The 72,089-nt window shown below is 38.8% G+C and overlaps 1 long non-coding RNA gene across 2 annotated transcripts; it reads left to right on the top strand.

Annotated features, from left to right (window-relative positions):
* Positions 1-17,281: 17,281 nt before the first annotated feature.
* On the top strand, positions 17,282-30,557 carry LOC132526390 (uncharacterized). Of its 2 annotated transcripts, none has more exons than XR_009542547.1 (4): positions 17,282-17,746; positions 17,982-18,855; positions 27,397-27,545; positions 27,668-30,557. It is a non-coding gene; the product is annotated as an uncharacterized LOC132526390 (long non-coding RNA). The 2 variants fall into 2 exon arrangements; XR_009542548.1 differs by having other exon boundaries at positions 17,284-17,746; positions 18,175-18,855.
* Positions 30,558-72,089: the final 41,532 nt, after the last annotated feature.

Below are 72,089 nucleotides of genomic sequence, written 5' to 3'. Positions count from 1 at the left end.
TCCTTCTATGTCTCAGTGTCTTCTCCTTTTCTATCTCTTATAAGGATACTGTTGTTGGATTTAGGGACCACCCTAATCCAGGATGATCTCATCTCAATATTTTTACCTTACTTACAACTGCAAAGACGCTTTTTCCCCCGAAAAGACTACATTCTGAAGTTCCAGGTGGGCATATCTTTTAGGAGCCACAATCCAACTCACTACACACATATTTTTGAAAATTTATTCCTGAGTAGTTTATGTTTTATACTGCTCTTATAAATGGATTTTTAAAATTTCTTTTCCAATGATTTGTTGCTAGTGTATAAAAATATAATCAACTTGTATGTGTTAATCTTGTATCTAGTGATTTTACTAAATGCAGCTATTAGTTCTGGTCATTGCTATGTAGATGCCTTTAGGATTTTTTACATCAACAAGCATGCCCCTTAAAATAGAGGCAATTTTACTTCTTTTTCTATCTATGCCTTTTATTTTTCTTGCTTTATTATAAATTGCTAGGATGTCCAGTGAAATGCTGACGAGAAGTGGTAAGCACAGGCATCTTTACCTTGTTCCCAATCTTAGGGGAAAATAATTTTATAATTAACTATCAAGGATGATGCTGACAATAGGTTTTTTATAGAATGCCTCTCATCGGATTGAGAAAATTTATTTCTATTCCTAATATGCTGAAAGATTTTTCTTTTTTTTTTTAGTCATGAGTGGGTGTTGACTTTTGTCAAATGATTTTTCTGCACCTGTTGAAATAATAATATGCTTTTCTCCATTTCTCCATTTATCCTATTACTATGGTGAATTACATTGATTGAATTTTAAATGTATCAATAAAACCAATATTACATTCCTGGAATAAATTCTAATGGTACTGATGTATTCTTATGTTGTTAGATTTGTTTTATTAAAATTTTATTAAGGATTTTTACATCTATGTTCAATCTATGTTCATGAAGGATTTTGGTCTGTAATTGCCTTGTAATCTATTTATCCAATTTTGGTAAAAATTCAGTTTGGAAGTGTTCTCTTTTTCTCTATTTTCTGGAAGAATTTTCTAAGATTAATTTTATTTCTTACTTGAATATTTGATAGAAATCACCAGTGATACCATTTGGGTCTGGCATTTTCTCTATGGAGAGGTTTACATAGTGAATTTAATTGCTGTAATAGATATAAGGCTATTGAGATTTTCTGTTTCACCTGTGTCAGTTTTGGTAAGTTGTATTTTTCAGTGAATTTTTCAATTTTATTTACGTTCTAACCTACTTACTTTTATTTATCTAACCTAGATATTTTCTCTTCTGTGAAACCTTCCCTGATACCTCCAATAGAAGTGATTTCTCATCCTTTGTGCCACGACTTTATCTAGTATCATTTGTCCTCTCCACCTTCCTTTGAGGTTGTCTGTTCATATATCTCTTCCTATACTAAATTAAGAGCCCTGAAGTTCGATGATTGCATCCTATATATCTTTGAGTCTTTGCCACCTTTTATGGTGCTTTGTACATAATAGATGACCCTCCATCCCAATTTCAGTTATCAAATTATTCCACCTGTTGTTGTCTAATTTATAGTTACACAAGCATGTGTCTAATTTCCCTAGTAGACAATGAGCATCTTTTGCAAAAATGGCAAGTATTATTCAATGTTCATATTCCTTCTATGTCTTATATTTAGAATAATTTTTAAACTATTAAATTGAATAGACGCTGCACAGTATAGAAAAATCAGTATTCTGTGAACTCAGAGAAGAGAGGTTAAATGGAAACTTGGAAAGCTCGCATTAATAAAGGAAGAGAAATAAAGGAACTAACGTTTTTGAGCGCTTACTATGTGCCAGACATTGTGATCAACAGTTTATATTCCTTATCCCATTTAACCTTAAAATAATTAGGGATAGAAGATGTTATCATCCTCATTTTACACATCAGGAATCTGAAGTTCAGAAAAGTTAAGTACTTTGCCCAGGCCCACAAAGTTATTAAGTGGCAGATCTGGGTTTCAGACCCAAGTCTGAATGATCCCATCATCCATGTTCTTGGTTTCAATCGTACTTTTGCCCATTTGGTTTTCAGCAAGACACTTGATGGATTTTCCCAAGTTCCCTTTAAACTTTGTTAGAGTAGAATATTCTGTGGTCCCCCTAAATGAGCATTGGAATCATTGTAAGTTTAGAAAAACTACAAAATATTCCCTGGGTACATGTTCCACCTATAGCATGAAATAGACAGAAGAAGCATAGAAGATCCAAAAGAGACTTATCTCAAAGTATGCTGCATAACTCCCTGTAGTCTTCCCACTACTCTTCATCAGCCTTTTTTCTACAACCCTGTCGTTCTTTTGATGATATCAGTTACCACCATTCTGGCTAATTGGAGGCATCCTTGGTTCCTGAGTCCTACCCATTAGCATAAGGGAAATTAAGAGGCCCAGACCATGATAACTCAAACAATTTCCACGACTTGATGTGAAAGAAGAGGATCTTTCCTGACAGCTGATCTTACCTTTATGGATGTTTCATATTGGTTCTGTGTAGAAAGATCTGTGGGCTATTTTGTGCAATGCAGTCCTTCTCCTTATGCCTTGGTAGAAGATAGGTCAAACACCAGATCCGATCGTATGGCGTCTCTGCTGCTGCCAACTGAGATGTTTCTATCTTCAGTCTATTTTCTCTCTCAACACAACAGTACTCTGTAAGTCACCTAGGTCTGGATTGCCTATGATAACGCAGCTCTTCCCAAGTAGAAAAATGAATAATGCACCATTTTACCAATACATCTTAGCCAAAGAACTGGGACGGGAAGGAGTTTTTCTGTGATTTCAGCCTGTCAATTGAAACAGGATGTTTCTGAGGTCTTCCCAATGTGAAAAGAATAAAAAATAACAATAATAGCATTTGTTTATTTATTTGCATACGATACTGTGGTCAGGAACTTGCTGCTTCTCTAGGGAAACTGTTTGCAGCGCATCATTGAGGTGACAACTTAGCAATTCACACTGATCATTCCCTGTGGTCTGCCATGGTGAGGGTGATGCTTTCGTGTATTATAAGCACCAGACAAGGGAGCTGGATCAATTCTCTCTCTTGAAATTCTAGTCTTGGTTGGAATAACTCCCTTAGGCACCCACAGCTCTAGGTTTTTTCTGACTAAAAAGTGTAGCAAATCTCTCGGAGCTGTTCACATTAGGAGAAAAAAGAATCTAAAAAGCATCCCTGCCTTTTAAATGTCAGAGATCAACATGGGTATCTTTCTTGCTTTAAGGAGTAGATAATGGCTTCTTTGTGGTCTGAGCTTCAAATTTGTTGAGGAGAGTATGTTGTTGAGACTTAGAATTAATAATGTTTTTCATGAAAACCTGAATCAGATGATATTCCACATGGAGGTAAGAAAGAAGAAAATGACATAAAAACGTGACCCCTTGGAAGCTGTTTTCAGTTGAGATTTTTGAGTAGGCAGTTGAAATCAAGGGAAATATAGGCAGAGTAGGAGCTGGGAAGAAAAGGGCAGAATGTAACCACTTTTTCCGTCCCACCTAACACTATGCTTAGGCAAAGCACAGTCCATAGGGGAGAGTGTTTTCTAAAATCTTGCTGAATAAATGAAAGAAATGGATGGATAGATGGATGGATGGATGGATGTGAAGTTCTGAACTCTCTTACATGGTAGCTTCAAATTGTGGTGGTTTTGTTGTGTTCTATCTGGGTGCTGCCGAAGCCCAAGAAAGACCTTCCTATTTATTAGATCCTAGAAACTGAACATGCACTCTTCACTGCCTGGACAGGACCAACTTCTGCAGTTCTCTTTATCCAGAGACAGAAGGGACCCTCTTGCCTGCAGCTGGAGTACTGTTGCCAGTTTCAACAAAGAACCTATAATATATCGCCTAAGGAAACAACGTTTCCTCTTACAATGTTCAATCTTGGCTCCTTTGCCATGAGGGGGGCTGTTCTTAGAAATGTCCTCCAGAGACTTTCCTATTAAACCAGGTTGCAAGTTGCATTGCTATGTAATTCCCCTGCTGAGGCCCTATGAAAGGAATGAGTCGGGACAGATACAGCAAGATGTTAGGACACATTTCCCCATCCTTCATCCTGCACGACACAGAGGTGAACTTGATTTCAACAAGATAACCCAATTCTCAGCATGCTTTTCTACCCACTTTTACCCATAACACTTCCAAATTACTGTCTTTAATTCAAACTGTGCAGAGCAACGAGAAAATGAAAAGAAGATAAACTGGTTAGTCAAAAGTAAAATGGCATTTAATTAAAACTTAAGCTTGCAAATTCATGGAAAATAAAAGCATTTTGCTCAAAAAAAAAAAAAAAAGGTCGTGTGATTAAAACTCAGGGCAGCATCACTGTCCTTTTGTGGTTTTGAGTGTATTTCATTTGTACATTGGAAGTAGATATTTGTCATATTGTTAATAATCGCTCTACTAAATTGTTCACTCAGCATTGCCGTCATTTTAACTTTTTTTAGTCCCAGGCTTTCATCTTCTTTCTGTACTTATGTTTCTGAGTGACGGTTTGTCCTCATAAACTTTCAATTAAAAAAAAAATTATTGAAGTATAGTTGATTTACAATGCTGTGTTAATTTCTGCTATACAGCAAAGTGATTCAGTTATACATATATTTTAATTCTTTTTTATGTTCTTTTCCATTATGGTTTATCTCAGTATATTGAATATAGTTCCCTGTGCTATACAGTAAGGACCTTGTTGTTTATCCATCCTGTGTGTAACAGTTTGCATCTGCTAACCCCAAACTCCCTGTCCATCTCTTCCCCAACCCCCTCCCCCTTGGCAACCAACAAGTCTGTTCCCTGTGCCTGTGAGTCTGCCTCTGTTTCCTAGATAGGTTCATTTGTGTCACAATCCACTTATTTCACTAGGTATCTTTATTCACTTAAAGTGAAGAATCAGATTGTGATTGTGTTGTAAATAAGTCAGCTCTTTCCTTCACTTTCATGGAAAAGCTGTGGATGCTGAAAAAGAATGGAAAGAAAGAAAAATTTGGCTAGTCTCTTATGAACTCAGCCATTAGAGTAAGTAGAGCTAACTCTGAGGGGAAAAAAAGAAGAAAATGGAAAAGATGTTTTTAGAGCTTTTAATTGAAGCCCCCCAGTGTCCCCCTTCTCTGTTTCTTTCTACTACCTTTACCCGACCCCTGTCCCACAGTCAGAATCCAGGGCACAGGCCAGCTCAGAAGCTGAAAGGAGAATAAGAGGCAGGCTCTGGATTATCCTTCCCCAGTAATCTTGAAAGATCGAGGCCAAAAGACTCTGCCTGGAGGAACTCCTCTTTACATTTCTAAAACTGCATCAGGGAAACTTCTAAATTGCATCAACGATCCTAAAATCTTTATAAGTAAAGAATTTTCTACACTTACAAAACTTAATCTTGTTGGGATCTTTTGCGGTAGAACATGATGAGGAGAAGTAAACATCCCCTGTATTCTGATGTATTGGGCATGCTCTTTGAAACGTTGGAGGGACTGTTTGCCAGAAAGTCTTGGCAGTTTTCGAAGATGGCTGGCCAAGTCATAAGAGAATGAGGAGAAGAAGAGGTTTATGTAGAACTGAGTCAAGCATTGTGTGTAAAACACAGGTTTCAGTGTAAAGAAATCTGTTGCCTAAAAACCTTGGGAAATATATCATCCTGACTTGTCTTTACTACATAGATATCGCACACAAGTAGCCTGTTCTTTAAAAAAAAATTTTTTTAGAAGATAAGAATATAAGAAGATAAAGATGGTCCTAAAGAAACAAATCTCTTTATTTTAATTTTCTTTTCCTTTTCCTTTTACATTTAAGAGTTAAGACAACATTTCAGCAGAGAAATGTGGAGAAGGGTAAAGGGAAATCAATAAAGTTATTCTGTGACTTTTCCAGGAGGGAGGTGTGTTAATTGAGAATGGCTTGCTTGGCTATATATCAAGTCCAAGGAGAGCAGGAGTTGATTTTGAAACAGATTTCCAAGCTAGACTGAAAAAAAAAAAAAAAAAAATATATATACACACACACATAAATATGTATATATGTATATGTAAGTATGTATATATGTATATATACACATGTACATATACACACATATATACATACATAATTCTGTAAGAATGGTGTATTGTGTGTTAATACTATCATATATATTTTAATATATATTTAAAATGTGTAAGTATATATGCACACATTTAAAATATATGTGTGTTTGTGTGTATATGTATATATACACACACATTAAAAAAGTAGATAAGGGTAGTTTCTTTAGATAACTAGTAATACCAGACAAAAAATTCTTCTCACAATATTTTATATACATTGATTTGGGTCATTTTACACTTTATAAGTTTCTCTTATAAGTCTTTTGACTCCTAAGGAAGGCAATTGGTTACAAGATCCTAAAATGAGAGAAAAAGGAATGTAAACCAGATTTCCTAACCCCAGGCCAGTGGAAGTGTCTGTGACCACAAGAAATCTTCTGAAGAGTATCTGTATCACTTGTGTGGTCACTTTCTGTAGTGACCACATTACAGAAATTTTTAGCAGGTGTGATTTTAGCATGAAAGTCAAGGTGGCCAGGAGACAGTTCTGCTGGGCTGGGGTGCCATGTTCTCATGTTTTATCGGAAGCAGTGGTGGTTTCTTCATGGACAACATAATTGGATGGAGACAGGATACCTGGGAGTCAGGTGTGACTTCCCCTTCACAGTGTGATCTTGAGTGAGTTATCCATCCTTTCTGAACTTCAGTTTCTTTGACTATGAAATGGAATGGATACTGATTCTTGCCCCTTTCCAACAACATGCTTTCTTATTGCCCAAGAATCTTGTCAAAATTTCTTTGTTCCACTCAATGATCAGGAGATTTTGGAGACAAGTCAATGGGCATCCCCTTCTCTCGACCCAGTCTAGTATGGTGAATCCCCCCATACTGAGACTCTTAACATTTTTCTTCTCTTGTTTTGTATATTCAGACTTTAAATTGTTTTTAACATCAGCTAAGATATTCCCTTTCTTTTCTGAATCCAAATCCCATGTATATCGTAACCATTAAGACAATATTCTTGTAAGGTAATAGAATCTAGACAGAGAGAGGGACTAGGCAATTCTAGAATTTCCCTGGAGGGAACTTTAGAATTTATCTAATCCAGTCCTCTCATTTTATAGTTGTGGGAGCTAATGATCTGAGAGGTGAAATGTCTTGTCCGAGGTGACTGTGACAAAGGTAAGCAGAGAACTCATGTGTCTTTAACTTTCAATTCTATATTCTTTCCATTGGTTCAACTGTCTCAGGACCACTATAACCAGAAATAGAAGCTGAAGTTCAAGAAAGCAGACCAGACAAGGGTGTGTAAGTCTTTGATTTTCCCCAGGGCCAGATTCCAACTCTGTGTGCACATCTTGGCCAGCAGGGCTTTAATATCCTCATGGAGGATGGAGGATTCATGGTTGCCAGAGCCTCTTCTTTGCCCCTTCTTGTCCCATAAGACCCAGCCCAGAAACTGGATCCAATTGAACTCCCGCCTTTCCGTGTTTATTATGGACGTGGTTGCGTGTGCACTTTATCCTATAGTTCTTAAATTTTATCTTCTAGTTGACTTTCCTCATTTTATATTCAGCACTTACTGAGAGTTTGCTTGTGACAGTCATGGTACAGTGGGATAGATACACACAGTATGCACCACAATCACAGTGCAACAGGTCCTGAGTAAGACCTTCTCACAGTGCTGGGGGCCACTGGGGAAAGAGAGACTGAAGTCATCCAAAGGAGGCAAGGAAGACAGCAGACGGGGTGTTAATTCTCCTTTCTCATCAGCACAGAAAAGTTCATTCTCTGCAGTGGTATTTTCCAGACTAATCTCTCCCTTGTTTTCGATAGAAGAGGAGGAATATGTGGGATTTTTCCCCCACCTTCAGGTCCACTCAGGTCTTACCTTGCTTGTTCTCTGTGAATTGTCTGAACAGAGCTGTTTCCTATTTCCTGATCCTTCAATCATTTCTTACTGCACAGTCAAAAATAGTCATCAGGGCTCCGAGATTTTATATATATATATATATATATATATATATATATATATATATACACACAGAGAGAGAGAGAGAGAGATGGTATATGGTTGGAGGGAAGATACTGTTCACCAAGTATGTCCTACCCTACTTTAGTTTTCTGATCTGTTTTCTCTGTTTACTTTGCTTTTAAAAAGACATTGACAACTAGATACCTAGATGTTTCCGAGAAACACCCAAAGCATTATTAACATTTTAAATAGAAGCTAAACACCAGCCAGATTTTTTGTTTAATTTTTGAAATTCTTTTTCTCCTTCCTTACCTTAGAACGTTTTTCTCTTTTCCATACATTTTAAGGTATGGATTCTGAGTCACTAAGCTCATGGCAGGAGAGGAAAATCATCAACTAGAGGTTGCTTGTCTCTGTATCACTAGTTGATAGGTCTGTGTTACATGACGTTATGGCCCTAGACTATATTAAATTCCCAGAAACGTACAGAATGAGCGGTAATTTGTAAAGCACCAATTACATGGCAGGCAGAGTTCTACGCATAGTAGAAACAAAATCAGCACATGTGCAGGTAAATCCCTTGCAGAGGCGGGCATGTAGACCCCAAGGCCCATAAACTGAACAGTCCAGCAGTCTTGGGGTAGATAGTCAAAATATCACAGTGAATCTTTAAAGACTTAGGAAGGCCGAAAGAATCTACTCAACCTCCCCTAGTTTGGGAATGCAGGTTGGCCTCAAATTGTAGTTGGTTTGCTCTGGGCCAGCCTGCATTGGAGGCACCATCCAACATTCTTGGAGGGCGAAGCATCAGACCGCAGAAGGCGAGCCGGCTCCCTCTGACTTAGTTTTCTGTGGTCCTCATGTCATTGCTCATTGTAGCATGGAGAGACTCCTTGAGAAGTGTTGGACGTGCCAAGTTTAAAATCTCTGAGGTAGCAGTTTCCACCCCTAAATTATTCCTCGGCTTCTTCCCAGAGCACTCCCTATTCATCGCTCTCTGTTTTCATCTCAGCAGGAATTCTGATACTGCCGCTACCCCTCAGTCCCCAAAACGTGTTTCAAAGTGTTTCTGTATTCTTTTAGTTTTACTAATTCTGCACGCTCAGTGCTTTTGAAACTCATCTATTTTACAAATGCTCAAGTAGACATAATCGTATCTTTTGGAAGCCCTTCCCGACTGCGCTGTCGTTAATTAATAATGGGGGAAACCAAGGTGCACAGGGCGTGATAATTCTTAACGATACCTTGGATTTACACAAACTCACTCTGACTGAACTTGCGGTGGTTCATTCTCAACAGCTGGGTTGAGAGACCTAGATTCTATTCTTGGTGCTCTGAGCACCTTCTTGGGGAAATGTACTGAGCCATGAATGGCCTTGGTTCCCAACTATGAAAGGGGAATCATGACATGAGGATATTTGCTTCCCCCTCTCCTCGTCCTAAACCTTTAGAACTTAAACAGCTTTAAAAGATTGGAAAAGTCTGAACGTGAAGAAGGAGTGTGTCTTAACTTTATGACTATTAATGGAAAGGTGAGGGGCAGTATTAGGAGCTTGACTGGAAACCTTGAAATCTGAATCGTAGTTCAGTCTCTTCCTGATGATGGGTCATTGCCCTGGATGGATACCTCTCTCCTTTATAGGGAGAAAGTACTGTATAGTACAAAACAGTACACTGGAAAGTGCTGAGAGATCCAGAACACAATAAAAGGGGCCCAATCTTCTAAAGAGCATGACTTTGGTCAGCAAAGATGCCTCTAAGAACCATGGCATCCTTAGGACCGAATGTGAGATAAGAACTCTTGACTTCCAAAGCTTTACCGTTCCCCCACCTCTCTCCTTTCCCTCACAACCTCCAGGCTTTGTAGCAGTTTCAAAAACTATACAAACTCAAGACCAAGTCCCTAGCCTGTATCCTTGGTTGCATATCATCTCTAGACTCTCAGCCTAGCCATCTCAATCTTCCAAAGTCTCAGCGTGTGGAAATATGCCTCTTTTCTTGCCAGCCTAAACCTAATGACTGAATAGCAGGAAGCCTAGACCAAAATAGAACTTGGCTCTTAGATGACACACAGAAGCCAAGAATAATGATCTTTATAATGTTGGGTTCGATTCTCTTACTGTACAGGTAATAGGGATCTCACCTTTTAGAAGGGTCTTGATCCTCTCCCTCTCTCTCTTTCTCAGTTTACCCACTATTAACAGGAATGAAAGATTTTCTCTTCTATTCTTCTAGACCCTAAAGACTAGTGAAACGTACTTCCTACAAATTGGGAGAGTCGGGCCACAAGGCAATGGACAGTAGCTTACCTTTCAGAGAACTTCACAAACCACGTGGGTCCATCAGATAAACTCCCTTCTGTGGAGTTAAGCTAGAAACCTGGAAAAGTCCTCTGAAACTCACCTGATGAGGCATAAGGAGACAAGAGAATTATTTTATATATTTATATCAAACAATGTTGGTAAATATATATACTGAAGGATTATCTCACCATTGATTTCCCCTAATATCCTAAACGGCTAAAGGAAAGCAAAACAAAATTTTTTTTTCACTGAGCCCAAATCCAACTCTTTAGCTTGATGTTACTCAGTCTGAGACCCTTGGAGCTGGTGTGGGTTTAAGGTATAAAATCTGCCAGATGACTCCTTTTGGGACCACGTGAACTACAGATTGCCTGTACCAGGCACTGCTCCCTACCAGTTCAAAGTGTCATTGCTTTAGGAAAAGGGCATTGCTAACCAAACAGTGCATAACTAAGCTTCCTCTTCCTCACCTTCCTAGGAGGAACAGTAAGGAGTGTTTTTGTCAATTGACGAGGGACTCTTGCCAACAGAAGTTAGACAGTTCACATCTAAAGCACATTTAGAGTTTATGGGCTGGAGTAGACAAACTCCATCCAGCTCTCCCGTGAGAGGTGCCTCAGGCCCCCAAGGATGCATCTTTAGAAACTGTGTTCTGGGTTAATATAATGGAAATGACCCCAGCCTAGTGAAGATTGTAACTGAATCAGTGGTACCTAAACCCTGAACATGCATGGACGCCTGTCGAAGGACAGATTGAACGCCATCCTATTCCCCTTGCCCTCTATTCAGAGACAGGGATTCCACACAGATGAAGACCAGCAGAGAAGCTAACCTGCCTGGGATAGCACTTATACATACTTAAATATTCTTTCCTTAGGCAAAAGAAGGAATTGTCGAATCTTTCTGTCAGAAGACACATTATGAAAAACCCTGGAGCCTTTAGGTCCAATGGTCATGAACCACTTCGAGCTTCTCAACCTCTTTTTCTGAAATGAGGGCATCTGAACTGGGTTGCCAGTCTCAGATCTAGACTTACCCACACCCTCTGAAGTGCAAGAGATGTCTCTCTGCACGTAGCTCAGAAGAGTCCTTTACGACCATGTCATCCTGGATGCTTTATCAGTTGAAGCTACCTCCTAATCCCCAGAGCAGTGAGATTTCAGACAAAGTACATCTGGCTTCCAACAGCACACCTTTGGAACTTTTAGAATAGATGAAACAGACCAATTTGCTCTTTTCCGGAAACACAAACATGAATATAGGTGGGACCTCTGCCAGAGTATCATCATGGACAATAAGGCTGCAATTCACCATTTATTAAACGCTACTTTTCTGTAGCATTTTACTAAGCATTATTCCCAGGGTTATTCAGACATGAATCCCCCCTCTCCAAAAGTTACAATCAAAATCACATTTACGTGAGTGTGGAAGTTTATTCAAAAACTGGCGAGCTCCTGCTGTGTGCCAGGTGCTGTATACTGGGAATACAAACGTGACCATGTCACAGCCCCTGTCTTCATTCACCTTCGAGTTTGGAGGTGGAGATAGCGTAGTATTTAGGCAGTGCCAATACCACAGCATCTTCTTCTCTCCTCTAGCTAAGGAAAGCACACTGCCCAGCACAGGGCCTGACATATAGTCAAGTCAATAAATATTTATTGAATAAAATGAACTAAATGAAAAAGAATGAATAAATGCTAAGATAAAGTGTAGGGTGCTATGCAAACTACATAGAAGGAGAAACTAGGCTAGTTTGAGAGGGTTACCTGTAGAAAGTGTCACCTACTCTGAGACAGGCAATAAAAGAGTGTACTGATGCAAAGGAAAAGATCATGCTTATGGAGTGAGACCTGGGTTCAAATCCTAAGGGCAATTCCAAACCTTACCCTTTGCATCTGTAAAACACTGGTGATGGCTTTCAAGGCTGTTTTGAGGATTAAATGAGATACTAGTTATCCGTGAGTGTCTGGCACATTGAAGAACCCCAATAACAGCTTAGAGGGGTCACAGAGCACAGAATTGCAACAGTAAAGCAAAAGTACCTAAGTAGTAAGGTTAAGAGCACAAGTATTTTGAGGGTCAGAGAGCAATACTAAGCTTAAAATCATGGTGGAAGCAAGGGAGAGGTGCTACCTCTTTTAACCTCCCAGCCCACGCAAGGGTGGAGGGGGCAGGTGACTTGTAGAGGTTTGTCTTCCTCCTCAGAGCCATCCCAGAAGGCTTTCATGTTCAGCTTTTAGCTACAGGGCCAGGTATCACCTTCCTGTCGCTGTTCACAGTATGGTAAATACCCTTGCAGGTAATCACGTGGTCTTAGGATATTGTGATGTGTGGAAGTAATTTGTGTGTGTGTTTGTGTGCACACACATGCATACATACATAAAACTATAATTTTTACCTTATGTTCTCGTAATAATTAGCTTCTGTTGCTTTTATCCTCAATATCACAAATATACCAGACTCCCTTCCTCTGTTCTTTCCTCCACCCATGTCCATCAGACCCTTTCCCACTACATTCATGTAGTTAGATCAGTTAACACACACACACACACACACACACACACACACACACACACACACACACACACACACACACACACACACACACACACACACACACACACACACACACACACACACACACACACACACACACACCTATTCTCTACTGGCTTCAGCTCTTTTTAGGTGACCTTTTGGGAAGTGCCCTGAGATGCGTTGGCTTGTTAGCTATGTGAATGTGGTTGGGGAAAGACTGGGTTGGGGGAGATGTCAGCAGCCCAATTGTGGTTTGAGTTTTCAGTCCAAGACATGAGATAGGACTGAATTTTAATATGACAAAAAAAAAAAAAAAAAAAAGTCCGACAAGAGAGTGAGAGAGGCCAAAGAAAGGAAATGGTGGTGGCCAGAGATGAAAGAAACCCTAAGACATAAAAAGATTTTAGACCTAAAAATTTGGGGAGGGGAGAAGTAGAAGTGTTTAAAATGATGATGGGGGAGGGGAGGCAGTTGATTGGGCCTTTGAAACCATGCCAGGAACCAAGAGCCAGGGGCAGTGGCAGAGGAGAAGGCCAGGTAGGACAATTAAAGTGGAAATCTGGCTCCCTACAGGGCGGCATGGAGCAGGGCTACAGAATTTGCTGCAGTGGGAGGTGGGGCCAGCCTGGCACAGTCTGTGGGTTTGAAAGGAGCTGGGCGGGCTGGAGAATGCCAGTCGGCCTTTGTAGTTCTGAGCTCAGGGAGGGGGTGACAAATACTGGGCTTCAGGTCAGAAGCCTGGCTTGGGTGGCTTCTGGAGATATTTTCCCTCTGCTCCCAAACTCTTAAAAGGAGCTCATCACACCACTGGCTTCCAATCACAGCATAAACACGTGTCCTGGAGGCCATCCTCCAAGCAGAGATTTCAGCAGTGGTACCTGTTGGCCGACTAATGGGGCCCTTTCCCTTTCCTATCCCCTAGAGACCGTAAACTGGGCTGAATACAATATCCTTGCATATTTCCCATCACCCTCCCAACATGCTTCACATGTCCCAGACTCCTAGGGTTAATCCCCAAGACAACCTTGCTTTGAAAGAAAAAATGTGGTGAGCCTACTTGAAGATTTGGATCCCAGAGGCCTCTTGTCTGTCCTGCCTCAGCCAGACACCGGGCTCAAGGAGATGGACGTTTACAGAGAAAGAAGCAGTAAGTTCTTGTTGTTTGTTTTCAAGGCTTGATTGCTCTCCAGATTTAGGGTCCCTGAAAGCAATGGGTTTTTCTTTTTTCTTTTCCTTTCCTCTTCATTTATTCTTCTTCCTTTCTCTGCAGAAATTAATAATATCCTGTCCTGCAGATGATTCATAAAAGCAGTGGCATTAGAAAGCGCTTCTTCGTTGCTGTTTGTAGCTCGGGTTAAAGATACCTAAAGTTGGTCTGTGTGTGCCTGTTCTCAACACTCTAATATTTGGAACTATATCTGCATTTGTGAAAATAATCTGCACTGCTGGTTCTTCTCCAGAATAAATACTACATAACCGGCTGATTGATTGTAATTGTGATGAATTTGTCCCAGGACTGGCATGGACGTCTTCTTTGGGGATTTTTGTGCCTATTTGCTGCTCATCAAAAGGGACGGCTAGACAGACTTTGGAGCGAGGGTGTGGTCCGGCTGATTCAGCTTCCTTCCCGGCCCATCTCTGACTCCTGCCTTCTGCCCCTCCCCTCCCAGCCTGGCTCCTCCGATCCAAATGAAATGGCAGGGACTTCCCTGGTGGTCCAGTGGTGAAGACTTCGCCTTCCAATGCAGGGGGGTGTGGGTTCGAGCCCTGGTCAGGGAGCTCAGGTCCCACATGCCTCCGGCCAAAAAACCAAAATATAAAACAAATGAAATAGCATCTACCTTTCTTTTCTCTTACCGCCTGTGTTCCACTCGGTCAGGTCGGAGACCACTCCCCGTAATCAAACTCATCACGTTTGTGATCTCAGCATATTTTCAATCCAGTTGAAATCTACTCCCTCAGCTTCTCCCATCCTGGGATTATTCATCAACATAGTAAGAGCAATAATAATACTGTATTTAGAAGTTCCTTAGCACATTGCATCTCTGAGAGTCTTACAGATGTTATCTAATTAATCTTCACAACACCCTATACAGGAGCAGTAAATATTATTAACCGTAACAGTATACACACACACACACACATATGTGCTAAGAACAGCAAAATAGTTCACTTATTTATCATGGTTCACTTGATATAGTAACTGGTATTTTTGAAACACCCATCATAGATACAATAATTAGAAATGTGCTTTTGTTAACAAAACCACTACCCACTTCTAGCATACCCTTGGGTACTAAATAATTACCCACTTTGTGTGGTTATCTAGCTCACTAATTACCCACAGAAATTGGGGTCAGGTGTTAACTGCTTGAAATAAGTATCCTCCAAAGACATGGCTGAGTTGTATAGAGAAAATGATGTGTTCATAGCAAAACTTTTATAAGTTACATATTTGTGTATCTTGATAACCTGAGTGAATACAGACAGGGACAAATTAGCTCAGTGTGTGAAAATCATGCTGAACCATTGTTGCAAATATCTAGAGGTTTCAGAGAATCTCAGGAAATGTCATTCTCCGTCTATCTTTCCGTCTTGAGGATGAGTACAACCATGATTCCCATAATCTGGACTTCATATACAAGGACACTAAGACAATTGATGATTCTCCTTAGGAACGATTCATTTTGGCGTTACAGGGAGGCACCCAGTGAGTCAAAGATTTTTTTTTTGACAGCTCCACCCTTTATGATTATTCTAGCATGTTTCTTTTTCTCCATCAGTCTAGTGCAAACACCCTTTTAGCCAAATCTGAAAAAGATTCTAACCCAGTCTCCAACCCCTGCCAACCATCTCTTTCTCCTTCCCAATAATGAGAAAGAGAAAAAAAAAAGGTATTAAAGGAAACCCAACACCATGATTGTAGGTCTTTCTCTTTTTGCCTCAATTTGTTCTCCTTTCCTCTCTCCTCCTCTCCTCCCTCTCCCTTGTTCTTCTCTCTGCATCTCCTTCTCGTTTGTGCTTTTTCTTCTCCTTTTCCTTGGCATCCAGCCGTGCTTCTGCAGGTCTCACAGTCAGAGACAAAGCACAATATCTGAGTTGAGCACAAAGAAACTACCTTTTAAAAACATCGACTTGGAAGAAACCTGCATCCTCAGCTACCTCCCTCCCTTCCTTGCTCTTTACAGAGCCCAGCATTATATTTAACACAGCACTGCCTGTTGTCTGCATGATTCTAGCCACGAAAATTGGGTGAAGATGGCAGTATACCCACTGTGTGTACAGATAGGTAGAGACCCTAATTTTCGAGAGCTACCTGCTTTACAAAATCCTCCTGTAGCCGAGCTTTTAAGATGTGTACCCACAGAAATGGTAAGATATGCTCCCTTGGTCAATTCAGGATGTCTTTCATTTTTTTTTCTTGTGCCACTTTTTTTTTTTTTTGTCATCTGAATGATTACTTATCATGATCAAGGGACTTTAGGCTGATCAATGAAGTGTGCACAGAACTGATGGACGTTCGAGGAGAAATGCTTCAGGGATAAGGAAAAATGTCTGCAGTAGAAGCGAAGGGTTGGGATGAGCTACAGTCACTGATAAGTTCATTTCCAAATCCAAGGGAATGTAAGTGGTAAATTAGTACACACGGCAAACAGAGTCAATGCGTAAAACCCAGCCATTGAAAAGAAAGAGATTTTTAGCATTGTAGTCATCACATGCCTTAATAGAGTGTCTGCGTACTTTAAATATAGATTTGAATCACTGCTCTTTTATCCCTCTAAATGCCGATTTCAAAGAAGTCTTTGGGCATTGTTGACTTTCTGTCCATAAAGAAAACCCACCCAGCTTCCCCAAGTTACATCACCTGCACTCACACATGCATGCGTGTTTTAAATGCCCATGGGATGTGGAACAATTAGGCAGAGATCTGCACCGTGGTCTCTCGTTTTCACTCCACCCCACCCACCCCCTTTATTCTTCCCTTTTAGAAAATGTGATACCTGATCTCTGGGTCTAGCAGGGCTGAGGATTTTTTTTTGTATTTGTATAACACAGTGTCTGGCCTTCCCCCTGACCTGCTGGTGTATTTTTGGTCTCATTAGTAGTCAGGCAGAAGCCTTAGTGCATCCGGTGCTGGGAGTCAGGGATGAGACACACGACAGCAGAGAGAAGGAGCGGGCGAGAGGATATTAGAAGAGAGTCTTGCCTCCAAGATATGGAAGGAAGTGAGAAATGACAGGACGACGGCAAGCTTTGTATGGAGGAGCCTGGCAGGGCGGGGGAGCCGTGAGGAGCGCGAAGTGGGTTCTCAGAAGCCCTAGAAGAGCTAAAGGTGATTAGAGGGGGATATTGATTCCTTACTCTGCCAGAGATTTAAGCAGGCATGCGAGGAATCTGCACCATGGTTGGCAAAAGGAGACCCATCGCCTCCTGTAACCAGACACTCGGGCTTTCCAGGAGCCCAGGGAGAGAACCGAGAAGAAAGGGGGCAGTGTGGTCTAGGAAAATTCAACTTGTCGCTGATTTGTGCCTGACGCTTGCTGTCCGTCAGCAGCCTCCCTTACAATCTTTTTTTCCTCTCTCTCCCTTTTTTTCTTGCCTTCTCCTTCTTCACTGAAGCCTAGGGGAGCCAGTAAAGATTAAATGTGCTTTCTCAAAGGCAGCCACTTCATGCTGCTATGTCGAAAGGGCCATTATTATTATGTTTTTAACAGTAAAAGAAAAAGGGAGAGAGGTTGAGAGAGAGAGAGAGAGAGAGAGAGAGAGAGAGAAGCTAGGTAGGATGATGACGGACTAGCTTTTCTGAGAGGAAAAGGAAAAGGGAAGGGAGAGAAAAAGGAGAGACCCTGAACTGAACAGAGGATTGTGCCTGCGAAGAACCTACAGAGGTGAGAAAAAAAAGTTGTCTTGAAGATGGGGTGGAGGGGGGGTGGGATGTTGAATAACCCTGTACAGAGAGAAAAGAGACATAATATAGCTGTCTTGCTCCTATGATTCTATTTTGTAAGGTGGGGGGAGGGGGCAGAGGGGGGTAGATCCTGGAACTTTAACTGTTTTTAGTTGCATATGGAAATACATACAAAATATTTAGCATTTTTCCTAAGTGCCCGAGGCCCCCTCCAGTGCCTTCCTTTGCAGGGGCTGCTTTGTCATTCTCTTTGACTAGCCATCCATCCACCTTGCTCAGGCTGGAATAAAAGAAGAAAAAGAAGGAGGAAAGGAAAGGAAACAGAAGGAAAGAAAAAAAGGGGAAGAAAAAATTTTTAAAGAGTCATCTTCCCACCCACTTCCCCTCCCTTTCGTTTCATTTTTGGAGGCGGCACTAGGAGCCATCTCCGCAGAGGAAAACCCAGCTTCCAGGCAGACGCGGGGAAGCGACGATCTATCAGGTACAGAGCCCGTAGCTGTCTGCGAAGATGGAGGGGAATTGTGCTTCGGATTCCTCCGAAATATTGGCAAACGGCTTCAAAGGATCCGCGGCGGGAGTGGGGCGGGGGAGATGCGCCTCCCCGGCTCGCGCCCACCCCTTCCCACTCGCCTCGACCAAGTGACAGCCTGGTGCTGGCTCGGGGTGATTTGGCCTTGGCTCCAGCCAAGCAGCTGATGTACAGGAGGCCCTTCGCAGGACTGGCAAAGTGCACGCTAAAGAGAGAAGGAGGAAATTTTGAAAAGCAGCCCTGGGGAGGGTTCTCATTCTTCGAAAAACATTTTTTTTTTGAATTTTTAACCGAATATTCTCAAAATTTGATCAGCCCCATTCCCTCCCTCCACTCCCACCGAATCGCCCTTTTTAACCCCCTCTCTCGTCAAAGCATAAACTACAGAGTTACAGTCTCTAGATTTGGTGTATCGCTTCCTGCCCCCGCCTCCCCCTCCCTGCCCAGCTCTCAGTCCTCTATTGAAACACCTCGCCCAGGCAAGCGCCCTGCAGCTCACATTTCCCCCCCTGGCCCGGACGGTGCTACTGGAGGCTGCAGCCCGACTCCACTTCCAATGGGTGAGTTTCAAACGCTCTTCGTATGTATACTTTCCAAGCCTCCAAATCCTCCTGCTTGGTCTTCTCCTTCTCGAAACCTGATTTGGATGGTTTTGCATGCGGCATGCTCGCCCAGGGGGGAAGAGATGCCTCGGATTTTCTTTACCGTCATTGGTGCTAGTTGTAAATTAAAGCTTTGACGTTTAATCTTGATTGTAGACCGTGGTTTGAAAAACGTGAGCATTTCTGAGTCTATCCATATTGTTTTCCATTTTAGTAAACTCTTTTGCCCAAAGCTTCAAAGAGTTTTCTCTGATAGACTGGCGATTGTATGTTCAGGTATGTATATGCGCCCACAGACGCTGCGTACGTTTGTATGTTTCTACTATACTTACGTGGAATCCAAATTTTGTGAAGGAAGGCAGCTTAGAGAGCGAGGGAATATCCTGCCACCTGTTTGTTGTCTTTTAGTCGTGAACCTCGAACAGAAATCGCTTGTCATTCCTGTTTTGCTTTGTTTTGTCTCAAGAAAGAACAATTTAGTGCGCTCCTCTCAATCCCTGAGACCCTAACTTGTGATGTTTACCGTTTCAATCCACGGGTTAGGCTCTTGGGAGCTGCGAGCCGTGCCTTTGCATCCTGGAAATTTGGTGGAACTTTTTTTTTCTCTGAAGCAAAAACAAAAGAAAAGAAAGTTTGTCTGAAGTGCTTGAGTGCACCTCTGAGGTTTTCATTGTTAGATGGGATCAGGTGACCAGAAAAGTGGCAGCTCCTGGATTTCTGTTAAAGTAGGTATATATTGTGTGATAATAGCGTGTTGGCTGCGATGTGTACGCATGTTTATTATTGATGCCTGAGGCTTGTGGAACTCACCTACCCTGGTCTATTCCTTGAGAGCAACACGCAGTACTATCCGAGCGTAACAAGAACAGCTCAGTACCTGGTGGTTGACCTCAGAACCTATCAGCTGAAGTCCCAGCATGCCCCATGCCTCCAACTTTTCAACTCAACAGTTAATCTTAAAATTGTGCCCAATTAAAATGGGCATGTGGGTAGAGTATATATTCAGTGCCCACATATGTGTATCATATATGGCTGGACAGTGAACACACAGACACAAATAGGGACGAGCCAGTAGTGTGAGCTAAAATATCAGTAGGCTAAAAATTCCACTCTTGCTAGACTTACAAGAAGGATGGAATTTATGGTGTTAACAAAGATTAAATTTGTATTACTTGGCAAGACTTTAAAAAATAAAATAAAAGGAGAGGTTATAGCTTCCTTGCCTGACATCTATTTTAAAATGTTATACACAATGAGTTTAAAAGTAATAAGGACTGGAAATGTATTTTCTAAACATATAAAAGGAAAGAAATAAAAGGAAATATATATTTTTAAACATATAAAAGGAAACAGCACACGCACACAATTATTGTATCACTTAGAAGTTATCAATACCTATTTTTTATTTAAAAATTAGAAAAAATTGATCAGGATTTATATAATCCAACGAAGTTATTTATAACACCAAACTGTGCAGTTAAAATTATCTTCTCTTAAGGTAATTGTTAGCATTACCTAGTTTGCAGTTTTCTAAAAATGTAACTTTTGATACCACAAGAATCTCGGTGATTTAGATCTATCTCATAGTTAGAGAAGAGAAACAGTAACTTACCTTTTCTTTGTTGTGAAAAATTCCAGTATACAATTTCATCTAAACCATTTTAGTACTCTTGAGCCAACATTTATCTTCTATTTTTGGAAAATACCTAAGTCAACCCTGACTTCAAATGCTTTCTTCTTTTAAAGACTTTATGTCGGTTATAACCTTGTTTTATACGTTGCCGAAGGTTAAGGAAACTGTTCTTTTCCTGCTTTTCTTTTTTTAAGTGTTTATTGCCATTTTAGTCATTGACTCCAAATCGTAGTCAAGAAACCATTTTGTATCAGAAAACTGAATTGAGAAAACGAATTGTGCAACAATTGCACTGTGCTTTTTGTCGAAACGTCCTAGTAGTTGTAATGTTTAAATATTACTTTCAAGCCTTTGATAGCCTGAATATGCGTCAGAGAAAAGAGCTATTTGATTTTCAAGTTATCTTTTGGTTTCTATACAATGGATTAATGATTTTCCCCCATCTTAGCTGATGTGCATGCATAGGCATTTGGAAATTATGGAAAGGCATATATTTAACTTATGGATATATAATTACCACTTGATTCATATCAAGTATTTGCCAAACATTTGGTGCTTTTCGAGGTCAAAATATAGCTGCATCTTATTCTATGAAACTGTATGCAGGGATCAATAAAAGCATGCTGGATGTAATTCTTCTGTGATTTTTAAATGATAACAGCATAGTAATTTAATACAAGTGATACAGTTTATATTGCAAGGCACTCTTTCGGGTTTTTTTTACATGTTTTCACCTGGATTGCTCATGTCCTAAGGTTGCTATCATAGGATTGATCATACAGGCATTTAGGAGTGCGTAACGACACACGAGATTTTATATTTCAGCAGGGAAGTGCTTCAGTATAAGGGCAGATTTCTCAACACCCCTTCTTCCTCACCAAGCCCATCAGTGAAGTTCAGTGAAATGAATAACATAATTGGTGGTTGGTTCAATCACTACCAGTCTAGACTAGCCCAGACGCATCAATTAGAGGGGGCTGTCTTTTAAAGGGAGAGTGCCACCGAAACAAGCAGGGCATTATTGATACTGATCTTTAAAAGTGCAAATCCAGCTTGGCAGATAAAAAAAAAAAATAAGGCAGGGAAATTGGGGGGGGGGGTGCATTGCGGGAAGAAAAGAGAAAGAAGTGAACTGGAGCTTTCGGACACAGAAGGACAGGAAGCTTGAGAGAAAAGGAGAGGGGTCAGGAGTGAAATGCAATGCAGCACTTCCTTGCAGCACACAGTTACAATTCAGTTCACAGGGCACACTGGTTCACCGTATTTTTAACTAGATTCCCCCCCGCCCCACCTTTTTTTTTCATTCCTTTTTTGCCTCTGTTTCCAAAGAACTGCCAGCTTAAAACCCATGCAGTTGGAAATTTAACAGCTCTAGGAAGCTCTAGAGAGAATAAAGCCAAGAGTAAGACGAACCAGCCAAAACTCCTTTTGCAACATTTTTCCCCAAAAGAAAAACACAGAAGATGTTTATTTTTCAAGTCTCTAATTCAACCTTAAAAAAAAAAAATCAACTGTACAAGTGAACAGGACTCATTTTAAACCCAGCACCTGGGAACTAATTTTATGGGCAAGACACCTTTAGGTAAACAGCTTATAGTCTTCTGCTGAATACAGTAAAATTATGAAGAATGTAACAAAAGGCTTTAGTAATTTGGTGGTTGGTTTTTCCTTTTTCTTTTTTTCTTTTTTTTTTTTTGGATGTATAAAGCACAGATGATTTAGAAAGCGTTAGGAGCACATCTAGCCCCAGGGAAAGAAAATGTTTGATTGGTATTAATTAAAACACTGCTAATATATTCTAATAAAATCAAATTTAACATTCTAAACTAATCCGCTTGGTATGTCAAAGGAAAAGAAAAGTATTATCTTATTTGCATCTCTGCAATCCAAATGCATTTGCTCATTCAGCAGAATTAATTTTTATCACCAGTCTGTTTAATCTTCTCACAGATTTAGCCAAACTTATTCTTTCAAACTAAAAAGGATCAGGGTAGGGAATCCATAAAGGTATTCGGAAGACTAGTGACTGTATTTAGTACCGGCTTTATTTTATGATTTTTTTTTTTTTCTCTTCATTCGCTGTAATGGGGTGTGGAGGAAAACGGTGAGTCTGCAGCGAGAATGATGAATGGTTAATTCTCCCTCTTTCTCTCCTACCTACCGGGTTATTTAGGAATTCCAGTTGCCAAATTATGTGAGTGGCCTTTATTTACAGGAGTGATGTTGGTCTGTTGATTAATACCTCACTTATTTCTAATTTCAGAATCCTATTTTTTTACAAATTCCTAATGAAAAAAAGGATCTTAAACCAGAGACCAATTTGCCTTTTCTCAATTATTTTCAACTGTAGGCCTCCTAAGAGAAAGTGGGAGGTGAATGTAAAATTTTTGTCACTAAGAACTGAGTTCTTTGTTTCCTTTTTAAGTCAAAATTTCTACAGAAAAAATCATACTTCTATGAAACGGCGAGTTTTACGCTCTTTACTGTTAAACTCTCACAATGGATAAAATTGTCCCAAAATGACATCATAGCCAAAATGTTTCTCCTCTCATTAGTCTCCCATGACTATGATATCATATGTAAATATGTGCCTCACACACGAAATGAATGGGCCATAAATACCAAGGACCACATTTGTATATTTCAAAAAAAAAAACCCCAAAAACGAGGAATTCTGCACACTCTCAAGGAGATGTAAACCCACTGACTCAACCACTGATGATACTGCCTCTTGCTCCACTGCCTTTTCCAGTTCTTGGATGTAAAAGAGCAATCGCAGTTCGGTTTCACATGTATTGTTCTATAATCCAGGCAATAAATGCTAATTAGTAATGCTCAAGGATCCGACCATTCAGAGTCATTATCATAATTTACTTCTTCCTTGTTAAAGACATTCCTTGCTGATTAAAAAAAAAAAAAATGAAGTCGTCGTTTTACCACTGCACTGCAGTGGAAATACACTGGAGAGGTGTTCAAGGTATAGGAATATCGCTCTGACTGCATTTGAAGTCACCGACATGTGCCTCTTAGCTTATTCCAAATGGAATTGCAACTTGATTTTGAAAAAGAAATTCATGTCAATGCACAAAGTTTTGCATGTGCACCAGGAATGTATGATTGTATTTTACAAACCCCAAGGCTCCTCCTTCCCCGCCCACCCCCTTTTCTAAAACCACTTACTGAGCAGAACAAAGGAAACTGCTAACTATAGAGGCATCATTAAATATGAACAGCAACAGCGTGATAAAGTATGTGATATGACAACATATTTCATTGCACAAAAGTGCAGATAATTAAATAATTCAATAGTAACCCTGGTTAATTAGCAGAAAGTTCTTTAAGGAGGACTCAAGAAAATGGATCCAATCAACTTGAATAATATGCTCCATTCTCCAGGATCACAAATATGTATTTGGTTATTTGATGATTGATTGATTGATACAGAAAGATGAGGACAAAAGCCTATTCTTCAAAACGGAGCTTTGACCTGGTGTCATCTTTAGGACAAATTAGTCATATGCTTTAACAGAGCAGAATTGAATGTAGGGCAGTCTCTGTTTTCAGTCCAAGGTATAATTTGCCATTCTCTTGCACACTTCTCTTTTAGCAGTTGATCTAAAAAATCATCAGTCCCTTAGCTTTTCATGTCATTGCCTCAGAATATGTATGGAGCCTTCCCCACATTTTCTAATGAGGCTCTTGTTTAAGTATTTTTCTTATTGCTTGAAGCAAATAAGGATCCTCTGCACAGAAGGGACAGAATAAATAACCATATGCTGAACATTATCTTTGGTGGACCCCTCCCCTCTCGCTTTATCCATCAAGGTAATATTCCCAGTGTTCATTGTTCATTGGTCCTTTAAGGAAGAGCTTCAGTTTTTACATGAGGGCTGTAAGCACATTAGAGGAATAATTCCCTTTGGATACTATACAGAAGGAGCCACCTGCAAAATGTTGATGCTGTTATTGAAATCTCAAGTGGAATCAGCTTTCAAAAAATTAGATATTAGATACATCCGATATAATTTGCAATGTGTAATTATACTAATGTGCATATAGTTGTGTGTTGCTTTACACGTTGCCTACTTGAGATTTCCCCCCCCCCCCTTGGGCATTTCTCCTCATTTGAAATGGCTCCTGAGTAGAATGTTTTTAAAGTCAGCTTTTATTTTTTTTAACTCCTTGTTAATTAATATAAGAAGCAAAGAACTCTGTGTTCTTACGCAAGAATGAATGTGTCTGACCTAGATGTTGGAAACTCACGATTACTAAAAGGGTTAGCATTGTGGATACTTGCATTGTGCATAAGATATTTGCTGCTCTTTACTGATTGAGTCTTCATCTCGACTTTGGCAACTTGAAGTAATGGAGAGTGTTAGAACAGTAAATCGTATTCATAAGATATCTATTTCCTTTATTAGAATAATGAGATAAAATGCCAGGGAAATGGCCTTAGGCAGAGATAATAATCTTAATTTAATCAAAGTAATAAAAATAATAACAAACAACTTCTTTCCTATTTTTCCTCCACTTTTCGTGACACGTGATGAATAACTGAAACTCTGCCTCAGGTCATTTATGCACTCACATCACTTTCCCTTTTGGTGTCTCAATATGGTGTCTCCTGGACTGGAGACCCCACCACACCAAGGAGCTGACCCTGAAGATCTAGCCATTAAGGCACGATCCAGGCAGAGCAACAGTGAGGGGATTGGTCAGCCTGGCACTTGGCACTTGCTGTGTGCTCAGTGGGTGGAGATGCTTCTGATATAAATGTGGAGAATCATCCCCATCAGATCACAGAGGGACCTCAAGCAAGGCAATGCCAGGGTCCCAATTTATGCTTAGACGTTCAGGAGACAAAGAGGATTCCAAGGGAGGCTCATGTTAAGAGGATACAAGATATAACTCATTCCAATTAAGTAGCCACAGCCCCCAAAGAAAGCTGATTTGTTAAACTTTTGACTCATAATAGACACCTGGAGTATGGTGCTGTGCATGTTTATACTATTTATTCCTCAAAATTCATTTTGCTGACGGGGTCCAGAGACATTGTGCATGGGCTCTATCTATGCAACACCAAAACAATACGTTGATTTACTTTTCATCTGCTGATGTATGTGAGAGCTTTGCATTATTAGCTACCCAAAGGAGTCACACAAGAATTTTGTGACACGTCCTTCCTTGTTGCAGTGGCATTTTAGTTGATGCACAAATGAGTCTCATACACATGTATCAAAAGCTTAGCACCCCACCCTCCCATTCTATGTTCACAAAATAATAAATTCTAAAATCTGTAAGATGTATATTTAATTAGTCATCCAGGGTCAGTTTTGCATGCTTGATCAGAACAGAAAAATATCTATTAACAATATTTAACAGTAGGGTATTTTACCGGTTTTCGGAAATATATATATATATATTATACCTGCCATCTAGAAAGAGAACCAACATTTTCAATGTGTCCAAAGCATTTAGTGCAGAAAGAGGGGTGTGTGCTAGTAAATCCCTTTTGATGTACCTAACTCATTATGCATCTTCATTGTGCTAGCATAATGAAGAAGCTGACAGTAAAGGCTTTAGTTAATTTCAGGTCCACCTGCAAAGTATACTGCATTCATAACAACTTTTGTAGAATGAAAGAAACATTAATACAGCTCTTCCCAAATATCCTTGTCTGTAAAATAAGTGGGTTGGATTAGTTGGTCTCTAAACTCTTCTCCAGCAGGGAATTTTTGAAGCGATTCTTACAGAGGTATAAGAACAATTTCAGGACCCTTGAATCCACAGTCTATTTGCACCAACAGCTGCCCTTTAAAGTTATATTTGATCCCACCTCCAGGCGCTGTACTTACTAACATATTTTGCCTTGATGCTAAAACAGTGAAGACTGAAGTTTCAGGAAGGGCAGGGACAGAAAAGAGGAACAGGCGAAGAATGAGAAAAGCTACACAGTGGGAGAAGGAATTTCTTGATCTGAGATCTAAGCCCATTTCCTTCAACATTAACATAGAAGAAACCCAGAGGAGCACCTGCCTTTCTATTTTAAGACCATATTCTTTAGTCCTTCTGCCTTCATTAATTGCTTGCAGTATCCTTTGGTTTTTTTCCATTGGGTTGACATCTTTGAGTTTCAGTTTCCCCTTTCTACTTGATGCATTTATATCATGTTAATATCCCCTTCAAAAGCCTACAGTTGTTACACCCTTCCCAAATTAAACCTTAGCGTGTTCAAAACCTCCTGAAAATTGCCCCGCCCATTTTCTCAAACCACGCATAACCTCTTCTTGAATTAAGGGAGCCCGCTCTTCCAGGCTTCCAGATCTTTGAGTACGCTCTCACCCAAGCTTTTCCTCTCTGCACGCTCTGCCTCTCCACCTCTTCTACATTTCAGAAACCTTTCTTTTCTTTCTCGCTTTCTCTTCCTCCCTCCTCCTTCATCCTTTCTCTGTCTCTCCCCTCCCTTTCTCCCTTCCTTCCTTCTCTCCCTCTTTCTTTTTCTCCTTTCCTTCCTCCCTCTCTCCCTTGTTCCCTCCCCTTCCTCCTTCCCTTCCTCCCTCCCTCCTTCCTTCCTCCCTCTCTCCCTCCCTCCCTTCCTCTTTCCCTCCCTCCCTTTTGTGGTTCCTTTCATTCTTTCTTTCGGGGGGCACCATGTGTCATCCTCTGAGCCAGGCACTAGAAATACAAAGACACATACAAGGAATTGACATCGACTCCTAACCATTCTAGTGACTCCGTTCACTCCTACATTGCTAAGCACTGATGTGCCCTTACTTATTTGATTTCGCATGTAGTCTTTAGATTTAGTTGAATGTGTCCTTAATGTCCTGTGTTCTTTTGTTGTTTTCCTCCGTGTCCTATTTCAGTAAGTTGCCTGTTGGATAAACCTGAAGTTATTCTTACGGAGCGCACTCTCCCAGAGCGAGGATCGTGGTGCTCTCACACACTCTCAAGCAATCCTGTTGCTTGACTGATTCCTGAACAAGATGAACAATGAGCAAGCTCCGTTTTTCTGGTGATGCAGCATTTCACTCCTAGTTAGAAATAGCATGGCTCTCAAAGTATCATAACATTCCTCTATTTGTATTAAAGAGTCAATGTGATAACCTTCTGTGATGTGTTCTGTTATTTTTTTAGTCGTGTTGATGTCCTTTCAGCTGGTCCTATAGTTCCCCCTCCTCAGGAATGTCTCCCCAGTGAAAGGACACAGACCACAGAGACTGCTGTCCTGATGGACGCTCAAGCCGACTGTGAAGTTGAAACAAAGAAAGCGATCACCTGAAGACACCTCTCCTGCCAAGTGACACACCCACATGCTGCACCTTCAGCCAATAGAATCTCAGAACAAGAACAAGGCAAGCTTTTCAAGAAACAGAAGCACTTAAGAATGACGTGTAGATTTCGAAGGAGCCAAGGACTTTTCCCTTCGTCATGTGTATTCCTGTTTGTATTTAAATTCTGTGTGACATTCATTTTTAAAAAACTTTTTTTCTAGTATGAATGAATATGCTTATTAATGCACCGATTTTTAAAATAGAAAGTTGTTCATGCCGGAAGTAAATTGAATGTTAGCCACACACCGAGTTTGACCTTCAGAGTGACTTAAAGAATATAAAGTTCTTTTGAAATAATGAAATAGTGGGAGGCGATCCAAAGGATGAAATAATGGTGAGAACTCAGACTGTGGCATAGAAATACAAGATCCCGCTGACGCCAGCCAACCAACCAACCATTCTTTTTATCGGGCAAGCTAGGTTCTGTGAGATGTGGTCAGTGCCTCTGAAGAGTTTAAATCTAGTGAGGCAGAGGCACATAAACTTTTGAAAAGATAAGTAACAAATCAGGTCAACTGATAAGAGCAAAACCAAAACAAAGCCAAAGATATAAACAAGGAGCTCAGGGGTCACCTTAAGCTGGGCAAACTGGTCTGTTTAGGGAAGAAAGTTCCCAAAGGAGGAAAATACAAGATGAATCTTAAAGGCTGTTAAAGATTTAGATAAGTGGAAAGGAAGGAGAAAATAGAGGCCTTTAGGTGGATGCAATATTGTGAGAAAAGTCAGAGAGGAAAGCATCTACGTGGTGGTTTTAGGGAATTATGAATATACATGTCTTCTGCACTGCATCCCTGACTTTCAGTGCCAATGTATAGATATATATACGGTGAAGACTTTGCACACACACACTTCCCCCCTCCCTCCCTAGGGGTAGCCTAGAATTATAATCATATTTCTTCCATTAAAGCAACTGATAGGAAGATTTGTGATTTTTCTGTTAGCCTAGTAACAATGGATATCTATTGAGTTCTCACTACATGTTAAGCATTTTCTATGTTAACTCTCTTAAGCCTCACAACAACCTTGCCACATAGATGTTGTTTTTTATTCCCATTTTACACAAAGAAAACTGACTTTTAATGAGGTTAAGTAACTTGCCAAACTGCCACATACAGAGTTCACAATCAGAATTGCGATTGCAGAGCTCATGATCTAACGTGCTAAGTCACAATATTGCTACCAACGTTGTAATATTACCGCTTCTATATTCCTCGATATTTTTCTGTGGTAAATAAATAGCTATTTCCCTTAATTAGCTTCTCAAATTTTTCAGTTTTCTGGTTAAGCTCACATGATGGAATGTATTTTCATGAAAGAAATTGAAAAAAATTGGGCAATAGAGTCTATCAGCATTTTAGACCTTTTTTTGGGAGGGGGCCAGACTCTGATGAAACTGTTCACTTCGGTCAGCATGAAATCTCAACTACTTGAGAATAAAAATAGGAGGTGGGCAGAGCTTAAAGGTCCTTTTCTACAGATGTGATAAATCCATAAAGTTTGCGTGACTTACGGAAGATCACACGTTGAAGTGTAGCAGAGGTCGGTCCGGAAACCATGCCGCCCTCAGAGGCTCTTGAACTTCTCCACCCTGTCTAAATGAAGTGTGAGCTTGAATTTGGTCAGTGAAAACATTCTATCTGGGTGATCAGGGAGCATTGTACCTAGTAGATTGCTTCAATTTTGCACCTCTTTGGCTTCTCACCTCAATGTGAAAATTAGCTAGCTACAAACTGACATCTTTAGTTCCAGAAATTGTCAATGGTCCATCCACAAAGAACACACAATGGCCCAAGTTATGTGTGCAACGTCTTCAATGATATTCTTAAGTTATTTGGCATTCTTAGTTCACCTAAACAAACCAGATCTTCTAATGAGCATTTTCTTAACCAGTTTTATGGACAGTATATATTTGTAAGAGCTTCTGCATGAATATTTAAACACGACTGTTTCAAGAGTCCTTATGTTTTTTGAAAATATCAATGGTTATTTGCTATTTTAATTGTTACTAACTCAAGAATACTTCAGCCATAAAAAACTAGAACTGAGGAAACCTCACTCTTCTTTACCAGCCCCTTTGCCTTCAGTTGGCATTTAGTAATGATTAATAAAGTGGTCAGGGGCTTCCCTGGTGGCGCAGTGGTTGAGAGTCCGCCTGCCGATGCCGGGGACACGGGTTCATGCCCCGGTCCGGGAAGATCCCACATGCCGCGGAGCGGCTGGGCCCGTGAGCCATGGCTGCTGAGCCTGCACGTCCGGAGCCTCTGCTCCGCAACGGGAGAGGCCACAAAAGTGAGAGGCCCGCGTACCGCAAAAAAAAAAGAAAAAGTGATCAGCTGGAGAACACAGAAGTTCAAAACATAATTTTGTCTTGAAGGAGTCAGTTAATCTGTGTCTACTTAAGGGCGAGCATCTAGATGTTTGGAAGGATCTGAATATTTGACTGCTGTAAACTTGCGCTTAGATATCTGGCATTGTCACACTTAGACCTCCTGGTGGCTCAGGTCGTCCTGTTTTCAAAATGATGGTCATCGGCCATATCTCACACAGTTCTCATTAAGTGAACTCATAAATAAACAGGTTTTTTTTTTTTTAAAGCGTAGCCAAGCACAAAATGTGACTTTGTTGACATTTTATGAGACTTTGTCATATGTCCCCTGAACCCCCAATAAAAGCAGTGATGCATCAGCTGTGAACTCGTGTTGATTTCTTGGAAGAGTATGCTCTCATAATTTGGGTGTTTTCACTAGTGTGCATCAAAGCTAGTTTCAGGATCTATGAGGAGCAAATGATCTGATGTGGTGGGAAAATTTCAATTTAGAGGCAATTTCTAAATGATCCCATGTTGCCTTTAATAAGCAGCACTATCATTTAGTCAAGTCAGAAACCAAGGTGTGATCCTTGTCTTTCCTCTTTCCACCTGTCATGGCCAATCAGGTAAATCTTTTTGGTTTTTCCTTCTTTCTGTCTTTAAATGTGTCTACTTCTCCCCATCCTCCAACTATTTAAGACAAGTCTCATATCACCTGGACTCCTGCCTCATGCCTCCAGTTTCTCCCTTCCACACTGCTAAGTAGCACCCAGGGAAATCTGTCTAAAGCACAAATATGATCCTATCATTCCACAGTTTCAAACTTTTCACTGGCTTCCCATTGCCCTTTAAATAGCATTACATCTAAAACCTTTCCTATCCTGTTTCCTGGCCCCAACGTTCCTCTCTGGACTCATCAAGTATCACTGCTTTGGCAGGTTCTCACCGTACATCTTTGCCATTTCTTATCTTCTGAGTTTTCTCACACACCTACTCCTGCTTGGTACTCTACCACCCCTTCCAGACTCCATCTGTTGTCCTTCATGTCTCATCCTAGAGGGCGTTTCCTCTTGGAAGTCTTCACCCCAACCATCCACTACCCCTAAGACTAGCTTCCTCACCTGGGTGCTTTCATAGCACTCTGTGCTTACTTCATGTTAGTGCTTATCACCCAGATGATGAGAATTTATGTGACAGTCTCCTCCATTTGAATATGAGATTCTAGAGCTGCCTTGTACTGTAGCGTAACCACTCACCATATATGACTACTACAATTTAAATTAATATTGAGTAAAACTTTAAATTCAATTTCTCAGGTGCACTGGCTACATCTCAAGTGCTCAGTAGCTACCTGTGTGTAGTGGCCACCGTGTTGAATGGCACAGATATGGAACAGTTCCATCCTTGAGAAAGTTCTGTTAGATAGTACTGTTCTAAAAGACAAGTACTGTGTTTTGTTTGTCATTTTATCCCCTAAAATTGCAGCCTTTCTTATCTCGAGTTTGTCATCTGAACCACAGAGCAAAACAATTATTTCAGTGACTGTTTTTTCGATTTTCCCAACGATGATATATAACTAAAATTGTATGCATAGGAAGGAAATGAATTAATTACATGTAAAGATACCCAGGTTTAATTAAGAATTAAAGTTTAATTCTAGCATAAAGTCCGCATTGAGAAAGTCTACAATAGCTTACCACAGTGTTTGGCACAATGTAAGTACTTCCTAAACATCTGCTGAATGAATGAATGACATCTGGATACTCAGATATCTTGTTTTATTTATTCTCACCTAGATGTGTGGGGTCATGTAGGAGATATGTCTTTAGATCCCCAGGAGCCTCTTCTCTAGAGGATATGGAGAGAGATGATTTCCTTACATCCATCCCAAGGATAGTTGAATTGTCACTGCAACTGGGTTGCCCATTATTTTACTTGCCTTCCTTGTTTTCATTGGCAAACAGAAGTAGAGAATTGAGATCTTATTCAGTAAATAAGAGCAAAGTGAAAATGATCAAAGTAGATACCAGATTTGATAAACCCTATTTTTTTAGGGGTTGGCCAAAGTTCACTGAAAATGTTAATGATTTCCTGAGCACCTACTATATTCTTGGTAGACACTTCGTTAGCTCCTGAAGATATAGGAGGGAATCAAGATGCACACAATTCTTGAGTTCATAGTGAAACAACGTTAATGTCATTATTTCAGGTCCTCTCCCTGCATTGTGCCCAAAGCAGGAGTTCTCAACCTTGACAGCACATTGCTACCACCACGTGGGCTTAAAAAAAATAGTGATAACCTGGGTCTTTCCTCAAAAGACTTCAATTTAATTGGTGGGGGGTGTAGCCTGGGAATTGGGATTTTTTGTAAAGCTCCCTGGGTGGTTGTAAGATGCAGCCTAAGTTGGAAACTTAACCTATGGGAACATAATCTTCGAGCGAGTGCAAAGCTCAGGAGCTTTTGGTATTGATGATGGATCGCATATTGGGGACAAAAAGAGAACCTTTAAATCATCTGTCTCACATCCTCATTTTACTCTTTATTCCTCAGAATATAAACTCATACTGAAGAGTCAACGAGCCGTCCAGGTCAAAGGGCCAGTTCATGATTCAGATAAGACTTGACCCCAGCTTTCTGACTCTAACATGACCTTTTTGCTACTCTAAGCTGCCTCCAGGAAATGGAAGATACAATTATCTTCAAGAGACAACCAGCATCCACCATAGTCATAATATTTTAAAGCAATAATTGAATTTGGACCAATTTTAATCCCATGTACTCAAAATTTTCTGCTAATCAAATGTGAGCACTATAGATTCATTTTGTTCGAGTGCAACTTCTTTTTTGAAAAATATACATTATATACATATATATGTGAATACTTATATATGTTGTGTGTGTGTGTGTGTGTGTGTGTGTGTGTGTGTGTGTATAATGAGGTAGAGTTCAGTTTCCCAGGAGCCCTCACCACATTCTTACAAATTCAAAATCAATATACGTATGTTAAACTCCACACATAACTAGGAAGGACATTTTGCTTTTAAACTTGAACTACTCAAGAGCAGAAATGGTAGTGGGAGGAGAAATAAGAGTGCATTGTGCTCCCACATTCTCTGTCCCCACCCACCCTATTACGTGACATTCCATTCAGTTTAACATTTTACATACAGGTAAAAGTTGCCATGAGAAAAGTCTGTCTGTCCCCATGAGAAAAGTTGACTTTGAAAAATAACTACTATTAAAGAAAAAGTTACTTCTTTTAGCTACCCCCCACCCCCATTTTTAGATTCTTCTCATAGATCAAGAGAATTCAGGAGCCGTACATTATCTAGTCCATTCTTCTTTGTCCATATAAGATCATGTAGTGAAAATGTGCCTTTCCATTTTTTAAGGCATCAAAATAAAACTAATGTCCCTATACTTCCTTCGAGACATGTTTCAGTGTTTGAGAGCCTACACAGTTGGGAAATTCTGTTTTATTTTGATCCCAAATCCCTCACGCTGTAGTTTAATCCCATTTTCTCTTGTTCCCTGTGGAGAGAAAGAACAGCTGGTCTCCATTCTCTCTAAACCCAATCCCTTCAAGTCCTTAAAGACACCTACCTCCCAGCCTTCTCTTTTCTGGAATAAATAATAACAGTCCCCATCAGGAAAATATCTCTCTTGGATCGTGCATATTCACTTCCAGCCGTATCACGTATCACGTATCACGTATTCATGCTCATCACATAATGTTCATAAGTAAAACAAGCCAAGGCCAAGAGCAAAAACAAGCAAATGCATCATTGTTTTCATGAATGAAGTTTCAGATCCAATAATAGATGCTGAATACATAGTTGTGAATGGTAACCTTCCAATAATTATGTGCCAAAATTATCATAATTTCTTTTAGAAAGTATTGGCAATCTGTTGCTTTTGGAGAGGGGAATTAAAAATTCAGTGATTAGGTTTCAATTTCCTTTATGCAAGTTCTCCCCATGCCCTGCAATGGAATATTCCATTCAGCATTCCAGAGCAGGAGCCACCATTGCTTTGACAAAAATAGATACAGTATTGGAACATTCAGTCAATGGAGTAATCCAATTGTCTGAACATTCTTTTCTGCTTTATCATTTACATTTTAATAAATCCCAGAATATGTCAAGCTGTATCGAGTTGTACCAAGTGTAGCTAATAGCATGCAGTTACCAGATGCAGAGGAAATCATTCAGGCAAATCCTGCAATGCATCACATTTGGTTTGTATATATTTTTAGGTTTCTACATTTTAAACAGGGGTACTCTTAAAAAATGGCTATTTAGCAAAATCTTTGCTATTATCAACATTCTGTTAGTATATTCAGTTTTCATAAAGGAAGCGGTGGGGAGGGGTGCTGTATTTAATTGATCTAGGAATGCTGACATCTGCTAACCCCAAGGATGACACTATATAGCTAGTAAAATGTGGAATGTTAAACTGTCATCTTATGCCTATTTCTTTGCCAGTTTGTTGTCTCTCCATTCAGGAGGCTTAGATGGTCACATTTTAAAGTCATTTGACATTCCATGATGCCAAGATTCCAGGCAAATCAGTCCTGAAAAAGACTGCGTGTGTGTGTGTGTGTGTGTGTGTGTGATTATTATTAACCTATTTGCATAACTTACTTCCTGCATAGATTGACCACCTACTGTTGTAACAGTTGAGAGATTTGTTGTCCTGGTTTGACAGAGCCCACTGAATTTTCACAGTGTGACAGACATGTAATGATGGAGTGAGTCTCAGCATGTTGGGGGTCCCTAAGTGGTAGGTATGTGCCTGGAGAGGAAGATTTTTCAAGGACAGGACTATTCAGATTAGTCTCTACTAGTAAAAATCAAACAGAACATGAGGCTTAAACTTAGCTCTGCTTATATCCTTTATACCTAATTACCAAATTATTTGTTAGCCCATAAGAAAATTCTCACTTTAGACTTCTCCCCAAAGACCAGGGTTATTTCTTGACATCAGGTATGTCTGATTAGTTTAAACTTGTAAATAGACTGAAGGACTAAAAAGAATCACTTGGTTTTTGCTCTTGCTTAGAGCAGTGTAAGTGTTTACCATGGAGTTTGTGGGTAGCATACCACTATCACTACGTAGGGTCAAGTACTGTGCTGAGGAAAGTGATGTCATAGCTTATAGTAGTGGGATGGAGAAAACCAAAATGCACTGGCATTGTAGTGCACAAGTGAGGTCATCAGCATTTCTTGATTCCTAGAGTTTTCTCTTACTCTGCCCATAGTATGATACCTGGTAGATTTAATGGAAAAGTATGACCTAGCCCATAGTAGAATGATCACAATATCTTGAAGACCTCTAGAGAAGGACCCTTTACAACTTCCCCATTCACTTAGAATATGATCAAACACTTGCTCTCATAAAGTCCTGCCATGATTACAGAATAATTCTTTATAGTTTTGATGGCACTCAATGAACTTGAATTAATCAACTAATAATCTCAATCAACATCAGGGAGAATTTTAGGAGGAATGTCAGATGGTGAAGGTCCAAAGACATAGTTGAAAGTTTAATTTTTGTGAATCAAACGTTCTGTGTTCTAGATCTAACACTACTGATAATTATTCCCTTGAAAATTTCTGGAGTTGAGTTAGTTCTTCTGTAAAATGAGGAACATGGTAGTCAATGTGTTGTTACTTCACGAAGATACGGAAATAACGATAAAATGTTTCAGGAAGCCTCTTACTGCTTTTAACATTTTCTCCTTTTCTTTAACTTTGGACATTTCAATTGTAATGTGTCTTGGTGTGATTATCTTTAGGTTCATCTTATTTGGAACTCTCTGGGCTTCCTGAATCTGGATGTCTGTTTACTTCTCCAGTTTAGGGAAGTTTTCAGCCATTATTTCTTCAACAAGATTTCTCTCCCTTTCTCTCTCTCTTCTCCTTCTGGGATTCCAGTAATGCAAATATTACTTCATTTTATGTTGTCCCATAAACCCCTTAAGCTATCTTCACTTTTTAACTTTTTGTTTTCTTTTTGCTGTTCTGATTGGGTGAGTTCCGCTGCCTTGTCTTCTAGTTGACTGATCCTTTATTGTGATATGTCTAGTCTGGTTTTGAACTCCTCTAGTGTATTTTTCAGTTTAGTTATTGCCTCTTTCAGCTCTGTGACCTCTGTTTGGTACTCTTTTCTATTTTCCATGTCTCTCTTGAAGTTCTCACTGTGTTCATCCACTTTTCTCCCCAGTTTGATAAGCATTTTTATGACCATTACTTATAATTCTTTATCAGGTAAATTACTTACCTCCATTTTATTAATTTTTCCTGAGGTTTTATCTTGTTCTTTCATTTGGAACATATTCCTCTGTTTCTTCATTTTTCTTGGCATTCTGTGTTCGTTTCTATACAGATGAAACAACCACCTCTCCCAGTCTTGGAGGAGTGGCCTTGTATAGGAGATGAACCTTGTTGTTCAACCCTGCCCCAGTTCTATCGTCTCTCAAATCCTTGTGCTCGTCCAAGCAGCCTATTATACTTTTAATAGTTCCCAGTAGTTGAGGATGTGCCAAGACCTGTCAGTGTCCCTAAGGGGAGGATCTCGGCACCCAGATCTGGCTGGAAGCCAAACCCTCATACATCAGCTTTTAAAAGTATGCAAATATATACAGTCCTGTCAGACCACAAGTGTAATTCCTACTGACCAGTCCTTTGGTGGTGTCTCCTGGGTGACAGTCACAAAAATTGGGGCTACAGACAAGTTTACAGGTGTATCTTGGTGATATTATGGGTTTGGTTCCCGACCATTCACAATAAAGGGGGTCATGTGATTTTTTTTTTTTTTTGGTTTCTCAGAGCATATAAAAGTTGTGTTTGCACTATGCTATAGTCTATTAAATGTTCCATAGCATTATGTCTAAAAAGAAATATATATATATATATATATATATATATATATATATATATATATATATACCTACCTTAATTAAAAGATGATGCTGTTGGGAAAATGGCACTGATAAACTTGCTCAGCTCAGTGTTGCCACAAACCTTCAATTTGTAAAAAAACATAGTATCTATGAAGTGCAATAAAACAAGGTATGCCTGTGTAAGCTCTTTTCTGGGAGACGCAAGTGAGCTAGACCAAGGCAGAGAGGGAGAGCACCAAGATGATGTCCTCAGCCTGTGTTCCTTGAGATCCTTGAGAACAGCTTTGTGTCCATCAGAAATGTGCCAAACATGAAGTCTGCCCCTCAGGCAAAAGCTCAAAGACAAGCAAAGAGGCCTCCTTCACAGAAAGACTTGGGGGTGCACCTCAGTCTGCTGTCTTCACAGTGCCCTGGGCATGGCAGCCTGCCAAGAACCATCTCTCCAATTGCCACAGTCCTGTGAGACCCAGGAACACAAGTCCCACTGGCCACCAGAGCCTGGTGATCAAGATTACATATCATTGCCTTAACTACCCAAGTAAATAAGAGCAGGGAAGCAGATGTTATAAAAAATTAATATAATTTTACAGAATGCACTTTTATTATTTTTTTATTTTTCCCCAAAATCTATTTTATTGAAGTTTAGTTGATTTACAGTGTTGTGTTAATTTCTACTGTACAGCAAAGTGATTCAGTTATATATATATATCCATTCTTTTTCATATTCTTTTCTATTATGGTTTATCACAGGATATTGAATATAGTTCCCTGTGCTATACAGTAGGACCTTGTTGTTTATCCACCCTATATATAATAGTTTGCATCTGCTAACCCCAAACTCCCAATGCATCCCCCCCACCCCCTTGGCAACCACAAGTCTCTTCTCTATGTCTGTGAGTCTGTTTCTGTTTCATAGAAACAGAGCCACATATAAGTGATATCATATGGTATTTGTCTTTCTCTTTTTGACTTACTTCACTTAATATGATAATCTCTAGGTCAACCCATGTTGCTGCAAATGGCATTATTTCAACAGAATGCACTTTTGATGTTTGCTTCAGCCAAATTTCCTTTTGGAGTCTAAATCCACAGACTTTCAATGACAAAGAAGCCATAAAGGCCATCTAGTTTATCTTTTGTCTGAATTTTCCCTGCTAGCCTATAATGGACCACTTCACTAATCAGCAATTCCATCTTTGGACAACTCAGATAGTTTAAAAACTTTTCTCTCATATCCAATCATAAGAGGCACTTCCATCGTTCCTGCTTTTACCCTTGGATCATACAGTGTAAGTCTCATCTCTTCTACTTATCAGTCCTACAGGTATTTAAAAGAAGAAACCATGTTCCTTTCAGAGTCTGCTTTTCCCTAGGCTACACACACCTAGCACCTCCAAGCACTCCTCCTACGGCATTATTTCAAATACCTTGATTATTCTTGTTAGTCTCCACACTTCAATTTGTCTGTCTGCCTTTTTTAATGTGCTCCTCAGAATTGAATGCAATTTTCTAGATGTGGACTGACAAATGGAGAGCAGAAGGTGATGATCACTTTTAAAAATGCTTCCTAAGTACTGGATTTCTATGTATAAAACCTCATATTAATCTTCTTGGCAACCAATTAGCAGTGTTGACCCATATCGTCTTACTATCTATTAAAATACTTAAGTCTATTTTGTACGTGCTACTGTCAAACACCATTTCCTTCATCTTTAGATTCAGCCCATTATCCTGTCTCCCAATATCTTTTTTGATCCTAATTAAGATATCTGATATATTAAATATTTCAGAATCATCTTATTCACATATTTGACTCAAACTTTCCCAAAAGAGATCATAAAGCCTTGTCAAGTGACTTGTTGAAGTTAGAATCCCGCATGTCATTCACTAAAACTATCCATCTAATAACTGTCAAAGAAAGAGGTGAAGCTAATCTGGAATTTTTGTTGTTGTCATTTGGTTCAGTTTAGTCTCATACTTATATTAGTTTTTTTCTTATTAATGACTCATGCTGGGGACCAGCCATCTAGATGAATGATAGATGGGAAGGGAAAGTTCATTTGGGATCAATAGTTTGCTTTAGGTAATCAAAAGAAGGAACATTTTATTTGTGAAGAATTGAGATCACTACTGCATATGTTGATGTTTTAACTAACTGGATTTTCCTCTTTCCTGTTCTCTTTGGGTTGGTAAACAAGGCTCCTTGAAAGAGGAGCTCTAGGGTAAAGGGAGTTGGAAAACTTTTGCCCACTGTATATAAGAATATTAATATGTCCATACATCTTTGCACTTATCTATGCCACATAATAAAGTAAAAGTAAATATGATTAAAAAAACAAACAAAACCTTTGGTTCTTCACTGTAGTAATAATTCTTTGTAGAGGAGAGGGAGTTATATAAGGTGAGTATGGTCTGGCATCTATTCAAGGGGTTTAGTTACCAAAGTGGCAGAAGATACTCATAATAAGGTATTTCAATTTGTTAAATTGTTAAAATGAATTGAAATTCATGATAAAACAGCTTCACAATCTGGCCCCAGAGGACAGAATTTATAGCAAGGCTCCAGTGTACTGTGCTATCTGATGGTAATGTTATCCAGAAACGTTGAAAGTCCTCTTTTTATTCTTTCTCTTTTTCCTCCTGTGCTGAGACTTGGCAATTATTTCTCTGTACCTCATTTTCTCTTGCTCTTTCCTTTCTTTCCTTCCTTTCTTCCTTCTTTCCTCCCTTCCTCCCTTCCCTCCTTCCTTCCTTCTTACTCCCTTCTGTATTTCCTCCCTCCCTTCCTCCCTCCCTTTCTCCTCTCCCTCTTTCTTTCCTTGCTTTTTTGTTGGTATTCCTTCTCTCTGTCTCTCTCTCCTTTTATTTTACTGATTTTCTTTTCACTAAATATGAACTACTTAAGAGCCATTGCTTGAGTTTGGTGTCTGCACATGGCTTTCTCATGCTGCTACTGTCCTCTCAAGACTTCATCTTTGAATAAACCAATGTTAAAATTTTATCTGAGGATAAAACCACGTGTAGTTATCAGGGTTCTGAACTCTCCTTGAAAGGAAAAGAAAAGAAAAAAAAAAGAGAGAAAAAAGAAAAGAAAGGCGCCCTCCCTGGATCGTTTCTGTGCTTTTTCCCCAAGTTACTTCCTCACTTTCTTCTATAGCTCTCTGATTTCTTGGACAGGGGTTAAGACTCAACATTTAAGGACACACTCATCCTTTTTTTTTTCTAACACTACCCATTTTCATTATTCTCCTTGTGACCACCACACCTATTCTCTGAATGGTTCTTAAACTGCAACATGCAACAGAATCGTCTTGGAGAACTGTTAAACCATAGACTGCTGTGTCCCATCCCCAGAGTTTCTGATTCAACAGGTCTGGGGGTAGAGACCTAGGATTTGCACTTCTATCAAGTTCCCAGGTGATACTGCTACTATTGGTCCTGGGACCACACTTTGAGAACGACTACTCTAATTCCAAACCTGTTTCATTCTCCTTCAATCATTTCTTCAATGGAATAAATAATACTACTTCCCTTCATCTTCCTTAGTAACATGCAATTCCAGAACTTTTAATCGTCAGGGTGGCTCTTCTTTAAACTATTTCCAAATCCATATTTTGCTGGAGGGCTAGAACTGAATACAAGACTGTAGCTAATTTTGACATAATAAAAATAACAACCCCTTATATTTCTATGATGCATATCTCCCAAAGGGTTAGAGCAGTACTTTCTTATCTATTATCTTGTTTGTCTGCCTAATATCCATGTTATAATATCTTGTTTGTCTGCCTAATATCCATGTTATAATATCTCATATCTCAACAAAGAGAGATTGTTGTAGGAAGAGATACTGGGCAATTACCACAAAGATATGCAGGAAAAGACTTGAACTCAGCATTCCAGACTCCTAGTTCGCAGCTCTGTTTGAATTCTTGAAGGATTTATTTAATTTCTAAAACCCAGAGTCCAGTTCATCTCATTGATATAAGGTGAACTGCTCTGATCTATTAATGTACTCTCAAAAAAATTAGAAAGTTATTAATTTTGAGTAGAAGCTGTCATTGGCTGTTCAGATTCAAAATAATAAGCCTAATTTAAAGAATTCCACTCCAATAATGTGAAAATTTAAAACTCTTTTACTTGGAACTTTATTTCTATGATCACAAATAATGGCTTTTAACTGTGATCCCACCTTTGGTTTTCAGTTCACTAAATATATTAATTTTGGTGCAGTTTGTTCCCCAGTTTGTCCTACCATAGAAAACTAGCCTTCTACCTGGTTCTACAAATAGGTTTTGACATTGTTTGATTTTTTACAATCTTACTGTTTTACATGATAATCAGAAATTTCTACATTTGTCATTTACCTGGCTTTATGTACTACATGTTTCCAAAAACCCAAGGGAGAAAGAGAGATTAGAGGGAAAGCAGTTTCTCAACATATCAATGTTATTATTTATATATATTATCTCAAAGTTTTTTTTAGCTCCTATGTCCCATGATCCTCTCTCTGCTTTTCTTATATCCTGTTCTGTCCTCTCCTTATGACAAAGAAAATGAAGTCTGACAGCTTATGAAACAATAAAGCTGGATTAGATGGGGTTTTAAGGGTCCTATTGTTTGTCCCTAAACCATTGTTGCAAAAGCAAAAGACCCCAACTGTTCAACCGACATGCAAATTGCCATTAGCCAGGTATTAGAAGGAACCTCACTTACTACCACCAAGGAAATAAATAACACCAGTGCACTGAGTGTCTTTCATCCAAATTAGACTAACCAAATCAATTCAGATCATTAGAATACATTATATCCAATTATAGATAAATCTGCCTTTTAAATAGCCACTTACCTGCTTGCCCAGAGCAATGTAATGTCTATGCTAAACCAACAGTTAAAAAAATTATAGAATCGACTGGCAAAATATTTTAATGGGTTGTTACATACTTTGTACTTAATTCATTCAATAAACATTAATTGAGGACCTACTACATCCTGGGAATACAACGATGAATAATACATGATCTTCGTCCTCAAAGTGCTCACCTCATAAGGGGAAAAAGACATGTGAGGAAATGATTGCCCTTCTCTGGCTCTAAACTGCATTCAATCCCAGGAAAATTAATGGTGTGAGTTTCTGCCTGATTTATGCATGGGGAAAAAAAGATGAAGAGACTGGTGAAAATATCTAGAGAAAACTCAGTGATGAGAATTTGCATAAAGGTTCAGGTTCAACGCCTTCCAATGACCTTCTCTAAGTAAATGCAGGTTTTAGGTTAAGCGAAACATAAAGAGGAAGGTGGGCGTGTGCAGGAGTGGTGAACGCTGTATGCTAAAGTCAAGTAGAAATGACTTGGATTATCTAGAATGCTGTGATTCCATTCCGCCTGTTCCTGTGGATAATTAAGTACATTAAAAACATTTTCAGGGGAATCACTAGCAATTGGTAAACATGTTCATTCTTCAAATTATGTCTCTATCCCTAAGATAGTCCATTTACTTAGGTAATAATACGTTCTTTCCTTTATATATCAAGAGGGTTTGACTGACCCAACTTTAGCTGAAAGATGCACATGGATCCACCTACACTTTCTTTAAACAATGGTCTCATCACCTTTAAACAATGACCCTTGCTAGCTGGACCTAGGCTGGACTGAAGTCATAGCACTAGTGAAGATGGACAAGTGTTTGTGGAGTGGAAACTAAAACTGGTTTATTTAGGGATTGAACTTACAAGCTGTATGAAGTCCAAACCAGCTGATTGTAGAGCGCTGTATGGAGCGAGATTATCTTCTTGGTTTTAATTTTTTAGTATCTTTTAAAAGGCACAACCCCAGCACAACACATTGAGATGAAATGCTGATTTGGAGACCCTCAAGGTGGGTAACCGAGGCCTTCCTCAGACCTTTAAGAGGAGGGAGGTTCTGCAGTCTGCAGGTGTCAAGAGCATTACATGCTCAACCAAGGGACCCTGGAAAGGAAATGATAACCCTCTTAGAAGTAGTGCTGAGAAAAATTTTAGAAGTGGCTTTTGAACCCTAAAAGAAAATCCAAAAAACCCCAAAAAAAAATCACTTTTTTCCAAAGTCACTCATTTGTGCCTTTTTAAACATAGCAGGTTTCCATTTTCAGCCTGCTCATCATCTTGCATTCTCCAAGATTTTTTGCAATGATTATAGTCCTCTTATTAGCTAATAACCATGAGTAATTCACCTTATGAACTGATTTTTTGTTGTTGTTTATAAAGTTCTGTTATCAAGAACTTTAAAAGTTTTGTTATCGGGCTCTGAAAACTGGCATTTCTTGTGTCGGTGACCAGTTTGGGATCCAGGCATTGCTGAGCTTTGATTGGCCAATTTGCTTATGGTCTGACTGCCCGTCAGTAATGCCCATTCACAAAAGCTTGGGGTGAGGTCATCATGCTTGCAGAGAGAAAGTTTTGCATGCTTTTTATTTTGTATGTAGCTTATAATCACTTTTTTCTTGCATCTGGCAAAATATGTGCCTGTGTGAATTCCATGAACACTAAAGAGCAAACACACTAAGTATGTACATGTTTTTATTTTGACTGTGTGACTATGGCAGGTGTCCTCTCTATGAAAACAGTGACTTTGTGTTAGGCCAGGCGTTGTGTTTTGGGAGCCAGTAGGGGCACTTGTACAATCAAGACCCTGGCTGAACGCGTCGTGAAGCTGGATGGAACTTTCTCCAGTGCCTGTGCCCAGTTCCTGCCTCTGTCACCTGTCTCCTCCCTTTATGGTCCCAGGCTCAGCTTTCTGTGCCTAATAGAAAATAACTGATAGATTAATGCTTCTTTAAGGTATTATTTAGTAAGGTGGGTTCCTCCCATGGGTATTAGTAAAGGAGCCTTGAACACTGAAAGGACTTAACATCTCAGAGAAGAATTCTCCCATCACAGCCTTTTCTGATGCCATGGCAGACTTGCAGGGTGAAGAGGGGAACCCAGGATAAATCACTTTTATTCATGTTTCTCAATACCACTTGCCTGGGCAAAACCATGAAACAGACAAAGCTTATCTTTTGTACCCACAGCTTCTCTTTTCCACACTCTTTGGTTGCAGGACTCTGAACAGTCAATTTTTTCCACCTGCCTTCAGATCCAAAGCCACTGAAATTTAAATGGTGATGCCCCAGGAACAGGGTGTCTCTCTCCCATTAAGCGTCTCCATCATTGTTGTGTCAGCAGAACTAGAAAAGCTCATTTGGTCCACACGAGGCGGGGCGGGGTATGGAAAATATGCTACCTTTTTGGCACATCCATGACGTCTCCATTCTGTATCCTAAAAAGTTCACTGTGGATATTGAATAGTGAATGCAGTGTCTCAGAGTGCTTCATGTATCTTCTCCCTCTGCTCTTTCAGTTCTTGAGAATTTTGACCACTGGCATGGACCTTAGAAGTCCTCTATCTGGCTTCTCCCACTTTTCCAAATGTAACCTTTAGCCATCCCATTTCTTTTCGTAAGTTCAACTGGGAGCATGTTGACAAATAGATAACCAGCCAGAGGCACAGAGAGACGGACTCCAACCTCTCACATTTAAACCCATGTAACCCCTACTCTTCTTTGCTTTGCGTGCATCCAAAAGGGTGATAACATGACATCGGTCCAGGACGCAGGCAGAAGCATGCAAGTTCTCATAAAGGGCCAAGTTAGGATTTCCCTTAGTCAAAATTCTTTCCTTATATTTTAAATGGAAAAAGTTTAACTGCACACGAGATGCTTTTAGGTTAAATATTTATAGGATTTATTTGAGACATCCAGGATGGAGAGTGATGGTATACTCATCATTTCCTGCTTTTTGCCTTGTGTTTATTTCTCTGTTTATTCAGGTTTATTATTTATTCATTGAGCTCTGTTTCCCCCTCTCAGCCTTATCTCTCTCCTCCTTTATCATGTTCTCTGGACCATTCTTCTTACTGTCTGCCTACTTTGTTTTCAACACACACTCAAAATTATTAGCACTGATGCTGGACCACTTGTCATCCTCATACAGTCCTAGAAACATCTGATTGCAGGGTAGAAATGCCTTAAATGGCCATTCTATTCAATCCGCTGCTGTCAAGTCAGTACTCCGCCCATGACCAAGTGCTATCATCATTCAAATCTGAATAGAAACATCGATTCCTCAAGGAAGCCTCCCCTGACCTCCCCGCAATTAGATCCTGTTCCTTTGTTTGTGTTCTCATAACTTGCTGTAATGTTTTTCTTTACATCATTCATGGTTTATTATTATGTATTTAGGCAATGATTTGATAAATGTATGACCCTTCCTTAGGACTGTGTGCTCCAGAGGGGAGAGATCTGTATGTTTCACTCACCACTGCATCCCTCCCTCTTTGTTCAATGCCTAACTCATAATGGGAATTGATACATGTTAATTCATAGTTATTATTATTATTACAAATATCAAGGTCTATGATCAGCCTTGTTTTTATTATAAAACAAAACCTGGCTAGAGGTAAGGGATTTCTAGATTTACCTACATTTTCCTTCACTCATTCATTCATGTATCCATTCATTTAATACAGCTGTCAAACAAACAACGACAAATATATATTGCTTGACTATCAATACTATGTTTAAGCCCCTTTTCAAGCAAAGGGGAGAAAAGGCAGATACAAAGTGACTCAATACAAAGCAGAGACTGCTAGGTGCGCAAGCGAGCTAGAGAACATGCACGGCTTGGAGGACTGAGGGAGCTTCACGGAGGAAGTTGCCTTTACAGAGGCTGGAAGGTTCTCAATAACTTGGACAAGCAGAGAGGAAGGGACTGTGTTCTAGTTGGAGAGAAGGGTGAGACCAAAAGTTTGTGTCTCTATCCTTTGAATGCCCTGTGCAGGGAGAGGAAACAGCCAATGTGTCAGTGACCTTGACAGTGGAGACTGAAGGAAGGTCCTGGAAGAACTTGGATGTTCATCACAGGAGTTGAGGTTTTTTATTCTTAGGCCAGTGCTGAGTGATTGGAGGCCGGTGAGCATGATGATCTCATGCAAATGGTGTGTTTGGAAGATTAATTTGGCATCACTGTGTCTCGGGGTTAAGTTGGCTGTCGTGCTGATCCTGGCAGCTCTCATCCCTGATGCTCGTGTTCCTGTCCCTGTGTCTTAGTCCCCGAGGGCCTGGACTCTAACCACTGCCGCCCTGGCCTGGGATCAGCTGCTGAATATTCCTGATATCGGTTGCCTACAGTTTGAAGCTCTGCTTATCACTTGTGTGGTCTCAGTGGACACACTTCATCTTGGTCTCTTAATAAACGTGTCTCACGACACATCTTTTGAGTGAGATCTCAAGTGATCTTCTTACTTTCATTTTTGGATGATGGTACAGAGACTTGTAAGTGGCAGAACTGACTCCTGACTCTAGGATTTCTGATCCCAGGTCTAGACCTCTCTTCTGTCGTAAGTTCACAGTCTCTCTTAACTAATAAAAAGAATGAGTGAGTCCAACTCAAAGCACAATAGTTAAAATGTATTAAGTAGTTTCTGTGCACAGGCTTGTGGCTTAGCACTTTTGTATGTATTGAATCATTGAATGACCACAAAAAAATTGGGGAAGTAGGTGCTATTGTTCCTTTTACAGGTGAAAAAACCATGGTAAGAAAATTTAAGTAACCATGATAAGAAAATTATCATTATCAAACTTAAGTAACGTGCCTGGTCATGAGGCTACTAAGCAGAATAGTCTGGACGGAAACCTGGACAGTCTGACTTCCGAGCCCATATTTCACTGCTATGCTGCCGTCTCCTAAGTTAAGCGACGTATATACACGAAAGCACCTACTCATCGTCCCATGGACAGTAGGTGCTCAGCGAATATTGCCTGAATGTCAGTTCACTCTTTGGTCTCAGCTAATACTGTGTGCATCTCACTTGTCCTGTGCCACAGACCAGTTCCGTGGTCTGGGAGTTGGTCTCCAGATGCTCATACGCAGGTGGTCCTCCTGAGATGAATTGTTCTACTGCTGTGTGTTTATGTTTGGTCCCTCATCTGCTGCCAACCCCAGGAGTCTGTCTTCACTTTCCAACCTGGTCTTTCCAACCAAATGCAACCTTCCCTCTTCTAGTGAATTCTAGATGGCATTCGTTCTTCTATACTTGCAGTAGACATGGTCTGTGGAATAGGTCCACACAACTTCTTTCTGGGGAATAATCCTTTTAGGAACCTACGGTTTCCTCTGCAAGCATTGATGACCTTCCAAAGATTATCAGGAAAGACCTTTTGGAATGGCAAGCGGTTCACTTAAAAATGCAACAAAAGGTATTGAATTAAAAAGGTATATCGCATGCTACTCTGTTATGCCGGAAACTGTGCATTTCCACACACGTCTTATTTATTAGTCTCAACAACTATTTGAAGAATTGTCATCTCATTTTACAGATAAGAAATCAGGTTTAGACATGTAAAGATGCCCGTGGCCAGATGAGTGGTAGATCTACAGTATAAACATAGGTGTGTAAGAGCTCACAGTCCAGCAAGGAAAACAGATGACTGTATAAATAACAACAGCAAGCATGATAAATGCTGTGATGGAGAAAATGTAACCAATGTGTCCTTTCTTTGTGTTCCATAATGGCACAACGTGCAAGCCTTAAATTAAAATATATGTGTGTGTATATATATACACACACACACACACACACACACACACACACACACATATCCCATTTAGTAAAACAATTTTTCCCTTCCCTCAAATCTTTATTCCTCATCTTTTAAAATTACTAAGGAGTTTATTTGAACAACTGAGGGTCCGAATGGTATGTAAAGCACTATGATGTTGACTGTTAGAAAATTTTAAAACATGAACAAGTAGGGTCTCAGGACAGTAGAAGCTTAGACAGAACCGGCCATAGTAGTGGGCAGTGTAAAGGCTAGAAAATTCTAGGCAAAGCTCATAAAGAGGGCCAGTTTCAATACACTAAGTTCCGTTTGCATGAGTGGTCAGGGAAAGCCGGCCAGCTCCAGCCAGTGCTCGGGCGATGGCAGAGCCGCAGTCTGCGCGCTGTGAGAGAACTTTGTGCCCTGGTCTTGTTTACAATTTGTCTGAGGCTTCTTGAGATCAGCCTAGCCAGATGGACTCTTCCTCTCAAATATCAGACCTGATCTTTTTAAATAAAACAGTACAAAGCACATTAAAAGCTTTGATCCAACTGTTTACTTTGCATTTGTGTGTGTTGGGGGAAATGGGGACAAAGGAAGGATTTATTAGGTCTTACTGTGGGTGGCCGGTGAAACCACCGGGCATGTTCGAGAAGGATCGGGAGGGCTCCGAGCTGGCATATTGGATCCGTGTCAGCACCTGGACACCCTGATGTTCCTGCTGAATTCTGTGGCCTCGCCCTGTGAGCCTCCTACATTTCAATCTTCTCATCCACAGTAGGGGCCGGGTTCCTGAGATAGGAGCCCTTGCAGTTTAGCTGGTCAGTCCATCCATCCCTCATCTGCTTCAGGGCGGGTCAGAGTCAGACACCTTCTTTAGGATTCTCCTGGAAAAGAAGTTTCTCAACATCCCTGGGTGACCCCGCCTTCCTTTTCCGTGAATGTGTCATACTTTCAAAGCATCTCACGTAAATTAACTTATTTGGGCTACATCCTCCTGAAACAGGTGGTTATATATTCTCTGTCTTTCTCTGTCTCTCTCTCTCTAACACACACACACACACACACACACACACACACACAATACAGACGTTTTTCCTACACAGACTAGAAAACTATGTTGATTACAGGAAGGAGGAATCTTTTACTCCCTTTGTATACCAGAAACTCTCAACAGATGATGTCATTAATCTTCTCGAAAGTCCCATGAAGTAGGTATGATTTGCCCATTTTAGAGATGAAAAATCCTGAAGCTCAGAGAAGTTAAAAACTTTCTGGCTCATTCCTTATAGATATGGGTACTTATTTTCATATCACCAAAGGGTGGAGCTAAGATTCAAACTGGAGTCCGTGGAGTCCAAGGCCGGTTTGTCTGTTCTCGTCCTGTGGGCTGGTCTCTCGTTGCTCAGTGTTCTTTGGCTCCACAAATACCCAATGAAGAGGGGCGATTGCTCTCAGAAAGTTCTCCCTTATGTCTGTTTTCTTTTACATGTGCATTCGTAGGGACAGAGAACATCTAAAAAAAAAAAGCTGCCCCAAAGGATTTTTGAGATCAGTAAATGAAAGGAAATTACATGGGCAAAATAAGACAGCGTTCCGCATAGGGATTCAGGAGCCTTCTCCTGTTTAGGAACGAGAAGATTGCAAAAGAACTGCAGCTTTCTTTTAGCTCAACGGAAGAGCAACTGTGATTACTTAGTAAATACGGTGGATGAAGTATATGGAATCCCCAAGTGTGAAGACAGAATTGTCCCCTTATTTCTCAGCTCTGGTCACCTTTCTGCCCTTACTCCCCCCATCAATTCAGTCCCCAGTTAAAACTGTTGCGCATAAACTCTGGGTCTCTGGATAGTTCAGGGATGGGCACTAGAGAGGAAAGGAATTTAGAAATTCCAGTACAAACACAGTACAGAAAGCTTCATCAGTTGCCGTGTCTAGTGAAATTAAAGCCGCTTTGTAAAAACGCAGTTATTCCAAGGTTTCAAAAACAAGTGAGGCATTTGGAAAAATAAAGATAAAGCTTGATGGTTACGTGTTTATCAAATAGAATTTTAAAATATCTCGTCGGTGTGTGTGTGTCTGTGTGTGTGTGTGAGTGTGTGTATAAAAGAGACAGAGAGACTAGTACTGTAATTTTAATTGCTTGTAATCTAACTTGCCTTTTTGTTCCTTTTTTCTTTTCTTTCTTTTCTTTTTTTTTTTTGTATCAGTTAATCTGTTGGTTACATTTTCAGCTTTTCTTTGCTTCTGGTTTCATTTTCAGATGAAAAAATGCTAGGCACACAGTGCTGCTGTCTGGTTGCCATGGCGACCACAGCCTATTATCCTGCCTTGTCATTCATCACGAAAGAATTGCACTTGACAGAGGGAGAGGAAAATGCCTGCAGTCTGCAGCATAGGAGGAAAAAAAGGTTTTCTTTTCTTCTATGTCTGTAAAAGGTCTTTAATGCCCATTTAGTTACATGTTTTATTTAGCATTATTTATTACTTGTAAAGACAATCATTGATACCTGTAAAAATACATCCCCTCCCCCCAAAGTATGTAACTTGCAATTTGTTCATTTGCCTTGCTTTCCCATTTCAAACCTACACCTAGCGTTGCACCTCCATGCCCCACCACCACAAACACTGCTTCCACTGCAGTAACAGAAACAGCCCAAAGATTATATTTTCCACAGAGGATGATCATTGTAAAAGTAGCTAAACGAACCACTTCTTCTTCCTGAAATTGTTTTATAATCAACAGTTCTCTTGTCCTGCTATTCCTAAAACTAATTAGTGGGATACATAATTGATCAATAATTGAATATAACTTTTGATTAAATGACTTCTCCAAGTTGCAATGCCTATGAAATACAGTGTTAGCAAAATAACGCAAAGGTACGACGATCTTTCCATTAGATAATCGAATATAAGGTCATGATTGCTCTTTACAAATTTGGACCCATCCCAAATCCATTGTTCTTCAAAGGCAGGAAGATGTAATTACTTTTTATTTAACTATTCTGCATCATGGCCATTGGAATTAGCCTAAATTATTTCCAAAAATAAATGGTCTAATAAATTTCGTATATTTAAATACTTAGCCTTATTTATTATTTTTTAAGTCTGATATTTTCCTCCTCATTATTTAACTCTTAAAATATCTGTAGCTGGTGGGCCATTTTCAACAACTTTGCTAATTTCTTTGCTCTTCTTGAATTGTTTGACTTTCTTGTTAAGGTGGAGAAACAGGCAGTATTTTAAGTTGAGATCTAGTGAGCTTGGTTTCTGAATATTTTCTTGCTCTTTTGTCTCAGTGATGAGAGAGAAACTGGACAATAATGACACTTCATCTCAAGTTGGTAGAATACCAGGATTTGGCATAACTGATGTTTGTTTCAAATAAGCCATCCCACCTTGAGAAGAAATGGGAAACTAGGGTGAGGAATAATGAACTTCTGAAGTTCAAGTTCTAGTCTGTCTGAAGACAACAGCCCTTCTATAGGTCAAACTTCACCAGCACCCACGGAGACACTGAAATCACACTTCTACCTGTAAGTGAAACAGGAAGTTGGTTAATTATCTGGTCAGTTTTGGTTTTTGTGATGGTTCAGATTCTAACCTTCCCACCACTTCATTATCTGGATAATTTTGGCAAGAGGAGGTTTGGGGGCGGAGAGGGATAATTCTAAAAGAATGAAATAATTACAGCTGTCAGGAAATCTGTCCTGGATTTTAAATATTGCTCCATAATAATTCAAATCTCTTGATTCTCATCACATTGCAGATAAATTCCATTAATGCATACTTGCCAGGATCCTTTATATATCCTGGCTGTGTAAAAATGTAGAAACCATGGAATGTTTTTCTTTAATCTTGACATTTGGGAGAGCAAAAGGAAACAGCAGAAAGGAGAAAAGACATATTGAGTTTAGAATTGTGACTTTTTCCTATTGGTTCTAACTTTTACTTTAATATTGCAGTAACACCGCTCTTCATTTCCTGTTAAACTTCAAGCCTACCTTTTGATTTTCAAATGTCCCCTAGGCTAATGTTTTCACTGAAGAATGAAATGAACAGGCAGAAACAATTAAGCGAGCAGATACAGTGAAAAGGAGCGCCACACTGCACTTTCACAGAAATGGACGTGTATGAAGGAATTCTGCTTGGAATTTGATCCTATAGCAGCAGAGCTTTTGCTTCTTGTCATTTTTCTTTTGCCCACCCCCAATACACACCACTTCCCCTTTATGGGGGGAAAAAAAAGATCTAGGCACACAAAGGAACTCCTAAATACTCACAGGCATGGGAAATATTTTCTCTGCCTGTTACTAGTACAGGATAATCTCCAAGAAAAAAAAAAAAATTCATCCAGATATTCTAAACTGCAAATGTCTTCCAAAGCCTGTTAAATGTTTACATATGTCTTTATGAAATTTGTAATATGGATTGTTTATACACTCTTGATTAAGGGCATGGACATCATTAAAAAGGACCGAGTCAGTTTAAAGACGGAAAATTATAAAATCAGATAAAATTGTAACCTACAAGAAAAAGTGTGTACTTTTAAAAAATAGCTTAATAATCTACAACTCTGTATACAAAAGAGGTAAATCAAGAGCCAAAAGTGAGCTGTTAAAGGGCCTTCTAAGTTCTATCAGGAATTAACAAGGAAGTAATTAACTCTCCCCCAAACAAATCTGCCATCACGTGTTTATAGCATTTTTACCACTCTCTGAAAGTTATATCTTCTTTTTTAGCACCAAACTGAGAGATTTTACATGGCAGGAGCTTGGCATGCCTGTTTTTGGATTTACTTCGTTAAAACAGCACTAAGTCATAGGCTGTAATACATAAGACACTGGGTACGATATAGCAAGGTAAGGGGGCTGACAGCGAGGTATCATTGTATATATTTTAGAAGATTCCTTGTTATTATCTGACATAAAGACCTGCACGACAGGTTCAAGGTTGGTTCCCACTGAAATTCAAACTTTATTTCTAAGGGGGTATGCCATGGGAAACTGCCTTGTGAAGGGATCAGAACGCCCAAAACAGGCACAGTTTAAACCTTGTGACTCTCCTTTGTAAGGCAGAACAATACCTCAGTCATGGATCTGGAAGATGGAGGGTACCCATAAGATTATACTGAGCGGAAGGCCTGGTTTTGTTTTTTATTGAATCCATCCCTTAGTATTTTCCCAATAAAACACTTCTCATAAACCAGGGACTTTGTATTTTTGTTGTTGTTATGGGGATTTAAAAAAAAATACCAGTATAATAGTTTTACTCTGCAGTAGTGAAGATTTAAAGACAGCTGCTAGTAAACATAAAACCGGCTATATAATGGCATTACAATGGATTTTTTATTTGAGATTCCAGGATGGGGTAAATTTGTTACCCTAACAAATGGCTGGTTACGTGGAAATTGACTTCACATAATAGGGAACATTTCCCTGGAAAAGAAGGCAATTTATATTGGTTAAAACACCAAGCAACGACACACTTCCTCTTCTTTGTTACTTATAAAAAAAAAAAAAAAAAACGACAACGACAACAACAAAAACAAAAAACTCCACCTATGTAGTGTCTAGACTAGAGAACGCTCCAGTAAACCATTCTTCTTGTAGGTGCCATGGTACTAGTCCTGGAGCAATTACAAAAGCACAGATGAATTTTCAGGTATCTGTGGAAGTCCTAAGTGGAATAGGACATTTTTTTTTTAATCTTATCTACAGTGATCTGTCACCAGCGTCATTTGAACTAAGCAAACTGAGATCACCTGATCTTCTTCCTTGTCTTTGTAACACAAGGAAAGGTAAATCTAAAATATTCATGGGTGTATTTACATGTTCTGCAATACCATATTATTTTTCAGATTACAGTGTTATATTTGTTAAATGTCAAAATGACCTTACAAGAGAAATATGGGCAGTGGTGGCTGTCGAGAAAGTGTAATTAGAGATATAAAAGAATTTATTGAGATAGATATCACTAAATCTTGAAACTAGTCACCACTACAATTTGGGATTCTCTTTTTCTGGAGTGTCATAACAGCCTCTGCCAAAGATATGTCCACCTGTGAATTTGCATAAAACGTTCTGCAGAAATAACTAAGCTAAGGGTCTCAACAGGAGATCATCCTGGATACACGTGGGCTCTAAGTCTGATGACGGGCTTCCTTGTAAGAGAAAAGAAGGAGAGATAACACAAAGAGACACCCAGAGGGAAAGGTCGTGAGTAGACTGAGGCAGAGGTTAAAGTGATGAGTCTACAAGGTAAGGAATGCCCAGGATTGCCAGCAGCCAGTAGAAGCTAGGAGATAGACAAGAAATGAGTTCTCTGTCAGAGCCTCCGGAAGGAGCCAGCCCACGTTCTGGACTTCCAGCTTCCACAACCATGAGCGAATACGTTTCTGTTGTTCTAAGTCATTCAGCTTGTGCTGATTTGTTACAGGAGCTCTAGGAAACTGCTACACGTTAATGCAAAACAAAACAAAACAGACTCAACAATTAAGGCAGTAAGGGGACGTATGTTAGCACACAGGACACAAGGGAGAATAGAACCACCAAGCTGGCAGGAGGTCGAGTGTGCAACTGAACCCCGGTTGTTTCGGAACAACCAAAACTCAGGGTCCAAGTTTTGCCAGAATTCTCCATCCTCCTCCTCTGCATCATTGTCTCGCATTGACAACTGGCTTTCTTCACTTGGCCAGAAACATTGCCGCTAACATCTCCTGAATTTTCCATTTTATGGTTTCAGTCACCTCAGACAGACTGATTCCCTTTCATATTTCCAAATCCTGTGGAAGGATTCCACTTTCTTCATTTGGGTCACGCCTACCCCTGAACTAATGAGCCAAGGCTAAGCTCAGGCTAAGCTTATCAAATCTGGCAGTTTCTGAGGAGACCATAGGAACAGGTGGAGGTGCTGGCGCCCAAGTGTCCATCACATGGGATCTTTTCTTGTCTATCTGTGATGCCGTAGCCATTTTCCTTGAGGACCATGGTGTGGTATTGGCAAAGACATTCGTCCTGTGGGTGAGATCTAGGGGTGAATCCAGGCTGGAGCGTGGTGTTAGCAATTCACCGGACCTTTCTGAGCTTCTTAATCTGCTTTTGAAAAATGAGGATAGAGTCACTGTACCTATAGAAGGATCTCAATCGTGTGTCTTAATGATGATAGCAGGAGTAGAGAAATTGAATTGTCCTGAAAGACGGACAAAGTCAATCACTTCATTTCTGTAGCTGAGATTTCGGAAGTTAAGTTGGTAAGAAAACCAGGGCGAGAATTTAGGTTACTTAACTACCAGATGAGTGCTCCTTTGTTATTTTATAGGATCTGTCCCCATCCCTGTGGATATAAAATAAGGTCTCATCTGAAAGGTGTCATTCAACTAAGTCAAAAGCATCTCTCTTAGAACAGACACTGATATTAGGCTTTAGATTAGATAATAACACTGAGGTAAGGAGGTCAAAAAGGAAGGTGCAAAGAAGTGGGTTGGGAGCTAAGATGTGAGGGACCCAGCCTTGGTGCTTGCAAAATTGTGCCTGCCCTGGAGCCTATAGAATGTAATTATTTTGAGACAGCTTTCAGAAAAGAGAGAAATAAGCCCTGGTAGGATCAGAACCCTCTAATTTTAAAGCCATATTGTTTATATCCCTCTACCCTGTGTTTATTTTCCTTTTGCCATCCCTTATCATATAATGAAAACATTTTGAAAGGGCCTACTTGCCTCAGTTTTGCAATGAGGAAATCAAGAGAAAGGTTCTGCTTTCTTTGGGCCAAGGCTGGACCAGAATAAGGGCAGCTATCAATATATCTAGTGACTGTAGGTCAGCTCGTTTTTTAAGCTTATAACAACTTAATGCTCATGTCTATGTTTTAAAGGTTTTATAATATCAACTACATTTTCAGGTTGCTCTGGACCAGAGAGTTCTACTCCATTTTCTTCAGGATACTATAGTCATAACCAATGAGACCTATACACGCTGCTCCATATGTGGGTACCAGTCTACATTCACACACACACACACACACACACACTTGTAATATGCAGCATTCACAGAAAAGAGTATGCTTTTTCAAGGCCCTATTCTGTAAGAAATACTGCTTAAAATAACTACTCTGAGCATGAGTATTACCTGCCTTTGTTAGTAAATAGTAAAAAGTTTTACATAGCTATTGTAGGAATATTTCAAAGTTTTCTTGGTAGGTTCCAGGTTTTTTTTTATCAGTGATTGTTCAGCAGTTAGTTGTAATTTTGTGTGTGTGTGCTCATGAAAGGAGGTGAACTCAAGGTCCTTCTACTCCACCGTCTTGTCCTGGATTTCTCAAAATTTTCTTTAACATAAAACTTTATGAATACAGTGAAAGGATTACTTGAAAATGGTAGAACATACACCTTGGTATGAAAACCATATGTAGTTAATACACAGTTAGTTTAGGTGTTATTGTATATCCAATAAGTTATGGATAATTCAATCTGTGAATATGATCATTAAATTCCACCGCCCTCTCACTAAGTGTTGAGGAAACAAACAAACCAAGAGGTTCCATCACGCCTGATCCAGTGTGGAACCTAGTCCATTGTTGCCAGTCATCCTCTTCCCCACTGCCCCTTGCTGTCCTTGCCCCCTGACAGTCTGTGCTGAAATGGCTCCCTTGTCAGAACATTTCAGGTAAGTTTCAGTCCCTGGGTCTGCAATTTCTCCATGCTCAGATTTTGTAGCTATAAGGTCACAATTATTTTATTTCTAATAATATACTTTCTTCTAATGGCCTTTGTGAAATGTTTGCCGTTTTGTTTTTGCTTCTCTGTGTATAGCTTCTCTGTGAATAGCTTCTCTGTGTATGTGTGCAGCTCTGATGCTTGTCTCTGCGTGTTTCTGCAGTGCTCTGCAGCAGAAGGAGGGGGTCTTACATATTCAGTCAGTCATCCATCCAGTCAGCTCATTTGGTGAGTATTTATTGAGTCCCTACTCTGTTCCAGGTGATGCTCTAGGTGCTTGGGATATATGAGCACACAAAACAGACAAAACTAATTGGCCTTCATAGTGCTTATATTTTATTGGGTAAAATAAACCAAACCCCTCCCCCCAATAAGCATAATAAATAAGCTATAGGGAAAGAATAGAATAAGCGTAATCAGAAATGACAACAGAAACAGGCACAGGCTGCAATTTTAAATAGGATGCAAAAAGGGGGTCTCATTGACACAACTTTTGAGCAAAGACAATAGGTACAAGAAGGAGTTAAATATGTGAATACACGGAATAAGAGTATTCCAGGTGGATGGAACAGCCATTGCAAAGGCACAAAGGAGAGTAAGTACTTTGCTGGTGGTGGTAAGCATAGCAATGCCCCCAGAGGTATTAAGAGGTCCATTTCCTAATACATGGAACCAATGAATATGTCACCTAACATGGCAAAAGGGACTTTGCAGATACGATTAAATTAAGGATCTTGAGATGGGGAGATTATCCAAGTGGATCCAGTATAATCACAAGTGTCCTTATCTGTGAAAGGGGGAGGTAGGACAATCAGTCAGAGAAGGAAATGATAGAAAGCAGAGGCTGAAGTGATGTGATTGCTGGTTTTGAAGATGGAAAGATGTCATGAGCCAATAAACACAGGAAGCATATATAAGGTAGAAAAGGTTAGGAAATGGATTGTCCACTAGAGTTTCTAGAAGGAGCGCAGCCATGCCAACACCTTGATTTTAGCGCCTTGAGACCCATTTTAGACTTCTGACCTTTAGAAATGTAAGATAATAAAGGTGTGTTATTTTAAGCCACTAATTTTGTGTTAGTTTGTTCATTAGGAATAGAGACTAATAAACTAGTTCAAGAAATGGTACATTCATTCATTTATTCAGATGATTTTCAGATAATAGTATTTTGTGCGTCTAATACATGCCAAGCGCTGAATGAGGAATGGAGATTCAGGGTTAAAACACACAGCTCTTACCCTGAAAACTATGATCTCAAAGCAAGGATAGATAATTCCTACAAAATGTGGCAAAAACTATGATAAAGCTAGGCACAAAGGCTTTGAGAACACACATGAGAGACATTTAATCAGACCGAGGAGGGAATAGTAGCCAGGAAGACTTCCTGCAAGAAGTGGTATTTTAACTAAAGTTTAAACAATTAGTAGAATTTAACCTGGCAAAGATGGGGGAAGGGAACATTACAGATATAAGTAATTTTGAGCTCAGAAAGCCACAAGAGTACATGTCACATTCAGGGGACTGTGGGTAGTTTGCTATTTACCAAGAGGTAAAATGGAATGCACAAGAAGCCTAGGACCAACATGCTCCTAATATGTAGACTTTAAACAAACATAAGTGTGTTAATACTAATTTAATGTTATTATTCTTTTACTGAAGTATCATTTACCTAACAGGAAATGAACAGATTTTAGATGTACAGTTTGATAAGATTTGACCATTGAATTCACTTGTATGAGCCATACCCCAACAAGATACAGTCAATTCTGCTACAATGCTAAATTATGCATTTCTAAAAATCATTGCCATGCAAAATCATGCAAGAAACATCACATCATAAGTCTTATGTAAAAAATGAGACTAGGGTAAAACATTCAAACACTTTGTCAGTGACACGTAAAAATAAATAGAAAAATAAATACCGTATGCTAACACATGTATATGGAATCTAAAAAAAAAAAGGTTCTGAAGAACCTAGGGACAGGACAGGAATAAAGAAGCAGATATAGAGAATGGACTTGAGGACATGGGGAGAGGGAAGGGTAAGCTGGGATGAAGTGAGAGAGTGACTTGGACTTATATATACTACCAAATGTAAAATAGATAGCTAGCGGGACACAGCCGCATAGCACACGGAGATCAGCACCTGGAGGGGTGGGATAGGGAGGGTGGGAGGGAGATACAAGAGGGAGGAGATATGGGGATGTATGTATATGTATAGCTGATTCACTTTGTTATACAGCAGAAACTAACACACCATTGTAAAGCAGTTATACTCCAATAAAGATGTTAAAAATAAAATAAATAAGAGCCTAGTAAAAATATTAGTGCAGTTTTACATATGTTTGGTGATTAAGGAGTTCATAAAGAAGTTATTATAAGAAGGTCATATAATAAATGTGACACTTTACTTTGAAAAAGACCTAAAATCTGCTTATGGAAGTGGGCATCAGAAGGGTTGCCATTTGTGAGTTATTATGAAGTGAAGGAAAGAGGGCTACCTGAAATGAGACAGAAACATGTAACACCAGACGTGGATGGTTGTGACTCAGAATACAAGAGATAAACTGAGGCGGCTCGTAGATGTTTGAGGTGTGTTCCTTTGTGTTTTCCTAAGCAGCTCAGTTTAGCTGGGTGCAGTTTTTTGCATTCACCTAGTGTTTCTTGCAGACAGCATCACACATAAGCAAATGAAAAGTCCACGTCACACTCAAATTTTTCCCTAATGTATCAATTGCACGGGAACAAATTCACATTTCGAAACAAGTGTTATAGTAGAACTAACTGTGTAGAACATATCCATCACTGCCAAAAGATCCCTCGTACTTCTGCCCAATCAAATGCCAACTCCCACCCCCAGAGACTATCAGTGTTCTCATTTCTATCACCATAGATTAGTTTTGCCCCTTCTAGGACTTGGTATAGGTGGAATCATGCAATCTGTACTATTTGGGGCCTGGCTTCTTTCACTCAAATGTCTCTGAGGTGCATTAATGTTGTTGCATTCATCAGTAGTTCATTTCTTTTATGGCTGAGTAGACACACCTTAGATGGATACACAATAATTTGTATATCCATTTTCCAGTGGCACTCATTATGGTTGTTACCAGCTTTGGGCTATCATGTATAAAGCTGCTATGAACATTTTGTACATATCTGTTTGTGTACATATGTTTTCCTTTCTCTTGGGTGAATATCCAGAAGTGAAATTGCTGGGTCCTAGGGTACGTCTGTGTTTAACTTTGTGAAAAGTGTTCAAACTAATTTCAAAAGTAGCTGTACCATTTTACACTTCTATCAACAATGTATAAAATTTTAGTTGCTCCACATCCTCACATTTGATATGGTTGGTCTTTTAATCATTCTACCAGGTGCATAGTGGTTCTCATTGTGACAAATGTACATTTCCCTGATGCAAATTTCCCTAATGATATGGAGCACTTTTTCAAGTGCTAACTGACCAGTCATATAGTCTTCTTTGTGTAATGCCTTATACTCAATTTATTGGTTGTATTATTGTTATTGAGTTGAAGTTATTTATATATTCTGGAAACAAGTCTTTTGTCATATATGTGACATGTATATGATATGTATGACAAATAGGTAGATAGATAGAAAGGTAGATACAGATAGATATTTTAATTGATGATCAACTTAACAATTTTCTTTTTTGTATTTAGTACTTTCTGGTTTGTATCTAAGAAGTATTTATTTATCCCCAAATCATTAATGAATTCATTCTTCAATGTTTTCTTCTAGAATATTAGAGTTGTAGAGTTCTAGGTTTTTAGGTTTAGGTCTATAATCAATCTCAAATTAATTATTTTGTATGGTATGAAGTAGAGGTCTCTTTCCCCATATAGATAGCCAGCATTGTAGAACTGTTTGTTAAAAATAATTTTCTTTCTCATTAAATTACTTTAGCACACTTGTTCAAATATTAATAGATCATATAAGTTTGAGTCTATTTTCTAAAATTACTTCTGTTCCATTAATCTATTTGTTAATATTTATACCAATATCACACTGTCTTAATGTCTATAGCTTCATAATAGGTATTAAAATCAAGTACTGTGAGTCCTACAGCTGTGTTATACTCTTCAAAATTATTATGGCTATTCTAAGTCCTTGCATTTCCAAATACATTTTAGAATCAACATATCAATTTCTATTTTTTAAAAGCCTGCTGGATTCTAAAAATTGAGATTGTGTGATCTATAGGTCAACTTAAGAACAGACACCTTAACAACAATGAGCCTTTTAATCCATGAACATGGTATATCTCTTCATTTACCTAGTCTTCTTTTTTTTTTTTTTTTTTTTTTGCGATACGCGGGCCTCTCACTGCTGTGGCCTCTCCCGTCGTGGAGCACAGGCTCTGGACACGCAGGCTCAGCAGCCATGGCTCACAGGCCCAGCCACTCCGCGGCATGTGGGATCTTCCCAGACTGGGGCATGAACCTGTGTCCCTTGCATTGGCAGGTGGACTCTCAACAACTGCTCCACCAGGGAAGCCCTACCTAGTCTTCTTTAATCTATCTCAACAATATTTTGAAATTTCTAATGCATAACTCTTGAAATGTTTGTTATATTATTCCCAAACATTTCATGTTTTTGATGATACTGTAAGTGGTATGTTTATAGTTCATTCTCTATTGCAAATGTGTAGAAATACAATTGATATTTGTGTATAGAAATTAAATTTAATAATAATACTAAATTCATTTATTAGCTCTAGTAGTTTTTTTTTGTTGTTTTAGCGTTTTTTTTGGGGGGGTAGATTCCTTAGGATTTTTCTACATATATCATGTCATCTACAATTCAAGATAGGTTTGCTTTTTCTTTTCAGTCTAAATGTCTTTTATTTCTTTATACTGTATTATTGCACTGACTAGAACATCTAGTACAATAATGAACAAGAGTGAGGAGGATAGACATCCTTGTTTGTTTCCTATCTAAGGGGAAAGCATTCAGTATTTTACAATTAAGTAAATATGATGCTTCCTGTATTTTTAAAGTAAATGACCTTTATGAGGTTGAAGAAATTTCTTTCCATTTCTAATTTTCTGGTAGTTACACCTCCTCCTCCTCCTATTATTATTATCATTACCATTACATTATTAGGCATTGAATTTAATTAAATGCTTTTTCTTCAACTAATAAGATAAATAATTTTTATTTATCCCATCAATATGTTGAATTACATCCATTTTATTTTGAAAGATAAAACACCTTTGCATTTCTGGGATAACCCCATTAGTTCATGATGTATTTGCCTTTTTATGTATTGCTGGATGGGGGTTGTTAGCATTTTCTTAAGGAATTTTGTATCTGTGCTAATGAGAGGTATTGATCTGTAATTTTCTTTTCTTGTAATGTATTAAGTGGTTTTGGTTTCAGGGTAATACTGGTCTTATAAAAGGAATTGAGAACTGTTCCCTCCTTGTACATTCTTGTAAGAGTTTGTGTACAATTTGTATTATTTCTTTCTTAATTGTTTAATAGAATTCACCAGTGAAGTCATCCAAGTCTGGAGTTTTCTTTGTGGAAGATATTTATATTATGAATCAGTTTCTTAATGGATATAGAGCTAGTCTGATTTTTTAATTTCTTCTTATGTTAGCTTTAGTAATTTGTATTTTTAAGGGATTTATCCTTTTAATGTAAATTTTCAAATTTATTCTCATAAAGTTGTTCATAATATTCACTTATCAAGTTTTTAAGTTTGAATGATCTATATTAATATCTCTTCCTTTGTTTGTAATATTGATAATTTGTATTTTCTCCTTCTTCTTGATTAGTATAGGTAGGAGCTTATCAATTTTATTAATCTTTTTAAAAATCCAATTAGTGATTTTATTATTTTTTTCTTCATTATTTACCAGTTTTCTAGTTAATTGACTTCTGCTCTTATCCTTATTATTTCCTAGTGTATTCTTGCTTTGGGCTTATTTTTTTGGATTTTTCTAACTTCTTAAGGTGGAATCTTAGGTTACAACTTTTAAACCATTTTTATCATCTAACATAAGCATTTAAAACTGGAATTTTCTTTCTAAGCAGTGCTTTGACTTCATCCTACAAATTTGATGTGTTTTTATTTTCATTTAGTTAAAAATGTTTTCAAATTTTCTCTTAATTTTGTCTTAGACCTGTGGTTTAATAAGTATTTTGATTGACTTCTAAATACTGGAGGATTTTCCAAATGCCTTTTTGTTACTGATTTCTAATTTAATCCTAAGAACCTACTCTAAATGATTTATATTATTTTAAATTTGTTTAGACTTGTCTTATGGCTCAGCAGAGGGTTTATCTTGGCAATGTTTTGTGATCACTTGAAAAGAACGTGAAGTTTCTAACTGTTGGGAGGAGTGTTTTATACATATAAATCAGGTTGTGTTGGTCATTAGAATGGTTCAAATCTTCCGTATGCTTATTGATTTTCTGTCTAGTTTTTCTATCAATTGTTGAGATAAGAGTGTTGAAATTTCCAGCTATAATTGTCAATTTGTCTGTTGCTTCCTCCTTTTCCATCCTGTTTTTCCTCATGAATTCTGATATTGTTATTAGATGCATACCCTTTTATGATTACTGTGTTTTCTTTATAATTTGACACTTACATCATCATTGTCTTTATTTCTGGTAAAACTGCTTTTCCTGAAGTCAGCTTTGTCTAGTATTAATATACGCAGTTCATCATTCTTATGATTAGTGTTTTCATCGTTTGTGTTTTTTCCACATTTTTACTTTTAAGCTATCTGTGTCTTTATATTATATGTGAGTTTGTTGTAAATAACACATATTGAGTCATGCATTTTAACACAGTATGGTAGTTTCACCTTTTAAATGAAATATTTAGTCCATTTACATTTAATGTATTTATTTAAATGGTTCGAGTTAAGATTGGTATCTTGCTATTTGTTTTCTATTTGTCCCATCTATAGTTTGTTCCTTTTTTCCTCTTTTCAAACTAATTTTGGATTGAGTGATTATTATTCCATTTTATATCTTCCGTTGGCTTATTATTTGTACCTCATTTTATTTATTTTTTAATGATTGCTCTGGGACTTATCATATGAATCCTTAACTTATAGTCTGCCTTGAATTAATATCAGCCCACCTCGTGTAAAACATAGGGACTTAAATTTTCCCCACTGTTGTTTTTTTTCTATTGCTATCATGCATTTAACTTCTACACTGAGATTCTATCAATTTTTTCAACCTCTTCCTGTCTGTGTTTCAGCTTAGCTAATTTCTATTTTCCTGTATTCAAATTCACTGATATTTTCCTTTGCTGAATTAAGATCATCCAGTGAAATTTTTACTTCAGATTTTTTTTTTATTAATTCTAGGTTTCCTCTTTGGTCTTTTTATGTTCTTTCATAAAATTTCCATTCTTTATTGTGTTTCTTTACTTGTTACCCCACTTTATCCATATTTTCATTTAAATCTTTGAACATATTTATAATACTTGTTTTAAAGTTCATGTCTGTTAATTCCATTATCTCTGTCATTTCTGTGTCTGTTTTTATTGGCTTATTCTTCTCCTGGTATGGGTCACACTTTCCAGCTTCTTTATATGTAGGCATTTCTGAGTTGATGCTAAACATTATAGATTGTATATTGTTGATTGTTTGGTTTTTATTGTCTTTCATGAGTATTGAATTTTGCTCTGGACGGAAATTAAATCAAGGCAGCTTGATTCTTTTGGGTCTTGTTTTTAAACTTTGTTAGGGCAGGTCTAGGGTAACCTTTACTCTAGAGATAAATTTGCCCTTCTCCTAAGGCCTGGCCTTTCTGGGCTCTCTTCTAAGCACTGTGACTTCTCTGGGAGGTCTCTACACTCTGGGGCTAGAACTTGAATGTCCCCCAACATTGTGCAAGTTCTAGTAATTGTTCTACTCACAGTTCCTCAGTAGTTTTTCTTTCCCTAGTGGTTGTCTTTGTTCAGTAGTTGTTCTGCACATGACCTCATGTTTCTTATTTTGCACATGGGAAGCTTCATGTTCAAACACTCAAGGGCTTCCAATATAGATTTCTGAAGCTCCTTCTCTGTACAGTCCCTTTTAGCTGGTATCCTGACCCACAATTTCCAACACAGGAACTCTAAACTCTGTTCCCTTTCTCTTTAGCCAAGCAAGACCATTGTTTTCTGACTTCCCTTTCCCTGCACTACAGTTCAGAAAATGCCTGTAAGCAGAAAGCCAGGGAAATCATGGAGCTCACCTAATTTAGCTTTTTCCACACAGTAATCATGGTTCTGTGTTGCCTGTTGTTCAGCAATTGAAAATGGTTATTTCATATATTTTCTCTAGTTTTATAATTCTATACCAATTACTCAGTTTTCACTAGTAAGCAAGTATTTTAATGCTAGATCATTTTGGTCATCAAGTTCTTTGAAGAAAAGATATGAAAGTTTTTCTTCATAACAAGAAATACTACTTTAGTAATTATACTTTAGTAAATTTGTTTTATGTGTGTGTGTATGTGTGTGTTTGTGTAAGTATAAGTGTGTGTCTTTATGTGTGTATGTGTATAATGGGATTTCAGCAATCATGAGGGGCAACAATCCTTTGGTTTTATGCATACAATCTTATCAATTTTCTTTTTCATATAAATTTTGGTTAGCTTGGACCTTATTGAGGCCTATGGGAATTATACCTTTGAGAACCAGAATGAAAGCATGTTTTTCTATTTTCTTTAATACTAAACTATATCTCTTTTTGGAATGTTATTCATCTAAGGTAGAGAATAATTCTACTGGTGGGAGAATTAGTTAGAGTCATTTATACCCTAATAGACCTAACAGTCTTTACACGAACTGAAATGTAAAGTGGATTTGTTCTTTGCATTCATATGGTTGATTCAGAGAGAACATCATTCACAGTATCTGTGAGACACCAGGTGGGGTGCCCAGGTCAATGGAACAAAAATGGATTTATTTGATTCACATGGATTCCTATTGTTCAGATAATAAAATTCCATATTCATTAACTTGTAAGCAACTGGAACCAGAAATATATCCATTATATTGAACCATACATTATCTGGTACTTTTTAAACCTGATTTCTATAATACAGACATATTTGGCAATTTGTCTGGAGAGTTCTCCTAGTGTGAATAGTTCTTAGGCCTTGTGAATATTTAGCACCTAGTAATACCCTAGTAACCATGATCAAAACTGAGGTTGCAAATACATAGACTTCCTTGATAATGTAAATATGAATATTTATTGGGTGTCATTAATCTAGTTAGTCATTTAACAAACACATTTTGGGTACCAAATACTATGTTAGGTGCTAGAAAAACCATGATGAACTCTTCTAGGCACATGATAGAATATCTTTTAGAGAAAACCTATGTGTCAAGGTGTAAATATAAATGACCATTTTCATTATCTACATATTGGACAAACGAAGAATTTGAGAACCCATCTTCCCAATCTCCCATTCCAGAAACATGAAAACTGTCACTTATCTCAAGGAAAAAAATCACCTGGCCAAAGAGAACTTTCTCTTTTCTTAAAGCAGAGTTGCACTGGTAGTCGTCACTGCATTTTATATCTACTAACCTTTAAAAGCAGTCGCAGCTATGAGGAAACACTATGGTTTGGTTATTTTTTGAAGCCATAATGTCTTTGGCCTAAGTAATGGATGAAGGAGTTTGCTACCAGGAATCTTTTTTCTTAATGCTGCATGGACTCAATCTCAGTTTCTACATAGCTTCCAGAATTATTGTTAAGAGCTAAGTTAATTTTCCATTGTATAGCGATGTATCACATCACATTCAATTGAAGATCACTCTGGGTGATAGACTACAGGATGGTGTATATTTCTCATCAGATGAATCTGTTAATTAGTTAATGTTGGTAAGGCATTTTCAAAATTAAAGAAAGAAGTTAATTCATTTTTATCAGCTTTGGAGTCTCTTCATGGAGACTGAAAGTATAATACATTGAATCATAGTCATAGAGCTCATTGCAGCTAGCACTTGAAGCTTGTATGAGAAGGGAATGCCAATCAATTTCTGTGATTCTCATCTAAAAATACATAAAGCCCAAGTTGTACTCTGGAGATTAACTGGCTTTATCAATAGCAAATGTCCTTCTTCACCTGAGATTAGCAAGAATTCAGACCTGGTTAGGCTGCTTTCGTATGTGCCCTGGATGACACTTTAACAGATGCCATATTACAGAAAAAAGATACAGATGTATATTTGGTTTTTAATACTTTATGGGAAATTGCATCTAGGTGTTTCAAATATTACAGCTCTAGGTCCATTAAATATAACAACTATAGATGTAATATATACTATATTTTTTTCTGCAGTAATTCATTGATATCTGGGGATGTGTATATATCATTAATAATGGATACATATATACACACAAATGTAAATGTATGCATTTAAAAATTCTGTTAAATATTAGTTTGCCCTTGAAGCCCAAATATCCAGGCTATGTCATATCAACATGAAGAAAATACAATTAATTGGAAAGTAAAAATTTTTCGTAGTCAGTTCCATTTAGGCAATCTCGTTCAGCTGATTTTTTTTCATGAAACTGACCAATTGTTTTGATATCATAAGAACATTTTGAAGAAATATGTTTTCTTGGAATTATTAAATAATTAACTTTCTATGTAACACATGCTAATTTCATATTTTTTAAAAAGCTTTGATGCTTAAAAGACAACTTGTTAAGTTATTCATCCAACTCCAGCATAAGACTGTATTTAAAATTGATGAAGGCAGAATGATACCACCGCACATCTTTAGTCCTAAAAGGATAGATAAGAGTGGAATTATTTCAGTTTAGTGTAAGGAAGAAAGTTTCTCAGGGACCCAGAGGGCTCCATAGAGACTCTCTCTGTAGGTAAAGTCTACCTAGAAATTTAAAAATAAAAATAATTGAAGGGATGCTTTCTTTAGAGGATACTTTCTTAAGAATGATGGAGAATCTGTAAAAGAATACATATGTATAACTGAATCACTTTGCTGTACACCTGAAACTAACACAACATTGTACATTAACTATACTTCAATTTAAAAATGGTTAGAGACTTCCCTTGTTGCTCAGTGGTTAAGAATCCACCTGCCAGTGCAGGGGACACGGGTTCGATCCCTGGTCCAGGAAGATCCCACATGCCACGGAGCAACTAAGCCCCTGTGTCACAACTACTGAGCCTGCGCTCTAGAGCCCGTGAGTCACAACTACCTAGCTCTCATGCCACAACTACTGAAGCCCGCATGCCTAGAGCCCATGCTCTGCAATAAGAGAAGCCAACTCAATGAGAAGCCTGTACACCGCAATGAAGAATAGCCCCTGCTTGCTGCAACTAGAGAAAGCCCACGTGCAGCAACGAAGACCCAACACAACCAAAAAAGAAAAAAGCTTAAAAAATGAAGAATAATGGAGAAAAATAAAGTTGACTGCTATAAAATCAAAGGAAGAAGCAGGCCAACAAGTATATTAACAGAGAATTATTAATCAGGTATTGTTTAAAAACCACCTGAGAATAAGCATTGTGAATAAGAGATTCACACCAAAGTTATCCACAAACATAAAAAGAGATACACTTCATGTGCTTAATTCGTATTTCCTTTGTCCTATATTTTAGCATTTAAAAAATCAATGTATTTTGATTAATATACTCTAATTTTAAAGTATTAATATATTTTAATTTTAAAATAAATATTACATACTATAAATGATATATTAATTATGTAGCATCTTCCATTCCCTTGGAAGCTATGAACAAGGCAAAGTGGTTTTTTTAGGGTTCTTTCACTTTAATCCTCAACCTGTGATGAATATGATCTAGGCATACTCATAATTTTTAATCAACAACAGGACCAAAAAGCTGCCCATAGACTTAACCATTTAGTGAAGGCAGCAAAGCAGAGTAGTAAAGAGCTTTGCACCCAGGAAGACTTATTATGTGTTTTGGGGGTATTTTTTGGGGGGTTGTTTCAGAGGGAAATAGTTCTTTAACTCATTCATTATTTTGTTAAGTAACAATAGTAGTCCAGTATGATTTTTTCTTCTGATTTTATTAATTTATTTTTATTAAATGAAAGATTCTTTTTTTATAAATTTATATTTATTTATTTACTTATTTATGGCTGCATTGGGTCTTTGTTGCTGCGTGTGGGCTTTCTCTAGTTGCGCTGAGTGGAGGGCTACTTTTCGTTGTGGTGCGCGGGCTTCTCACTGCGGTGGCTTCTCTTGTTGCAGAGCACGGGCTCTAGGTGTGCGGGCTCAGTAGTTGTGGCTCATGGGCTCTAGAGCGCAGGCTCAGTAGTTGTGGCACAGGGGCTTAGTTGTTCCGTGGCATGTGGGATCTTCCCAGACCAGGGATCAAACCTGTGTCCCCTGCATTGGCAGGCAGATTCTTAACCACTGTGCCACCAGGGAAGACCCTGAACAAAAGATTCTTTAAATTCTATAGTACTTGAAAATTTTCAAAAATTTCACAAACATGATTTCATATAATCCCATAATAACCCTTTTTTCCCCACCCTTATCTTGCCCTTCCACCCTTCCCTCTCCCCACTGTTAACTGCTAGTTTGTTCTCTATGCCTGTGTGTCTGCTTCTTTTTTGTTTCATTCACTAGTTTGTTGTATATTTTTAGATTCCACATATAAGTGATGTCATACAGTATTTGTCTTTCTCTGTCTGACTTATGTCACTAAGCATAATGCCTGCCAAGTCCATCCATGTTGCTGCAAATGGCAACATTTCATTCTTTTTTATGGCTGAGTAATATTCCATTGTGTATATGTACCACATCTTCTTTATCCATTCATCTGTTGATGGACACTTCGGTTGCTTTGCGTACCTTGGCAATTGTAAATACTGCTGCTGTGAACATTGGGGATGCATATATATACTTTTTCAAATTAGTGTTTTTGTTTTGTTCAGATATATACCTAGGAGTGGAATCGCTGGGTCATATAACAGTTCTGTTTTTAGTTTTTTGAGGAACCTCCCTACTGTTTTCCACAGTGGCTGCACCAATTTACATTCCCACCAATGGTACACAAGAGGAAGACCTTATTTTGAATTCTAGCTGCCACTCACTAACTGTGAGTCCTTGACAATATTGCCAAACCTCTCAAACCTTAAAATTATCTCTGTAAAATGGAGACAATAAGAACCTACCTTTTGGGAGGTTGCAAGGATGGTGTCACAAATGCCTAGTGCACTTAGTTTATAGAAAGTATTCAATACACATGACCATTTATCAAGATTGCCTCCAAAATAGGAAAAGGTGGGCAGAGATTTTGAACCATGGCATCAGAACCCCCCACCAAAATATCTTCCTCTGTATCTGCAATCAGACTTTTTTATTGATGCTCCTTATACACATATACAATCACCCACTGTGTTTTTGGTCTATATCCATAGCTTCCTAATACTGTTTTATTCCTTCATTCTTTCTTCATCTCTAAAAGAACTCCTTGTGTTTCCTTTTCTTTACCTCTTAAACATGTCATCAAAAGTTGTGATGAATCACAGCAGTCTGGCTTGAGAATTGGTCCACATAAAAATTCCAAATATAATCCAGCCCCGGATGATGTTGGTCGTGAATTATTCATACGGTCTAATGAGGAACACGAGAGGATTTGTAGTCAGATAACAACTTTTCTTCAAATGACATAAAGCACATCTGAAACAGATCACAATGATCTCACTTTGCCAGATGGGAAACCAATGCCCGGGAATGGGAAAGGACTGGGCTAAGTTGAACAAGCAACAGAGATTCCAACAGGACAATGCTTCTGTCAGTACTAAGTAGGAAATCCCCACTCACTCCCTCTCCTACCCCTATTTGCTATAGGATAAATTGCATGATTTTTAAAGGAAACACATAGGTGAAAGAAAAACGCAACCGTATGAGAGCACTTGGTTAACCTAGATGGTAACAATATACAAGCTCAACTAGAGTGATAACAGTAGAAGACAAATGTGTGCTAAAGCCAGTACCTGATCTGTGCTTCCTAACCTGGCAGACAAGGCCCTTTGTGATCTGGCCCCAGTCTACTTTGCCAGCTTGGCTTTCCCCACTCCCCAACTGGAAACTGAAACCCTACATAACATGCATATCGAACTCTCTCCAAACACCCAGTATCTCATAGCTACCTGACTTTGCACATCCTTACCCTCCACTCCTCTTTACTTCCTGACCTAAATTCTTCATATCCTTGAGTCTTTGGCCTGAGCCTCAATGCCTCTGGGAAGACTTGCCAGTCCTCCTCCACCCCTCTTGGGGGTTAGATTCCCCTCCTCTGTGTTCTCAGGGTACCCTGCACATATTCCTGTCATGGTATCTCATACTGTATTAATATGACCTGCTTCCTGGTCTGTCTTCCTCACCAGACAGAGGACTCTAGAGCAGGGACTGTCGCTTTGTATCTTAAGTGCCTGGCACCTACTAGGCTTTCAGTAAAAGCTTCTTAAGGGAATTAGTACTGTTTCTAGCTCTGTAAAATGCAAGAACTTCTAACTCGGTTTCTTTTTCTATCAGTAATAGATAACAATCTCCCCTCCACCCCCGTCCACCATATACTAAGGGTATGGCCTAGCAGACTTGTATGGAATCACTATGACCTACTTAAATTAAAAAAGAATGAACCCGTGAAAGGATGTTCAGAGGTCATTTGATCCACTCCATCAGCACCAAAGTGAATTTTCTGGAAATTTGAAAAGATTCCAGTAATGAAAAGCCAGAAAAGGTAATCATCAGCATTAGAAATAAGGGAATGTTAACCTTCAAGTGGGCTCAAATGACATGTCGGATAAGTTTGGTTTTCAAGAATCAAGAACAAAGTTTCAACTTGTTACCCCTTCCTGTTGAAACATGTAAGTGCGTAGAAAGTAATGTAATTCCTATGCTTATGATTCATTTACCATTCATTCATCAAAATGCTTAGGTGCAAGAGTGTGCTTGATGCCTGTTCAAGCTTCCTTTTCTCGACAAGGATGTTTGTTTTTTGCGAGGTAACTCACGTCCTAAAATTTGGGTACTTACAGGGAAATTCCAAGCCTGTCAAGTCAAAAGGGCTTGTAAATTGGTCCCACAGCTTTCTCCCAGTAAAAGTTAATAATCCTGTGGGGGGGGGCAGGGAGGGCTGGTGGTTGGTATTAGGAGAGTTATTGTGCTGTAGATGAAATAGGTCACTGACTAATTGACTAAATTTCCCAAGAGATTAGTGATCAAAATCAGAACTTCTAAGCTTTTCCCAATTTGCTATACACCCTTAATTGGCTTCAGGTTTATGGCATGAGGCTAAAATGTTGTAAAACTGGACAAAGGCCTTTGAAAAGAAAAACACTCAACTAAAATGGTGATCGTTTTGAAAAGTGGTAAGAACGCATCAATTCAAATCATGAATTGCGTTATTACCTATGTAGAAACCCCATACTCAACTTTCAGTGCCTTAAAATGCCTCTATACAAGGAAGGGCTGGCTGAGGTCTTTCTTTTTGTTTCTCCGTGTGATAGAGTGCAAGAGCAAAAATGCTACAATCAAATCGTCAAATGAGAGCATCGTTCAGAAGTTAATGTCAGATTACTAGCTATGCCTGAAACAAATCAAAGCAAAACAAGCAAACAAAAAATCCAGATATCAGGATCTAGGATAAGGTTGATGCGTCCAAATAAATGTGATATCCAGAGCTGAGG

This window comes from Lagenorhynchus albirostris, chromosome 9 (genome assembly GCF_949774975.1).
Source record: "Lagenorhynchus albirostris chromosome 9, mLagAlb1.1, whole genome shotgun sequence".
Classification (NCBI taxonomy): Eukaryota; Metazoa; Chordata; class Mammalia; order Artiodactyla; family Delphinidae; genus Lagenorhynchus; species Lagenorhynchus albirostris.
Note: the sequence above shows the minus strand (reverse complement) of the source record. Positions and strands in the feature narration are given on the sequence as shown.